Raw genomic sequence first — 72,089 nt, 5'->3', positions numbered from 1 at the left:
GCTGAGGGAATTGGCTGATGTGATTGCAGAGCCATTGGCCATTATCTTTGAAAACTCGTGGTGATCGGGGTTGCTCCCAGACAATTGGAAAAAGGCAAATATAGTGCCCATCTTTTAAAAAGGGAAGGAGGAGAACTCAGGAAGCTACAGACCGGTCAGCCTCACCTCAGTCCCTGGAAAAAAATCATGGAGCAGGTCTTCAAGGAAACCACGTTGAAGCACTTGGAGGAGAGGAAGGTGATCAGGAACAGTCAACATGGATTCACCCAGGGCAAGTCATGCCTGACCCACCTGATTGCCTTCTATGATGAGATATGGCTCTGTGGATATGGGGAAAGCAGTGGATGGGATATATCTTGACTTTAGCAAAGCTTTTGATACGGTCTCCCACAGTATTCTTGCCAGCAAGTTAAAAAACTGTAGATTGGATGAATGGACTATAAGGTGGATAGAAAGCTGGCTAAATTGTTGGGCTCAACAGGTAGTGAACAATGGCTCGATGTCTAGTTGGCAGCTGGTATCAAGCAGAGTGCCCCAGGGGTTGGTCCTGGGGCCGGCTTTGTTCAATATCTTTATTAATGATCTGGATGATGGGATAAATTGCACCCTCAGCAAGTTTGCAGATGACACTAAGCTGTGGGGAGAGGTAGATATGCTGGAGGGTAGGGATAGGGTCCAGAGTGACCTAGAAAAAATTGGAGGATTGGGCCAAAAGAAATCTGATGAGGTTCAACAAGGACAAGAGCAGAGTTCTGCACTTAGGATGGAAGAATCCCATGCACCGCTACAGACTAGGGACCGACTGGTTAAGCAGCACTTCTGCAGAAAAGGACCTGGAGATTACAGTGGATGAGAAGCTGGATATGAGTCAGCAGTGTGTCCTTGTTGCCAAGAAGTCTAATGGCATATTGGGCTGCATTAGCAGGAGCGTTGCCAGCAGATGGAGGGAAGTGATTATTCCCCTCTATTCAGCACTAGTGAGGCAACATCTGGAGTATTGCATCCAGTTTTGGACCCCCCCACTACAGAAAGGATGAGGACAAATTGGAGAGTTCCAAAGAGCATGGAACTTTGCTGTTCTCAGTGGTGGCAGATGACAGAACAAGGAGAAATGGTCTCAAGTTGCAGTGGGGGAGGTCTAGGTTGGATATTAGGAAACACTATTTCACTAGGAGGGTGGTGAAGCACTGGGATGGGTCACCTAGAGAGGTGGTGGAATCTCCATCTTCGAGGTTTTTAACGCTTGGCTTGACAAAGCCCTGGCTGGGATAATTTAGTTGGTGTTGGTCCTGCTTTGAGCAGGGGGTTGGACTAGATGATCTCCTGAGGTCTCTTCCAACCCTAATCTTCTGTGATTCTTGTCTTCCTTAGAGCTGTACAGTGCTCTTAAGTATAGTCCTAAGCAAGGAGTGGGGCATAAACTTAATTAGAATTGTGCCTCAAATATACCCCTCTGAGGCACAGTTCCTCTTGTACTTCCCTATTGCAGTGGGGTTGGGAGAGTAATCTGCTGTGGCCCACTACAGGGCACCACATACTCACCTTGCATTCAGTCAGATCAATTGGGAAGATTATAGAGAGGGGCTGAGCTATTGTTCTACCTGTCCTCCCCAATCTTTACTTATATCCTTGCAGAATAAGGGGAATATTGGATATGCAGCAGATGTAATACAGCCACGCATGGGCCTTACTCCCTCTTATTCTTACCTGGCTACATTAAAACTAGGCACGGTCTAGCCCTTAATGTAGATGGGGCAGATATGGAAGTCTTTTCTGTCTCCATGGCAACAATAAGGTATAGATGTGCCTTGGTATCACTCTGGAGTCAGAGAAAGGAAATACTCACTGTTGTCTCCAATGGGTGAAAGGTGAGCATTCATTTGAGGGCAGGGCAGGGGAGAAGCGGCAAAGCAAAATAAATCATATAGGTATTTCTGAATAGAGCCGTATATAGAGAATAATCTGTTATCTGTGTTTAGTTCTGTATGAGAACTGAGCAATGCTTCTGGGCTGTCAGGAAAAAGTGGAAGACGACACACAATCAAAAGAATCTGAGCCACTGAGATGGTGTAAATAGGCCCATTTACACCAGTTGATAATCTGACTGTGCGACTTTTATGTAAAAAGAAAAATGAATATGAAAGGCTGCTTAAAGCAAAAACAGCTTGTGCTGTACATAACAGTAATAGAAATAACATTAAAAATTTTAATATAATAAACAAGTCCCACTAAAGAAATAGGTATGATTTTATGGGAAACACAACTGAATAGTTAAAATGTTCAATGACCACATTCCTTGTTCAGTTTTAAAAAATAAAGGGCCAGACCTTCATCAAGTATAACATGGCATAACTGTATTGGCTTAATGGAACTACACCAGTTTACAGCTGTTGAAGATTTGGCCCAATGTTTTTATACCTTAACAAAAGCCAAGTTTATGAAACTACATACAATAGTTGGACAATATGAATAAAAATATAAAACAAAATTATAAAATTGAAAAAATATTAACAATTACAAAGGGAAATACTAACTGCAAAGGAAAAAAACAAGCATGTTAAATGATGTATACAATATAGTTTTGAAAAGATTATTAAAATTTATGCTAATCTAGAAAAAGACATGTGATCAACCATGGAATTCTCTAAACAAGTTTGGGTACTCAAGCACAGAATAATCCACTGGACACAGACCCAGTGTCCTGAAACTCCACTTTACTTGGGCTGGAATATTCACATCAAGTGCGTGAAGAAGGACAACATCATGGCGTGTGAGGAACGAAAACCTCACGTCTATGTTGAAGCAACACTGTTCCACTTGAGATGATCATTATTCATTTACCTGACAGAGATTGAGTCAACATGTTGAGACTGGGGCTCTTAGTAAAGGTGAAGAGAGACTGGACCAATCTAGCAACCACATTGTTCATCATCCCTCACAGATGATCACTCCAGCGTAAACAGATACAAAACCTATCTTGGACCATGGGGGAAGCCCTTGAGACATTTCTTAGCGCCTGAGTTTGTTCTGTACTGATGGCTTTCATCTTTCAGATATTTGATATGACCTTTTCAATATGAATATTCACTCCTGGGTGGAGGATTGGCTACTGATTAATTATCTGATGGATTGTCAGCCAAGCAGTCACTAGCTGTATATAGTGGCAGGATAGTACGTTCAGGGAAATTTGTTAAATAATTTGCAAATAACTGGGAGGAAATTATTGTCTACTATCACATGGTTGGGAGATGGAGATTATAGCTGTTTCAGCACAGTGAAATACAAAAGAAGAGGTCAGGACCTAAGGTATGTAACCTTCTTATCTGCAACAATTATGCATTATAGCTTGTGGTCAATATCAGCTGGCCAGGCCTGGATAGATCAGTTGGCTGAGTTAGTATTTCATATTGCCCAGGGGAGCTAGGAGCGTGTTGATTTCCGAATTGGATAGATGGGTGACCTTAGATAAGAAGATCAACTGCATTCACCCCCTAGCAGCAGCAAGAAAGAGTTAATTGTTCATGTTGGTTATGTTATTATAATATGATTAATAATATCACACCAATATGCCATTTATTCCAGCAAAAGTATGATTGTCCTAACTGCTAACATTCACAATATACATCACCTGGTCCTATACTGCTCTTAGTTGAATTACTGTGCTTTCACAGTACTAACTATAAACCTGCATTTGAGTTAGCTCACTCAAGTCAGACCAGGTAAAGGGCAATTAGATTTAAACATCTCTGATTTGTCAGTGGAAATGCAAATAGGTACATGCCTATTTTTTTTTCCATCCAGAGTTGAAAATTTCCCAAGAATATTTCCTTTAAATCTAAATAGTCCTCCTGGTTTATTAACTTTAATTTGTCAACATTTTTCTTTTGTCCATGGAACATACTTATATAAGGGCAAATGCATTGACCACTTCGTATTCAGTTAGAAGCAGCAGAGGCAGCAGAGTTCTCTAGAGGAATAAATAAACTGTTATGGGCAATGCATCAGAGAACAGATTGTGTCCTCCTTAAGTGATAGTTACACTAATGGAAGTTGAGCCGGGGCAGCATTGACCTGTGCAACTAACTTTTTCAAAATATTTTAACATTTATGATCACTGCGGTTTGAGTTTGTTTTTTAAAGAAAAGTTCCCTTATTTTCCTCACTCTCCCAAAATCCTTTAGATTCAAGGTACCTTTCCTTGCCCCACTGCAAGATTAGTAAGCCCCATGGATCAATACCATTTTTCCTGGATGTTAATGAAAAAAATTAACAGAACAGACCAATATTTGATCTAGTCCAGTATTTGGTCTCCAGCAATAGCAAATGACATGTTTCAGAGGAAAGTCAGAGTGGAATAAATATGTAATACTACCCCATATGGGGAAAATTTCCTTTCTGACCCCAGAAATTGATCAATTTATACCACAAAAGAATGAAGATTGATATCTATTATAAATTTTTTGAACTAGTATAACTGAATATCCTATTCTTAAATCAAATAAATGACTTATAGTTACAACAGAATTTCATGGGAGCCAGCTTCTAGATTAATAAGAATGTAAGGTTTGCCCTGCTGAATCAGATCAGTAGGCCACCTAAATTTAGTTTCTGTATCTGACAGTGACCCATACAAAGTGCTTCAGAGGAAGATGCAAGAACCCTGAAGTCACCAATTATCTGTCCATAGGGGATTTTTTCCCCCTTACCCTTGTTAGTTAGAGGTTGGCTAATGCTCTGAAGACATTTATAAGCGTTTATAAAAATTGTGTTTATATATAGTGTCTTCTTTAATGTAATTGTGGATGTTCTCCTCTGAGTGTCTATAACTGCAGAAGTGATCTTAGAGGGTACTTCTACCTCCTTAGAAATACTGCAGTGTACTGCTTATATTTACAATAAATACCAACCTACTTAGTCATAACAGTGACTATTCTGAAATATTTTAGGTAATACATGGTACTAATAGAGTATTAACATGGCAGGTTAGTGCTAAAATGAAGAAATGTTGCTAAACTGTGCATGTTCTTTCCTAGTAGCTTAAACTTTTATGTAGGACAGGAATCATTTGAGACCAATACTCTTAATTTGATATATTGAAATGAACCTTACAACATAATACAATAAAGTATTTGTTTCTCATATGCTAGCTTTTTTCTTCTGTACTTTAAAACAGTTGTGAAATTTTTGAAAGAGGACCACATTGGCCAGACCACAGCTTAAACAGCAGTTCATAAATTGAAGAAGAACTGTGCATACTGTATTTGCATCTCTGAACCCTTTCAGATTATTTTGGCTTCCACTTCTTCCTGGAAGACATTTTGAGTTCCTAATATGAACAATGTCCAGGTGCTGTAATGCATTTTCACTAGCATTTGGAACAAGAGCAAGTAATCTTTTATTTTTGGATTATTTTCACAGAAGCCCCCAAAAAACAAACACACACATACCAAGTGAAGCAGCAAACAAGAACATGTCACATCTGGGAGAATCTCACTAGGCCAGTAGGGAAAAGACACTCTTAGAATTCAGGCTTCTGTGGGTAAGAGTGGTTCCTTGTTTCCCCTCCCCAAAAGCCTTATGAAGTGGCAGGGGTTGGACAGATCTCAGCTGCCCTAAATTCCCACCTAACTGCCCAATTAGTGTATGGGTGTGGAGCGGGGCAGTTTATGTTGCTCCTCTAGGGCACTGTCCACCATTTGCATCTGGCTTTGTTTTTTCCCCACCTGCCCTTCCCTTGGGTTTGTTTCTTCCTTTTTCTTAATTGCTGCTACATTTCCCGTTTTGGTCAGCAGTCTTTTAAGGAGCTAGAAAGGACTTTTCTCCAATAGCAGATTGGTAGCTAGAAATGTGGAGTTTTCACCTCGGCACACACAGGAGGCCTGGCTCAGTATACAATTATAGCTTTTGTTACCACTGTAAGGCAGGTGCCCAACTGAGGATTAACCACTGCCATCCTGGGGAGTGATTATACCCCACTATGCATTGCAGGGCAAAGGGAAGGCTTTAGTGTTTATGCAAAAAAGTGTTGCCTCTCATTCAAATACTCATCCCTCACATGAGGGAAGAGTAGTATGGAATTTGGGGCCTTCTTGGTCCTTGTCCCTTGGTATATTTTACAGGAGGGAGATCCAGGTAGCCTCCTCTTAGAGATTGCCCTGCCTTAATGGGCTCCACGCTTACTGTGCATCAAAGTGAATCTTGTCTCTGACAAGCCAAAGGAGGATTGTTGTAGCACAATTTCTCACCAGCCTTGTTTTAACCCTTGGCAGGTCAATGGGAGATTTACAAGGTGGGGGTGTGGTGTCTAGAGGACAGAAGGGACACGGATGAGCAGTGGGACTGGAGAACAGTAAGCGTCTGGGGCCTGGGGCTAAGCCAGGAATTCCCGTGATCAGCAGCACTGGGCATTGCTCAGTATGCAAATAGACTCCTATTGTAAGACACACAATACACAGTGGTCAGACAGGGAGGTAAGTGTCTCCCATCTCCTGGCTAGTGGAATCCATTTTAAGACATGTTATCTCTTGGGGGGAGGGGGTCTGCTATTAACTTCAAGGCTTTAAAAACATAATTTCCAATATATATGCATATATCTCCCTACATATTATCGACACATACATTTCACAAAGGTTACTATAACCAGTGTGATACAGGCTTTCAAGAGAGACCTTATGTGACACACTTTAGCAAACTAATGTGTAAAACCCTGTAAATCCCCGGGGGAGTCCCTGTTATCCTTTTGCATTCCTGTGCCCTCTGCCGGTTGGCATCAAGAGGTCCTTGGGACACACCTATGCAGCCTTATTGCTTTGCAGGAGTAACCATAGCAAATAATTCTATTATTTATGTATAAAGAGGAAAGAATACAGCTGGCTGCAGCTCACCTCATTTGGATTTGCAGTGGTAACGAGAAAAAAAAACTCACTTAGGCCAGGTCTACAACAGAAAATTAGGTCAGCATAATTATATTGCTCAGGGGTGTGAAAAATCCACACTCCTGAGTGGCATAGTTAAGCAAACTAAGTCCCCATGTAGGCAGCATTAGGTTGATGGAAGAATTCTTCTGTAAAGCTAGCTACCACCTCTCAGGGAGGTGATTACCTATGACAACAGGAGAATACCTCCGTCAGAGCAGGTGTGCCGCTGTAGTGTTTTAAGTATGAGCAAGCCCTCAGTTTAGTCACTACAGTCTGCATGTATGACTGACTACACCTAGGGACTTAATCTCTTGAGTAAGTCCTTAGTAATTTTTTTTTTAGTACCAGTAACTTTTTAGAGTAGAATCATACTTTAATGTTCCTCATAAGAAACCATTTATTTTAAAGTTGTAGGGTGAAATCCAGGTTCCATTGAAATCAATGAGAAAACTCCCATTGATTTCAGTGGGGCTAGGATTTCACCCCTACAGCATACATAGGAGTAGTACAGCTGTGATGGAATATTTTTAATATTACCCCATGTTCATTTGCTTTGTATCTGAGTGGCTCTTTGGGATCTCCTTGTTTCTCCTGTGGACTCTCCATCATCTTGGATGAGGAAGTCTGGCTGCTGCTCCCTTTGACTCCTGAGTACCACCCAGAGCACTGATCAGACAATAGTGGAAGGATGGAGTCACAGAGTTGAGCGGTGATCTCTGCTTCTGAGCACTAAGCTTGCTCCTCCTACAGTGGTCCCAGTTCCTGTTAATCCTGGAGCAAGGGACTGCGTCTGGATCCTCTGTTACCTCTAGTCTATTTGGGCAAGCCTTGTATGTTGTTTTAAAAAAGCTAGTTTGAACTATACGTAGCCTGCTATATTGGAACTCCCTTAGGGCTTGTTTTATAATAGTTTTTCTTTTAAGTAGATACACCAACTCCTTTTGCCTTGCCATTTTTTCTTCTCTGTTAAATAAGGAATTTCTTTAACTAAAACAAAAGAGTGTGAGAGTGAAAGCTTATGTTTCAGGGAAGAAACAAGTAAGAGACCATGGAGACTACATAATTGGGTGTGATGTGTCAGCTTCTCAAACAAGTTTAGGGACTATTCTGTCATCACTTCCAAAGCACATAAGTGAGAGGAATGCATAAATCCTCTGCATCTTCCATAACTTAACCAAACACTGGATTCTCCTATCAGAGTAATTCAGTCATGGCAATTATCATGCAGGTGGTTTATACATTAGCAAGGGAAACAAGGGTGGGGGGGGAGGAAAAAGGGAGAGAATGAGATAGTGTGGCATGAAAAAAAAGAGGAACTGGCCAAATCAACACATTCATCCCATTTTTGCCAAGCAAGTTAGACAGCCTATATAAGCTACTTTGGCTAAAGGCACCCTTGGGTTACCCAGTCAGTCACATCTCCCCTTGTTTTTTCTGTTCTCTTCCCTAAAAGCAAAACATTAGGCAACAACAATAGAACACATTTCATCTATGTTCATAACCCCAGAACAACCACTGAATATGCATATAGGCAGAGTTTTCAGGAACCTGGAGTTAGGCAGTTAGGGGACTTATCAGTTGTACCCTCTATGACGTTGCACTCCAAATGTTTATGGAAATATGCTTATGAATGTTAATATAATGTAACTGGAATATGCTTTATGCAAAAGGTCTCTTGTAACATATTGTTACAAAGCTTATAATCTACTGAGTGTGTTCATTCTATTTGTATGAATGTATCATTCTTGTATCTGAAGCTAGAAATATGAAGTATTACTCTGAAGTCCTATTGTAACTATGCAAAGTGTGGGCCATTAATAGGGGTTTAGAATCTTTATGGCTCCCATTAACAAGGACAATTGGTTGTAAATGGCTCTGTTTACTTGTAAGCCTTCCTGTGTTCATGTGAGTCAGACCAGAAAGAATGGAGGTTTAGGGTCTCACAGGACATGTGACCATGTCACCTGGTGCTTTTCCATTTAGAAGGAGGGATGGGGACCCAGAGAGACAAAAGATTCCTGCCTTGTGCCAAAGCCATAAAAGGGGGTGCAACAGAACAAAGGGGGCTGCCAGTCATGGAGAAATCCCCCAGTTACCACCTGAACTGGAACAAGGACTATACCAGGGGAAAGGATTGGGCCCACACTAAGAAAGAGTCTAGTGTGTGAAAGAAGCTTATTGGAACATCCCTGAGGGTGAGATTTACCTGTATTCATTTTCTTAAATGTATTAGGCTTAGACTTCTGTGTTTTGTTTTATTTTGCTTGGTAACTTACTTTGTTTTGTCTGTTATTACTTGAAACCACTTAAATCCTACTTTTTATACTTAATAAAATCACTTTTGTTTATTAATTAACCCAGAGTTAAGTAATTAATACCTGAGGGAGCAAACAGCTGTGTATCTCTCCCTATCAGTGTTATAGAGGGCGGACAATTTATGAGTTTACCCTATATGAGCTTTATGCAGAGTAAAACAGATTTCTTTGGGGTTTCGATCCCATTGGGAGCTGGGTGTCTGGGTGCTTGAGATAGGAAACATGCTGAACAGTTTTGGTTAAAGTCTACAGAGTTGGGGGCGTGGTTCAAGAAGATCCAGGGTCTGTGTTGCAGCAGACTGGCATGTCTGGCTCAACAAGACAGGGTTCTGGAGTCCCAAGCTGGCAGGGAAAAAACGGGCTCAGAGATAGTTTAAGAACATCAGGTGACAGTCCCAAGGGGGCCTCTGTGACTGAACCCATCACACCCTCTCTCCTGTAAACTTCATTTGAAGTCAGGCAATTTGCCACAAGCTGGGCTGACCCTCACAAGTAGTCGTGTACTAGGCTTTGATGTAAATTTACAGCCTATGAGCCAAAACTCGTATTCATGCTAAAATTAAACAAAAAAAGAATTATTCATAAGGTTCAAATTACTATTATAGATAGGCTGGCAAAGGTTTAAAATAAGAAACTACCTGAAACTATGGTCAAAACTAAACCTAATCTGAACATTTTAAATTAAAAAAAAAAGTTTAGATTAAAGTTTAACATTTATTTTATTGTTGAGTGCATCCGCACTTCCTCATTCTGATGCAGACAGGAAGCAGAAAGGCCAAAATACCAAGTGATGAGATCTTGGGGTATTTTTCATTTGAGCCTAAGCAGGAAATACGATTTTTCATACAACAAATTTTGCTCTCATATAAGGTTCTCAACTCCTATTAAAGTCAGCAGAATTTAAAGATCATCATGGTAGGTACATTTGAAATACCATAATGAGCACACATTTTTGTATCATGATTTATTTGAAAACCTTGCATCTGAAGAACATGCAGAAATCAGGGGGGAAATAAAGATTTTCATTAGACTTTCTCTGTATTATATCCCAGATTATTATTGGCATATGTAAGACCTATGGAATTTGGAGAAGAGTTTTCCTTTGTGGTTTATGGGCATGACAAGGGAGTAGGCTAGCTCCAGAAATACTACCCAGTAGGGTGCATATTTGGAAGCAGGTGTCCCAACTGCCAAAGCCATTTCTTATTCGATTTTGCAAGTCTAAAATGATACATTAATCACTGACCTGACAGTCATTGCAGAGAACACGGAATTTATTAGTTCAAGCATTTCAAATACAATATTTTAGAAAATTATTAGCTTCTTATAAAACCCTACTCTACACCATGCTTGTCAATTTGGAATCTCACTGGCAAAATTGGAATGAAAAAATACAAAAATATAAAACTTACTGATACAATACGTTGTACAATATCACTGTACATGTTCGGCTTTCAGTTTCTCCGTGAAAGGATAAACCTGAAGTTTAAAGGCCATGATCACCTATTTTGATACAAACTGCAGTTATTTGTTTCATTCTATTTGTAATTATTCTTTTAAGCTTAAACAATTATTCACTTAATTTTAATCTTACATATGCTGCAAACAATTATTTTCCCCACTGTGTGTTTAACAGAATAGAAGCTAACTTGATTTTGTTTCATTCATTCAACACTCTACTGCCCTGTTTTTGCATGAACATAAGAAATTGTAGAGATTAAATATAATTGGTTAAATACTGATATGAAGACAGGAAAGAACAACATACTGCTTTTGTGTAGGTCATACCGAAAATGGCTGATTATTTTCTTCTTTAGTGAGAGAGTCCTAGATTTTTTTTTTACCATATTTAGAAACTGAAAGATATTCTCAACCAATTTACTGGCTTTGATTAACTGGCAATGATTTAAACTATTAGGTATTATGATCACTGTTTGCAAGTTCTACGCTTCTTGAACCAGAACCTTTACAGAACTCATAAAACTGTCATCTTAACACACAGAATCTTACATTATTGCCAGTTCCTTAATCATAGCCAGTGGAATTATATGGTAATACAGATTCAGGTGACACATTCAAGATGAGGACAGCATAAATGCCTAGATGGATATAGTAGTGCTATTTGGTATCCCAGATCAGACAAAAAATGTTCTGTTTTCCCTGGAATCACACTCCTATATGTTTCATTAAGTCTGAACAAATCGGTCTGATAAAGTAAAAATCAACTTGAGATTTTTCCCCAAAACATAAACCAAATTTATGATTTGATCCTGCAACGTGTGAATAGCCCTATTTGTTTCACCAGAATCCAGTAAAAAAGTAAGGTTGCATGAGTAGGGGCTGTTGTACTGGACTCCAAAATTGAATCTTTTGTGAAGTCTACAAGTTTGGCTAACTTTTTTTTTAATTACAATGCAATACACATAGAAAGACCAGCAGCAGATATTCAGAAATACCATGAGAAAGAAAGTAATTCCTACCCAACTGAGTGCAGCAACCACCACCAACCACCATGCAATATTGTCTGTTCTCTGGACTGATTTCCAGAACAAAGGACTAAGTTTAGATATGATGCAGATAAACATCTGAACTGGTATATTTCAAACTCTCAGATCCAAATACCACCAACCTTTGCACAAAAGAGGGACAGCAAGAAGGAGATATGCAAAGTCCAAAATGGAACCAGAAATGACTTTTACAATTTCCCCCATATTTCTACTAATTTAAACCAAAAGTCCAGGTCTGAACACAACCTGAACTTTTTTGGGTGTTAAAAATCTGGATTTGGATTAGAATTTTGCAGCATGGGTCCACTTTGAAATCTCCCTTCATTAATTTTCATCCATTTGGACCAAGGCTCCCACATTAAAAGGTAAAACTTAACTTCAGAAAATGATTGGGTGCTCCAACATATAACGTAATGCCATCCAGCCATAGCCACCCAACAACACCGCCACCAAAAAAAACCCCAAATCAATTATTATCTACAGGAGGAGAATAAAGGCATTTTTTGGCTTTAAGCTATTCTTTTTGACAAATATGAATGGTAATTACATACATTTAATTTTAAAAACTTGTTCAAGAATCCTTCTGGATGATTTGATTGTTTAAAATATTGTCTTCCACAAAATTGTCTGATAAAAGGGCTTTGAACACTAAATATCCTTAAACTCCTCTAAAAGTTCTTCTACCTGAAACAGAAAGTACATGTCTGAGCTACGGTATAGCTTAAGCTGTGACTAATGTGTCCAGTTTTCATAGTCATCCTTAGGTACCTGTTTCTTTTCTAGCTGTCCATAGATTATTCTTCTGATATAGATGAATCAGCATTTTCCATTAAAAACAAAACAAAAACATTTTGTAGACAAATTCCTCTAATGAATAATTCTCTTCCTCTACTTCTACTGGAAAGTCTGTTCTTTCTGAGGGAAATTTTTCTCTCACTTCCATTTTGCTTGTAACCTAGGAACATAGGAATTGCTATATCAGATCAGGCCAGCGATCCATCTAGTTGAGCATCCAATATAAGCAACTTTGGAAGAAGGTACAAAGAAATTCTGCAATAGCAGTTATAAAATAACCCATCAACAAGGAAAGTTTCTTCCTAACTCACATTAATTAAAGGTTGTGTTATGCCCTGAAACCCGCCCCAAATCTTGTTTGTTTTAATCTCTACTGCTACAAGTCTGGATAGTCGTATTATCCTTATACATGACCAAGAATATTTTCTTTAAAAAGGCAGACAGTTCTGAAGTGAAATACAGTATATACACAACCATATGTACTGGAGAGTATTATAAATAATCACAAAAAAGCTGTATGAAACCCCCCAAAGATTACAAGTTCCAGTAGGAACATATTTGTTAAATTCATGCTTCTACAAGAATTTATATAACACATGACAAAAGTGTCAACACTACCTAAAACTCCTTTGGACTTAGGATAATGTGGTTCTTATCATGGCTTTAAAAAAGTACCGATTTAAGCATAAAAAGGTTTAAAAACTGGAATTAGTTTTATTGAAATATACTTTATTAAAAATACTGAAATGAACTTTAAAGAATTTTAATTATTCACAGAGAAGATTCTAGCTCAAGTGTGTATTAAAGTACTTTCCCATTATTAGTTTTTGATTGCATTAATTACTTTAACTATTTCATGGCTCAAGCCATGTGTTTAAAATTCCTTGTAAGGATACAAGAAATACACCACTACAGAAATAAAATAAAAGACAAATAATGTACAGTAGAGAAAAACCATTACCTTATTTTAAATTTGGTCTAAAAGAATGCCTATGAAATTAATCAATGAAATTATCTGTGGCTGAGCCCAATCATTTCCTGTTTTTCAAGAAAAGACCTGGAATACACCCTCTCCTCTTCCCCCTCCAACTGGTTTGTTTTGTTTTAAATTTCTTTTCTATAGCCATTGCCATATGTTTACCAAGAGTTACCACACAGTGGTATCTGAAATATCACTATTTCCATTTCTATGAATAGGGGAAGACTGTTGTATCAGATACCAGAGATGTGATGTGTACCTTTTTTTGATCAGGTGTTCTGCATTCTGACGATTGGCTTTGACTAATTTCCAGACTTCCTTGCTCTTGGTCATTTCTGAGTGTTTTTTGAAAGTGGCATAACTTCAGTGATAACTACAATTGCAAATATTTATTATACAAGTTCTACAATTTTTATTGAAAGGAAACCACATAAAAACAATAGCATAAACAAAAGGGGAAATGTAAATATACTCATTTAAAAAACAATCCAATAATATAAAATAATAGGTTATGTCTTTGGATGTAACGCTTCCGTTTTGTTAAATGTGCTACAGTTGCCACCAGGCAAGCCGTACCATATAACAGTCACTGTCCATTTTCCATATGTTAAAGTATATTAATGTAATATACAGACAGCGTAATACAGTTTAATATTACACTGTGTAGCATGAGCCCAGTAGGCTGCCTCTGAGCTGTGGCAGTCTGCAGCCGTGCACAAGTGCTTACAGCTGCAGTGACATGATGCTAAGCATGTTTTAAGACTAGTCCCAGTCGAGCGGTATCTTATCCAACCAGAAACAATCCCACAATCCAGCTCTTTTTAAGTGATCATCCTTGTATCATAACAGATTAAGGTTGCAGCTACTTTGGATTATATTTAATCTAACCTTTATCCATTCACATCTTCACCTGAAACTTACAAGGACCAAGAGTCAATTGCCAGGACATAATTCACAATGACACTGATCTTTCCTTCCTCACTCTAATTATCTGGATTAAGAATAACACTTTTGAGTAATTATTTTCACATTGGATAAACATTAAGCTTTCCTGGATTTATCTAAGCTTTTTCTTAACATGAAATAGATCCAACCAGGCTTATAAGAACATAACTGACAGCAGTGACAGCTTAATCAAGGAAACCCTAAACAACTAAAACAATAGGAAATGTTTGTTTTGCATTGGTTTGAATAATCAAGAACCAGAAACTTGATAAACTCAAAGATTTACAAAAAAAGACAATCCAGACAGATCAATTACAGTGAGGTCACCTTTACAATCTTAATGAAGATGCGAAGTCTTCTCCGATGCGTACCAGTGCTGCCACTCAGAAGCAAATGGGAGATTAGAATACGTTTGCTGTGACCATATAAATGAAAAAGGAGTGTATTGATTTATAGGGCTGATCCCACATACAGAAGAACAAACAAGCTACACTAGAATCGGTTTGCTAAAATTATAAAGTGAATCAGGTACCAGCTGTATCACTTCTGATGCCTACTTTTGGAGTAACTGAAATATCCATCACAGACTGCACAGACTACCCAAAATGGCTATCGCAAACAGGCTAGAAAAATCTTCCAAGCTTGTCATTGAAACTACCTATGATCATATACACTTATGTGCTAAAATCACATCACAAAACCCAATTACACTTTGGCTTTGCAGATCCACAGATAACCTCTTAAAGAGCAAACTCCCTTACTGTGTCGACCCCTGACCCCAAGCTCTTTTTCCAATCTTCAGTAACACCACACTACTTTACCAAAGTGAACAACCAAAGCTTGGAATGGCCAGGATTTTGAAGGATAGCAAGTGTTCCAGTTATGATAACTTTGAGGTTAAGGGAACATACTGTTAATACCTTATTCTTGACTTTTAATGCATTCCATATACTATATTTTATTCAATCCTAACATTATGATGAGTTCTCAGTAGATATTTTTTCATTCACTGGAGGATTTTAGTAATTTATAAGCAATAATTTTATTTTGCTTTTAAAAGGCTAAAAAAGTATGCATCAATTGAATACTTTAACAGGTGTTGGAAGTAGAATCTCAAACAAAGAAATGTATTTACATTTCAATGTTATGAATTATTTTAAAAGGTGATCAAATAAGGAGGGTACAAGGCTTAAAAGAAGGTTTCATTTAATGTTACCTCCCTGAAACTCTATAATGACATTCACATTGATGGGAGTTTCTCCAGCTGTACTTACTGATAATAAATAGAACTGTGCTTTTCATTTTAGTTTATGGAACCTTGGTTTTTATGCTTCTCAGTCATATCAGGAGGGGAAGGGGACTAAAGCAGAAAATGATTAGTTTGCCTTACCAGGGGAGACAGTTCTGAGCATTTAATTCCGAGGCAAAATTAGTAGTGAACATTTGTGCATTGCACTCTTTGACTACTAATAGTGCAGTGAAATGGGAACTATGCTAACAATACCCAGATCCATTTACAGAACTACCCGAAAAGCTTTCTATCAAAACTATTTTGACTAAACATTTTTTCCATGGAGCATCTTGACTTTTCTTTGAAAATCCAAAACTTTTTTGGTATGTTTACTAAAATTTTTCCACAGAAACGTAATGAAACTTTTCATTTTTGTGGACATTTTCTGTAAAATTCTGCCTTCTCCTCCACATTTTCTAACTGACTCTATCCATTTAGATCCACCTTCTCTACAGATCTTAGAGAAAGGTGCCTCAAAGTTAGGCTGGGAGCTTTGTGTAGTCTGCACTTAAGGGTTTCTAAGTGCAAGTTCATCTAGAGCTGGTTGAACTTTTCGACTGAAACTTTTTGCAATGGAAAATTGGGTTTAATTAAAACAAAATTTCTGAAAGTGTCTGGTTTCCTTGGCATTTTCAGCAGAAAACTGAAAACTTCAGTTTTTGACCCCCTCCCAAAACTAATGAAAACTAACCCCCAAATTTTAGAGTAGTTAGTTTGACAAAAAGTCTATTTTCTGATAAAAGTTGACTATTTTTTGCTTTAGTCTAAATTTTCCACAAGGTGGGAGGAGATATTTTCAAACCATCTCAACACAAAGAAATTTTACCTCCAGCACTTTTTCCGGTAGCTTTTGAAGTGCAGGCTGCTGGTTGGACCATGATTACTATCCCACAGCCCTGGTCTACACTAGGACTTTAGGTCGAATTTAGCAGCGTTAAATCGATGTAAACCTGCACCTGTCCATACGATGAAGCCCTTTATTTCGACTTAAAGGGCTCTTAAAATCGATTTCCTTACTCCACCCCTGACAAGTGGATTAGCGCTTAAATCGGCCTTGCCGGGTTGAATTTGGGGTACTGTGGACACAATTCGACGGTATTGGCCTCCGGGAGCTATCCCAGAGTGCTCCATTGTGACCGCTCTGGACAGCACTCTCAACTCAGATGCACTTTCCAGGTAGACAGAAAAGAACCGCGAACTTTTGAATCTCATTTCCTGTTTGGCCAGCGTGGCAAGCTGCAGGTGACCATGCTGAGCTCATCAGCAGAGGTGACCATGATGGAGTCCCAGAATCGCAAAAGAGCTCCAGCATGGACCGAACGGGAGGTACGGGATCTGATCGCTGTTTGGGGAGAGGAATCCATGCTATCAGAACTCCGTTCCAGTTTTCGAAATGCCAAAACCTTTGTGAAAATCTCCCAGGGCATGAAGGACAGAGGCCATAACAGGGACCCGAAGCAGTGCCGCGTGAAACTGAAGGAGCTGAGGCAAGCCTACCAGAAAACCAGAGAGGCGAACGGCCGCTCCGGGTCAGAGCCCCAAACATGCCGCTTCTATGATGAGCTGCATGCCATTTTAGGGGGTTCAGCCACCACTACCCCAGCCGTGTTGTTTGACTCCTTCAATGGAGATGGAGGCAATACGGAAGCAGGTTTTGGGGATGAAGATGATGATGATGATGATGATGAGGTTGTAGATAGCTCACAGCAAGCAAGCGGAGAAACCGGTTTTCCCGACAGCCAGGAACTGTTTCTCACTCTGGACCTGGAGCCAGTACCCCCCGAACCTACCCAAGGCTGCCTCCTGGACCCAGCAGGCGGAGAAGGGACCTCTGGTGAGTGTACCTTTTAAAATACTATACATGGTTTAAAAGCAAGCATGTGAAAGGATTACTTTGCCCTGGCATTCGCGGTTCTCCTGGATGTACTCCCAAAGCCTTTGCAAAAGGTTTCTGGGGAGGGCAGCCTTATTGCATCCTTCATGGTAGGACACTTTACCACTCCAGGCCAGTAACACGTACTCGGGAATCATTGTAGAACAAAGCATTGCAGTGTATGTTTGCTGGCATTCAAACAACATCCGTTTTTTATCTCTCTGTGTTATCCTCAGGAGAGTGAGATATAATTCATGGTCACCTGGTTGAAATAGAGTGCTTTTCTTCAGGGGACACTCAGAGGAGCCCATTCCTGCTGGGCTGTTTGCCTGTGGCTAAACAGAAATGTTCCCCGCTGTTAGCCACAGGGAGGGGGGAGGGTTGAGGGGGTAGCCACGTGGTGGGGGGAGGCAAAATGCGACCTTGTAACGAAAGCACATGTGCTATGTATGTAATGTTAACAGCAAGGTTTACCCTGAAAGAGTGTAGCCACTGTTTTATAAAATGTGTCTTTTTAAATACCGCTGTCCCTTTTTTTTTCTCCACCAGCTGCATGTGTTTCAATGATCACAGGATCTTCTCCTTCCCAGAGGCTAGTGAAGCTTAGAAAGAAAAAAAAACGCACTCGCGATGAAATGTTCTCCGAGCTCATGCTGTCCTCCCACACTGACAGAGCACAGACGAATGCGTGGAGGCAAATAATGTCAGAGTGCAGGAAAGCACAAAATGACCGGGAGGAGAGGTGGTGGGCTGAAGAGAGTAAGTGGCGGGCTGAAGAGAGTAAGTGGCGGGCTGAAGAGAGGGCTGAAGCTCAAATGTGGTGGCAGCGTGATGAGAGGAGGCAGGATTCAATGCTGAGGCTGCTGGCGGACCAAACCAGTATGCTCCAGTGTGTGGTTGAGCTGCAGCAAAGGCAGATAGAGCACAGACTGCCACTGCAGCCCCTCTGTAACCAACCGCCCTCCTCCCCAAGTTCCATAGCCTCCACACCCAGATGCCCAAGAACGCGGTGGGGGGGCCTCCGGCCAACCAGCCACTCCACCACAGAGGATTGCCCAAAAAAAAGAAGGCTGTCATTCAATAAATTTTAAAGTTGTAAACTTTTAAAGTGCTGTGCTTAAAGTGCTGTGTGGCATTTTCCTTCCCTCCTCCACCACCCCTCCTGGGATACCTTGGTAGTCATCCCCCTATTTGTGTGATGAATGAATAAAGAATGCATGAATGTGAAGCAACAATGACTTTATTGCCTCTGCAAGCGGTGATTGAAGGGAGGAGGGGCGGGTGGTTAGCTTACAGGGAAGTAGAGTGAACCAAGGGGCGGGGGGTTTCATCAAGGAGAAACAAACAGAACTTTCACACCGTAGCCTGGCCAGTCATGAAACTGGTTTTCAAAGCTTCTCTGATGCGTACCGCGCCCTCCTGTGCTCTTCTAACCGCCCTGGTGTCTGGCTGCGCGTAACCAGCAGCCAGGAGATTTGTCTCAACCTCCCACCCCGCCATAAACGTCTCCCCCTTACTCTCACAGACATAGTGGAGCACACAGCAAGCAGTAATAACAGTGGGAATATTGGTTTCGCTGAGGTCTAAGCGAGTCAGTAAACTGCGCCAGCGCGCCTTTAAACGTCCAAATGCACATTCTACCACCATTCTGCACTTGCTCAGCCTGTAGTTGAACAGCTCCTGACTACTGTCCAGGCTGCCTGTGTACGGCTTCATGAGCCATGGCATTAAGGGGTAGGCTGGGTCCCCAAGGATACATATAGGCATTTCAACATCCCCAACAGTTATTTTCTGGTCTGGGAATAAAGTCCCTTCCTGCAACTTTTGAAACAGACCAGAGTTCCTGAAGATGCGAGCGTCATGTACCTTTCCCGGCCATCCCACGTTGATGTTGGTGAAACGTCCCTTGTGATCCACCAGAGCTTGCAGCACTATCGAAAAGTACCCCTTGCGGTTTATGTACTCGGCAGCTTGGTGCTCCGGTGCCAAGATAGGGATATGGGTTCCGTCTATGGCCCCACCACAGTTAGGGAATCCCATTGCAGCAAAGCCATCCACTATGACCTGCACATTTCCCAGGTCACTACCCTTGATATCAGCAGATCTTTGATTGCGTGGGCTACTTGCATCACAGCAGCCCCCACAGTAGATTTGCCCACTCCAAATTGATTCCCAACTGACCGGTAGCTGTCTGGCGTTGCAAGCTTCCACAGGGCTATCGCCACTCGCTTCTCAACTGTAAGGGCTGCTCTCATCTTGGTATTCATGCGCCTCAGGGCAGGGGAAAGCAAGTCACAAAGTTCCATGAAAGTGCCCTTACGCATGCGAAAGTTTCGCAGCCACTGGGAATCATCCCAGACCTGCAAAACTATGCGGTCCCACCAGTCTGTGCTTGTTTCCCGAGCCCAGAATCAGTGTTCCACAGCATGAACCTGCCCCATTAGCACCATGATCCATGCATTGGCAGGGCCCATGCTTTCAGAGAAATCTGTGTCCATGTCCTGATCACTCACGTGACCGCGCTGACGTCGCCTCCTCGCCCGGTATCGCTTTGCCCGGTTCTGGTGCTGCATATACTGCTGGATAATGCGTGTGGTGTTTAATGTGCTCCTAATTGCCAAAGTGAGCTGAGCGGCCTCCATGCTTGCCTTGGTATGGCATCCGCACAGAAAAGAGGCGCGGAACGATTGTCTGCCATTGCTCTGACAGAGGGAGGGGCGACTGAGGACACGGCTTACAGGGTTGTCTTCAGGGAGCTAAAATCAAGAAAGGGGGTGTCTTTACATCAAGGAGTATTTCAGGCAGGACTTCACGGAGGGTTCCAATAAGAAATGGTGCACCTAAGTTATTGTTCTTATTGGAACGAGGAGGTTAGCCTGGCCTCTGATTGATACATGGCTAGATTTACCTCGCTGCACCTTCTCTGTGAGTGACTGCAGTGTGACCTAGAGGAATGAGTCCCCTAGACAGGGTAGGAGGCAAATGAATACAGAACAAATCTGGTCTATTTCTTGTTTTGATCCACTCCATCTATCTTTTACATCTTTGGCTGGCAGCAGACGGTGCAGAAGGACTGCATGCCATCCACATCTCATGGCTGCTTGGCAGAAGATGGTACAGTACGACTGCTAGCCATCCTCATCTCTTGCCTGCCTGGCAGAAGATGGTACAGTACGACTGCTAGCCATCCTCATCTCTTGCCTGCCTGGCAGAAGATGGTACAGTACAACTGCTAGCAATCCATATCACCTGCCTGCTCACCATAAGACGGTTCAATAGGACTGACTGCAGGACTAAAGAGAATGACCTGGTCAAGTCACTCCAAATTTAGTCCCTGCGCCCATGTCTGTCCAGGCGCTCCCAGCCGACGTGGCCAGGAGCACCTCGGACATGACGATGACGGCTACCAGTCGTACTGCACCGTCTGCTGCCACAAGGCAAGGGGTTGCTGCTACTGTGTAGCAATGCCATACCACGTCTGCCAGCACCCAGGAGACATAGGGTGACGGTTACCTGAGCAGGCTCCATGCTTGCCGTGGTATGGTGTCTGCACAGGTAACTCAGGAAAAAAGGCGCGAAACGATTGTCTGCCCTTGCTTTCACGGAGGGAGGGAGGGAACGGGGGCCTGACGATATGTACCCAGAACCACCCGCGACAATGTTTTAGCCCCATCAGGCATTGGGATCTCAACCCAGAATTCCAATGGGCAGCGGAGACTGCGGGAACTGTGGGATAGCTATCCACAGTGCAATGCTCCGGAAGTCGACTCTAGCCTCGGTACTGTGGAAGCACTCCGCCGAGTTAATGCAGTTAATGCACTTAGAGCATTTTCTGTGAGGACACACACACTCGAATATATAAAACCGATTTCTAAAAAACCGACTTCTATAAATTCGACCTTATTCCATAGTGCAGACATACCCATAGTCTTGGAGAAGCTGGGCAAATTGATTCAGATGTAAGAGAGGAGAGGGAAAGCTCTGCAGTTGAAGATTCTCCAGTGATCATATCTGCTGCCTTCAGGGAACCTTTGCAAAATGCAGGATTTTAGGAGCATGTCATCAAATTCTTGCTTTCAGTTTGGAAGGAAGCAGAATGCAAAACAGGGTTTATAGGACCTTTGTATTGTGAACAAAATGTTTCCTTTTGAAAGTTAAACTGACTTCTGTCATTTAGAGCCTCTATGAAAGCATGCATTGGCTCTTCTTCACTGCCAGCACCCCGGTAACTAGAAATAGGGAATTCAGCATACCAGTTGGAGAGCCTTCTGGCCAAACCCATAAAGCCCCAAACTTAGATTTTTTGGAGATATTAATGTTTCACTAAATAAGTAATGTAAAATTCTGATCTTGCTTACCCCATAATAAATGGGGAGTAAATATACTACCTTAAAAGGAGTTCCTGATTTAAACAGTATTCTAGGTTTATATTGGTATGACCGAGGATAGGGCAACACTAACTGGGAGGTGTAATTCCCGTGTTGGGTAGATATACGCTCATTAGCTCTGCTTGAGTGAATGCCTAAAATAGCAGCGTGATCATGGCAGCATGGGCTAGCTGCCCAAGTACAATCCTGCCCGATCCCCTGGGTAAATACGCAGATGGCTAGCCATAGTGGACACCCAGGCTGCCACAGCCTCAGTGGTGTTTCTTAGATGCTAGCTTGAGCAGAGCTAGTGCATGTACATCTACCCGAGCTAGGAATTTCAGCTCCCATTTGCAGAAAAGACATATCCTGAGACCAGAATATTGCCCACAGACTGTGCTTGCAACTCCTACAGGATCGCAAATTCAGCTGCAAAACTGGCATGTCTCTTATGCCTGACCTGGCCCATCAAGTCAGAAATGGCTCTAAGGCCCAACGAGCCTTGGAGGAAGTAAAACCCCAGATATCAATTTCTTCTATCTGGGAGAAACAAACTCCAAATTGTTTACAATCTTATTTTGTGTTACTTGGTCACAAATAAGCAGGACTTAGAAGCTTGTCCCCCGCTAAGAGAAAATATTCAAGGGTCCATGGAAAGAAAGACTGGTATAGAGACTTGGCCCAATTGCAATACCATTGTAATTCCAGTGAGTTCATTGGAGTTACTTCTGCTTTATATCAGCATGGGAAGAAAAATCAAGCTCACTCTGTTTGCAGAGATCTGTTACAATCAGTGCTAAGATTAAATCACATAAAATATCCAGACTTATATGAATCTAAGTTTGGGGCTTACACAGTTTGAGGGGCAGCTGCAGTAGTCCATAAAGTATATTGCATCTCCACACTGTTATCTGAAGCCCACTGGTCAGGCAAAAAGACCTTCACAAGATATTATAAAAGACCATCTGAGGTGGACAGAACAATGGGCAGCTGAGAATCTCAGGTCCTAGAAAGTGGTATTTCCTATAAATAAAATGGATGTAACATTGTTCCTGGAAGTATAAAAAGTTTTGATTTTTAAGAATAAGTAACTAATCCTATTTTTGATTAGAACACCTGCATATCATTATCCCCATCTGAATATAGTTCCTGGAAAACTGTTTATCAAAATGTTGAAAAGAAAGACTAGCTGCCTAATCCTCTTTGTTTTTAAGGAAAAACTAAGAGTTTATACATTTCTTAATGCTCTCAAAGAAACAGGGCAACAGACCAAAAATAAAGGACACTTTTATTCTTTTGAGCCATGAAAAGTTTGTTTTTGTTTGCTTGTTTTCCCTGTGGAAGTGTTCTCAGACTCTTTGGGACAAACTTATCCTTGGTGTTATTCCATCAAAGTCAATGGAACTACACCACGAATCAATCTGGACCTTCATTATGTAGAGCAGTAGCACCTAGAGGTCTCAGTGGAGATTGGGGCCTTATTGTGTTAAGCACTGTACAAACACATAATCAGAGACAGTTCCTGACCTAAAGAGCACACAGTCTATGTAGACAAAGGGTGGGAGGCAAAGCAGTACCATTAGAAGTGAAGTGACTCGCCCAAGATAACACAGAAAGTCAGTGGCAGAGGAGAAGAAGCCAAATCTTCTGTCACCTAGTTCAATTCCCTGTCTACTAGACCACACCACGTTTTAGCCTTGTACCTGGACTCCAACGTTTCTAAGGAATGTTTACATGTATTATATATTTAATCTATGTATACCTATTTGAACCAACCAGAGAATAAACTTTTATCAAAGTTAATGAATATACTAGGTTATGCATATTTATGATTTTTGGAATGTTTCCTAAAATAACAAACAAACCCCACGGGAACTACACACACAATTCCATGGAAGGAAATATTAAACTTTTATCTGTAAATTGCAGGCAACTTAGTCTTTCTCATAATCACATCTGATTAAGTATCATTTAGGCACACAAGGTTCAATAAGCCCCATTTTTAGGTGAGAAGAGCTTCAGCTTTCTTGCCAGGAGGGTTTCATAGCCCTAGCTTGTTGCTAGATTTAAAGTGACAGGAGATAATCCAGAAGTAAAAATGAAGTGTCATTCCCTCATACAAACCAAATTATCTATTTTTATGTTAAAGATAAATCTGTCTTTTTTAAAAAAAAAATCTGGTATATTTTAAATACTATTTAAGTTGAAGTTTTGAATGGTGAAATTCAGGTTTATTCCTATTATTTTGTGTAAGCAAATTGGTTTGTTTAATATAAGCTCTGAAACAGTCTGACTTTAGGAATGGATTGCCCCTTACATATGCTTTACTTTTAAAACAGCTTTTCCAAAACATCTCTCACTGATCCTTCATTCCCAGCCCTTACATTTTAGCCTGCCATTGGTTTATTATACCAACATGACCTAGTCTCTCTCAAACTTTACCTCAGGAAGTTGTAAAACTGTGATCTTGTTTCAGTTATTAGGAATTCCAAATTGAAAATTAATCTTCCTCCTGGACTTTTAAGAAGTTCCTGCTATGATGAAAATAAATTTGAAAATCAACCTTTTTCATGTCCACCTGCCATCTTAATAAAAGTCAAAACCATATGTTCTTCCTCTTTGAAGTCCAGTTTTGTCCTCTAATGATAGTCTTTGCATACCACAATATTGTTCCATTAGCTCTAACTTTGCTTCAGCCAACTGAAACACACAAAACAAAAAATCAACAGAAGCATGACAAATGCTTGTGGAGACGTGATGCTGATATAACAAATGGCTCCAGTCTATGAAGTTACAAGTGCAAAATAATGTCAACACGCTGCAATGATAAAACATGCTATGAAAAGGTCCAATATATGTTCAACATTCAGGGCAATTTCTGGTTTGAATTACAAGATCAATTCTTTCCTAGAGTGAAATGATTCTTGTTACAGAGGAACCATTGTTTATTATTTTTTTCAGATTTATGTCACAGCCTTCACAGTAGTAATTATGATTAATGTGTTCTGACTCACTTATTTTGTGCAGGAGACAAACTAGAATTCATGTTTGGTAAGGAAAATGAAAGTGCTTTTGAGTTTTAGAAACCCAAGTTCTAATTCATGTAGAATGAAGTCATCTTTGTTAAAAGGCTCATGTAATCTTGCGATTCTTCCTAAGTGAAAGGTATCAAAAGTACAGACTTTTTCTGCTCTGCTAATCTCAGTTTGTGGAATGCCTGACATGAAGAGTAGGGTCATAAGAAATGCAGGATGGCTTTAGTCTTACCCAAGACTTAACTCAATTATAAGTTGCCTATTTTTCTGTAATAAAAATTACAGATCTTTGGCTTTTTAAATGTATAAACCAGATGGGCGGAAAATCAAGAGACTAGTTGCTCCATTTGTCACTCGTGAGCTGCCAAACAGAGCACAAAACTCTTGCACATCTATAATCATTCCTATATGCCCACCATTATAACCTAATCATTCAAACATCCACTAAAAAGACTAAACACTCAGATGCAAAGGTGGAGGACTTCATAAACACAGAGGTTGATCCAATGCCCACTATTAGCCGAATGGGTACAGGATCAGGCCCACAGTGGATAATCTGCCCATCCACATTTACTCTGGTTTAACTAAGGCATGGGTTTAAACTGATTTACATTTACACTGATCTAACAGCTTCATGCGTTTAAACTGATTTAGTTAAATTGCTGCATCTTTGGGTATGGGACTATCTCAAATCAATTTTAAATCTTGCTTACAACAGTTTATCTTGCCCCTAAAATAACAACAGTAAAAGATTTGTTATCCGGCATGTTGGGGGAAAGGGGAGTGCTGATAAATAAAAAATTCTGGTTAACTAAGAGGGAGGGAATTTGGGTGTGGGAGGGGGCTCAGGGCTGGGGGTTGGGGCACGGGAGGGGATGCGGGGTGCTGGATCCAGGCGGCATTCACCTCAGGCAGCTCCCTGCAAGCAGTGACATGTCTCTGCTGCTCCTAGGCAGAGGCACGGCTAGGTGGCTCTGCACACTGCTTTCGCCCACAGGTGCCACCCCTGCAGCTCCCATTGGCCACGATTCGCAGAGATCAGTTTATAGAGCTTTCCAGTTTATAAAGTGCCAGATAACACAGCTTTTACTGTAGTTCAAAACTGGTAACTGTTCATCACAGGAGTTTGCACTGGTTTATCTAAACTGTTCATTAATTAATTTCACTCAAACTAGTGTGTGTTTTGTATGTAAACAAGCTCTAAGAGCAGAATATGGCCCCTAAGCTAACTTTGAATGGTGCATTGTAATGTTTGTCTTCAATACTCCTCCCTACCCACTGGTTGTCAGTGTGTGTCAAGCGAAGTTAATAAAAGTGGGGTAAAAAGCAATTGCCAGTGGGATTTTCAGTGGCTGACTTCAGTGAAAGTAGTTTGGATGATGCTGAACACTATTGAAAATCCCACTCTACACATTTTTTCTAACTAGAGTAAAACAAATTAGAGAATTTTATTATTTAAAAAGATCTCATCTTTTTTTATTTTTAATTCAAAGACTAGTTCCTCTCTTTTATGGTCAACTGCTCTCTTGGATGAGAGAGCACCAGAGACAATAATCTGACAAATGGAACAAGGATCTGGACGCTGAGAAATAGTGACATATTGCTGATCACTATTTGTTGAGCCAAGAAGAATAAAAGAACAATTCTATAAAAAGAGGCAAGGCTGACACTGTCTAGAGGGTGGCTGAGAATCACCCAGGAGGGAGAGGCAGTTTTGTCAATCTCTGAAAATCTGGCTGGTTATTTTGGTGTTTAAATGGGAGTTGAGCTTTTTTTAAACCTGTTCCAAAAAGGCCTGATTTTCTGAAGTGCTGAGCTCTTGGAGGAGCTGCAATGACTTCAGCTGGAGCTATGACAATCAGGCACTAAGGCACTATGGACCATTTGAGAGCCTAATCCTACTCCACTGAAGAAGCATTGCCATTAAACTTCAGTGACAGCAGAATCAGGCCCTTAGTGCCCCCACAACTCAACTGATACCAGTGGTAGCTGAAGACACCTGATGGGCCATATGGTTTCATTTTCTTTTGGGGCTAGGTCAGTACTAGCCTAGGGAACACAAAGCATCTATAGCCTTAGTAAGGTCTGAAAGAAATTGTAAAGAAAGTGGTTTGCTAGATACACCCAAGCTGCAAAACTTTGTATAAAGGGTTGACAAATCCCCTCAATAATCAGAGCAGGGACCAACTCTACTATACCTTTAACATCCTACCTCCATCTTGTGTGGGTTAAACTTCAGCCAATGTCTCCCATCCAACGGCTGCTCTTAGCTAGTCATTTGGAAAGCGAAGACACTCCTCTACCTGGGTCAGACAAGAGAGAAAAAGAAAAAGGGAGGCATAAGGATTCATTTCACCTGCCCATCTGGGTGTGACAGCCTCGATCACATCACTACCTCCCTTTTCACATACACATAGAACTGGAGGGGTGACAGAATAAAACTCTCTGAGACTCAGTACAAGAAAGAGTCTATAGAAGTGGAGACATTTTCAAGGCTAACAATGGTTATATTATTTCTCATTGCTGGCTATGAAAAACCAGGGAAGGACAAGAAAAAATAAGGGAGGAGAAGGTATTTGTCCATGTTACAGAAGGAGGTATTAAGCCTCATAACTAAAGGCAACTTCCCCACTCTCGCAGTGACATGTTTTCTTTTAGACGCCACAGGACTAACTTGAGTTTCTGCAAGAAACTTTTGCTTTTTCCTTCAGTTCCTTTACCATACAAAATGCCAAAGTCTAGCCCCAAGCCATAGATGGCTCATCAGGCAGTCTCATTCTGTATGACTAGGTACCCATTTTGCACCTGGGTGAACTGGAGGTAGTCTTTCAGTAGAAGACTGAGACTTGAACCCATGGGCTATAATTAAATCCCTTAACCACTCAGCCACCTTCACTCAGAAGGTATGATATATTTAAGAATGTAGCATGTGAATTGTCAAAAAGATGAACAATTCTGTTATAATTTTATATAGCTATATATTATAACCTATAATTATATGAATTTTATAAACCCACCAACTGAAGCTTTAAGACTTTTTCTCCTGCAATCCAAATTTCAAAGGATAATTGAAATTTATTAACTATGAATATTAATTCCATCTCATAATAAAAAAGGAACAGAAGATGTATTGAATCCAAACTCTCTTACTGTTATGGTGGGCACTCTCCCTTGAAGTGCCCCCCTTGCATCAAGGCTGGCATGCCCCTGGGGGCCCAGTGCAGAACCACAATTGTATCCCTGGCTCAATTTCCCCTCATGGGCTTTCAATTAGTTCACTGAGCCTTTTTTGTAGTTAGCAATGCCCCTTCAGGGGTCTAATTTATTTAACCAAAAAAAAACCCAAATATGGTATACAAGCAAACCTTCATCCGAGCAGCCTAGCCAGAGGACTGAGTTAATATTAGTCTGTCTTCCCCAACTCCTGCCAGCATGTAAGTCTCCAAAAGCAATGCTAGAGGCAAGAGGGATCATTCAATATGTGGAGGTAAAAGCCAGGAGAAATTAAGTAGGAGTGTGGAGATGGTATTACCTCTATGCGTGGCATTATTGAGACCACCACTGGAATACTGTGTCTTGTTCTGGTGTCCGTACTTCAAAAAAGATGTTGACAAATTGGAAAGAGTTCAAAGAAGAGCTACAAGAATAATTCGAAGTCAGGAAAACATTATTTATGATGAGAGAAACAATCTTTTTAGTTTATCCAAGAGAACCTAAGAGGTGACTTGTTCATAGGCTATAAGCACCTACGTGGGGAATGAATTTCAGATAGTAAATGGCACTGCAAGCTAGCAGAAAAGGGCAAGATCCAATAGTTGGAAGCTGAAGCTACAAAAATTCAAATAACTGCACAGAATAAAATATTCTATTTTAAGTGAGTAACTATCCATTTGAACAATTTACTCAGAAATGTGGTTCATTCTCTTTCACTTTCTATCATTCCAAAGTGGTGTCAATAGTCCTTCACACTTGTACTGACCCTCCTATGAGCAGGCAATAGGGGAACCCAGGTCCATCCTCTCCTCTAGATTCCAGCCTAGGGCCCTTTTGATAAGCAGCTAGGGTCTGTTTCTTATGATCCCTTGTTGGTTGTCTGGGCTGCTTCCTGCATTTGCCTGCTTGCAGGCATCTATCATGGAACTGAACTCTCCAATCCTCTCTCCCTGGAATTTTGTCTCTCTGTCAAGCTTTTCCCTGTCTGTTTCTAAGGGGTTTTCTCAAAGTATCTCCTAGCATCTCTGGCAGCACTGGAATCTCTTCACCATCACTATTACCCTCTCCCTTTAGCAACAGTCCCAGCGTATAAGCTCCCTGCTACAACTCTCTTCTCTCAGTTATCTGCTATTGGCCTTACAGTCCTTACTTTATAGGAAGCATCCAGCCTTGATCTCTCCAATTGGGTCTAATCTTTAATTACCTGTCTCTGCTCCACGTGCCACAGAATGGGCTAATTGTGCCCCTAAGATCCCCATTAGCCCTTCTTTGGCAGTGCGGCGCATATGCCCCATCACATCACGTAAGCATGAGTTATTGCACTATATCTTAGAAAACACTACACTGATGTTTTTCCCAGTTTCATATATTATTTCTTTTTAGGTATACCCCATGGTATTCAACATAATGAAATCAGTACAACACCCATTCCCTGAGATGTGACTCCTAAAAACTTAAGGTAGGCATAAAAGCAAACCTGAAAACCTTAATAGACTTACATTTACAGCATAGAAGGTCTCATCCAGAAGAATTCCAAAGCCATTAACAAATTATAACCACAATCCTGCAACTGGAGTCATTGCCATTGATGGCAAAGTTCTGTCTGAATGGATCCAGTTGCAGGATCCGGTTTATCGTGTACACAATTCAATTTATTTTACAAATTCCTGTTTACACTCACACATGACAGCATCCTTCCTGGAGCTCCCTGCCATTTAAAATGCAGAAGTTCCACCTTGAGTGGAGAATTATGGCATAGGGAGGGAGGTACCATGTGTATCATTCAGACACTGGGAGGTTGAGGGGGGAGAAAGGTGCCATATACATTAGTGCTTCTCGCAGTATAGTTTTTAATGTTGCAACTGACAGGACTTTCACACACAGTTTAACAGATCTCACTACCACAAAGTATTTTTTAATATTCTTGATACACTCTCCCCACCTACATTTTATATTTCATCCAAAGTATGGCACTTCCAGCAGCACCATGCCCCTTTTTGAAATGTTGGGGGCTTAAGTGAATATGACTCAGAAGAAAGGGTATCTCTGACTTAATCAATTATTGCAGCACCCATCCAAGTACTTACTACACCTGACCTTGCTTAGCTTATAAGACTTGACAAGATCACAGCCCAAGCTAGTGTAGCTGTGCAAATATCTTTAACAGAGCTTTAAGCTGTCACTGAAAAAAGCATGAAGCTTCATCTTGTGTGACATTCATATTTTATGACGTATATGTGTTTCCAATGCTTTCTTTCATGATTCAACAAGTCACTTTTTTGCATAGTAAAAAAATGTAAACACCCATTATAGTTTTGGAGAAACTTCCTTGGCATTTCTTTTCTTCTTTTTTACATTGTAGCCACACCAAACACAGACTGGTTCCAACAAAGCATCCTAACAAATGCTCAGGATAAGCAATTGTCTTTAGAAAGTGTTCAGGAAAAAAAAGTTGACATTTGACAAACAGGGTAAGCCCAACAAAGTATTCTGAAGATTATTCTTTCCTGCTTTTATAATCCACTCACTTCTTGTTGTTAGTTTTTAATCCAATATCATGGCTAGACTGTTTCTTCTATACCTCCAACAACGCTTTGGGAAAAGCAAAATCATACCTTCACATGTTTCTATACCCTTCAGGGAACATCTACAGCCAAAAAGTATAAATATCACATTGTGTTTTCTCTTTGGAGCTGGGACTTCTTATGTTGTTAGGTCTCTGGATAATTTGCTACATCTACAAAAAAGGACAGGAAACTTAGGTGCTTAAAGTTCTTTTATAAGATTAGGTTTCAGAGTAGCAGCCATGTTAGTCTGTATTCGCAAAAAGAAAAGGAGGACTTGTGGCACCTTAGAGACTAACCAATTTATTTGAGCATGAGCTTTCGTGAGCTACAGCTCACTTCATCGGATGAAAGCTCATGAAAGCTTATGTTCAAATAAATTTGTTAAGTCTCTAAGGTGCCACAAGTACTCCTTTTTTATTTAATAAGATTAGTGTGCAGCAATTCAGTCTCCTTTTAAAATACATGTGAAACAAGCACCACAAAATGCTTTCAATCATTCCTTGAAAGTGTTTATTAAAGAGGTACAGAGGATAATCCATGCACTGCTAGTGAACATTGTGTTTGTATAGGCTTTATATATATAATGAGAAAGAAAATCAAGAATAGAAGAGCTTAGTGTTTTATTTATACTGAGCCCCAAATGTTAATTACCTTAAAATGTTAACAATTTTAGAAGTGTAAATTTCCTTTGAATTTCATATAGAAATGCCTAGAACTCTGAAATAATAAAGCACTTGTTCCACTGAAAGAGCAGTGATACTCGGACCTCAGCAGTTCCGGAGCCAAATAAGCAATCAACATTACCCAAAAGAGCCACGGTAGTGTGAATTCATTGTTTCCTTTACTATATATAATTCTCACAGCAAAATGACTGACCAAGTATTTTACCATTGGCTAATAACATAGTAAAAGCATCCTGATTGGTTAATAATTAAATCACACAGTGTTTTAATATCATGTGCTGCAAAGAGCCACTTGCAGCTCCTGAGCCCCAGTCTGAGTATCACTGAGTTACAGCATTGTTTAGCCTACATTTTTTTAAAGCAAGGTAAAAATCTCTCTTCTGTCCTGATCAAAGAAAGCACTTCAGTGCATGCTTAAACCCATCCCTATTCAGGGCAGCATTAAAGCAAGTGCTAACTTTAATGACTTCATGAAGAGTGACTTCAATGGAACTTAAGCATGTGCTTAAAGTTCAACAGATGCTTGAGTGCTGTCCTGAGTAGGAGGGTTTTCATGAATTTGGACCTTTAGCTCCCATTACCAGCATACAATATTAAAATGGAATTATTAGAATTTACATAGATATGGTAGGCAGTGTTCAGGCTTCAAAAAGGATGTGAAAAAACTGAAAAGGGGAGCTGCAAGAATGATTTGAGAACTGGAAAACATGCCTTACAGTGGAAGACTTAAGGAACTTAATTTAGCTTATTGAAGAGAAGTTTAAGAGGTGACTTGATCACAGTTCATAAGAACCTATATAGGAGAAGATATCTAATGGTAGGGGGCTTTTTAATCTAGCAGACAATGGCATAATGAGATTCAATGGCTGGAATTTGACACATTCAGACTGAAAATAAGGTGCAATTTTTTAAGTGAAGGTAATAAACCACTGGAACAACTTACCTAAGCCTATGGTGGATTCCTTATCACTTGAAATCCAGAAATAAAGACTAGGTATCTTTCTAAAATATACAATCTAGTTCAACAAGTTGTTGGTCTTGATGAAGGAATTCCCGGTGAAATTCTCTGGCCTGCATTATGCTGGAAGTGAGGCTAGCTGATCTTATGGTCCCTTCTGGCCTTAAAATGTATCAATTCAATTGTATATTGAGTGGTGAGCAAGTCTGCCTGTTGTGTTGTCTAGGGATCTAAGAATAAGTGTAAGGTTTTGCCATAAATATTTAATAGTAAATTAGAAAGAGACAGGGTGTGTTTATTATAACTATTTAGATATGATTACCATCATTCCAAATAGAATCAGAAGTGTTGCTTTCTTTGACAAAGCCAAGCAATTAAACTCTTTTCTATTTATATTTATTGGTGAGATAAACACACAGTAACATCACTAATATGATTTCATGGTAAGCAAAAATACAGGAAAATTCTCATTTTTAGAAGTTATTGAATAAGCAAAACATAACATAGATTGTCTTGTTTCTACCACCCTGCTTCACAACGGAATTACATGACAAGTGAGGTACTACCCCAAGTAAGTATGGCAAAATTAGACACAGAGTAAATTAAGTATGATTTGTACAACATTTTTTTGTACATGTAGATCATGGTATAGAACAGGGACTAGTTTTTGTTTGAACTGTCATCCTTATGTTTGATTATTCAGTTTTTCTTTCAATTTTCAGTATGTTTCCATTGGACTGAGGGACTCAATAAGAGAGACCTCCCGTGGTAAATATAAACTCTGTGAATTTCTTGGTAGCAACCAAACATTGCATAGCTTAGTGGAGAAAACACCCACTTCATGTTTCAAATACAGGGCTAAATTCTGTTCATTTTACTGACGCAAGTAGTTCCATGAACTTGCATGTGACTACATGTGTATGTAAGGCAAGCAGAATTTAGGCATAGTAAGTTCAGTGTATATCCGCAAGGTATCCCCAAATATTCTATTTTACTAACACCTATATTCTAGATTTTTTTAAAGTTTTCCTATTTGATTTTTATGAATGGACCTTTGCTGTATATTCTGAGTTGGGAGCTAACTTCATATTTTCTTAGCTTTAAGTGAATATTTGAATTATAATGCATTGCAGTTTGAGGTCAAATCCTAAAACTGTTGATTTGTTAGCATTTCAATTAATGCAAATAGATTAAGTCTTGCCTCTAAAAGTATACCAAATCCAAAACTTTCACATGTAAGCAAAACCAGATTAGAAAAAGTACAGTTCAGACATGTAAAGATTTATTATAAAAAACAGCCAATTTAGATATAGGTTAGATTTTTTCAGAGCCAGTTGGTGAACACTTTGGGCTAGATTCACAAAGGGGACTTAGTGTAAGCATTGCAATGGCTGAGCATTCAGTGCCTAACTTTCAGGTACCTTGCCAGCAAGAGGAATCCTTGGCTGAGTTGGACACCCAAGCTCCCTATACAATACACAGGGACAGTTAGGCATCTAAAAAAGGGATTCACAGAAGCCAGCATGCTGAGCAGAGAATCACCTAAGCTAGGCAGTAGGAAATGCCCAAGAAAAGGGTATGATCTAAGTATCACCACTGAAACGGAGTTAGGTGCCTAAATCTGAGCTGGAGGAAGATGCCTATCTCTGTCAGGATTCACAACTGTGAACCCTCTCCTGGAGTTAGGCACCTAAGATAGTTCAGCCCTTTCTCAAAAAAAGAGAGGAGGGGGAAGGATTACACATGTAAGTGCTCACAACCATGAATAAAGAGAAATTGGAGAGAATTTAGAGGAGAGCGACTCAAATAGATGTAGGGTTTTAAAGCGAGACCTGCGAAATAAACATGTTCAGTCTACAGAACAGAAGATCGAAGGGAGGCCAGATAAATATTTTAAAATACAGAAAGTGGTGGATTGAAAAGCGGTCAGAGATCAAATAATCTCATTAGTCAAAGATGACAATATTTGTGGTAATGGGTTTACAATGCAGTAAGGAAGATGTTGGTTTAATACTAGGAAATACTTTATTACTATAAACATTAAGACAATAGAACAAGCTACCAAAGGGTAGATTTTTTGGAAGCACCATCATGGTGATATTTCAGGATGGACCAAACACCCGTTTGTTATGGAGGGGCTAAAAATATTGAATTTAATCATATGACAGGCTAGGGGAATGGACTACAAGATCTAATAGGGCCACTTCTGAAACCAAATGGTTCTAGGAAACACTGCAAAGGTAATCCGGATGGCACCAGAGAATCTGGGAACCCCGAGTTTTCTAACTAGGAAATAATAAAACTAAAGGACCACAAATACCATTAACTCTTTTTTGCCAAGACTTTAACTAGTTTGTTTTGTTTTATCCTTCTACATGAAATTTATTTTGGTGGAAGGAATAACGATTATGACTGGATTAAGGAAGGTAGTGAATACAATGGAGTACTATAAGTAGCACTGTGAGGGCAGGCCAATACTTTTGGCATCAGTAAAGAGTGTGTAATATTAAGCAGCAAATGACCAAGCATTCTTTGCAGTCAGACTTTGATGTTAGAAGATGGGTGGGCCCCCTAGTCATCTCACGTTGCCTCAACTGCATTTCCTTTATAGCATTCCCCTTCCTTAACACATCCTATTCCTTGAACTAAGTAATACTCAAGAGATCTGACATCTCTGGGTTCTGACAGAACAGGGTTTTTATATTCTCTCTTGCTATCTTATTTTTTTCTCACAGTAACTTTTTTTTTACTTTATTTTATTGTATTTTGGAAGGAAAGAAGCTTCCTGCCAGGTGGATATTTCAAAATTCTCACAGTTCCATTCAAATGATCTTTTATCAGGTGCCTCCGAACAGTGAGAACTCATAACTCATTTGAATGGGAAACAGTTGGGGGCTTGCCACATTTCATCCTACTTGTCTGTTGACACTGTTTGCAGTTGTTCCTGTCAATCTCTCTTTTACCAAGTGGGAGCATATCAAAATGTTCTACATACATACAGTGGTATAGTCTCTTCTCTTTCACATGAATGGGAATTAAGTGCACACAAAGAGAGAAAAGTATGTCCCATAGTTGTTAAGTGTTTTACACATTAGTTTCTAAACTGACTTCCTATGGGAAAAAAATATTTTAAAACATTCCAGGAACATAATGTTCCCTCAAAGGCAGTAAGTACAATAATAGCATCATTTGACTATGCAAAGCTTTATTCCACAGCAAGGCAATTAAGTACAGTATCAATAAAGCTAATTTATAGAAATAAAAATTTGTGTGATCTTTTACCTTTGTTTCGTAATCTCTACAAAATGAACTTGGTGCTCTCAGTCCAGTTGCCACTGGACAACTGTCTACATCACAAAACTACTGTCACAACAAATACTATGTGGAAACGTTAGTCTCAGATGAGAGGCCAAAAATTGAAGAATGGGCATGGACTCTATTAATTTGCCAGTTCAAGACTGGTACATATGAAGGGTGCAAGATAGGGATGCTGGTTTCACTGTTTTTCTATAATTTTCCTATTTGTTCTGAAAATAAGCAGATGACTTCAGTCTTCTACCTAGTAGTCAAGCCCCTGTAGCTAAATTAGTTACGTCACTGTGGGCACTGATCTACTTGCTAAAGATGGGTAAAGTAATTCCATCAGTGGATCATTTACGAAGACAACCTTTGCCATCTAGCACTGGAAGAACTAAAACATGAAGATGCTACGGGCCTCCTATTGGAACAGAACTAGAATACATCTTGATCTGTACCATGTGATCTCTATCATTAATTAATAACTTTGGGCTAAATTGTGATACTCATGTTGACTATTACCCTTGCCTCCACAAGCAGACCCATTGATTTCAGTGGCATGACTGGAGGAAAAGGAACTACTCAGTATGAATAAGAATACTTCAGTCTGGTCCCATATCCTAATGATATGGGAATTTCTTATTTGCAGTGTTAAACAGGAAAGAGGCAAAACATCTTTCATCTCAATGAAAGAGTAAATGCCATAAGTCAGTCGCTGCTGCTGCTCAAAATACATGGTGGGGCTGAGGCTAGCAATCGAAACAATTGTTCAAATTGGAGGGGAGTAACACTTCTATCACAGGAAAAGTATTAGCAGCAGTCCTCCTGAACAGAATGAAAAGAAACATGTATACCATCCTATATGAACAACAATCTGGATTTAAATAAGGGAGATGGTGCACAGACACTATTTTCACCCTGAGATGGATTATTGAGAACACAATTGAATTCCAAGGCACTCTTGCCATCAGTTTTGTGGACTTTCAAAAGGCATTCAATAGTGTAAACAGAGAAACAATGTGGAAAATTGTGGAACAATATGGAATTCCAACAAAATTAATTAACATGATGAAGGCATTCTACACCAACTCAAAATGGAAAATGAATAAGCCATTTAGCATCAAGACAGGTGTAAGGCAGGGATGTGTCCTGTCTCCTTTTTTGTTTATGCTAGTCATCAACTATGGATTAAAACAATGCAACAGTGATACATATGGCCTAAAATGGAATAATTCAAGGCTATTTGATCTCGACTTCGCTGACGACATTGCTCTTATCAATGAAGATACCAATGGTCTACAAAAATGCACAAACCAAGAAAAAAAGTAATGGAGAAGATAGGTTTGAGATACAATGCAAAGAAATGTAAAGTCATGTTAATGAGGACTATAGGGACAGAAATAAAAATTGAAGAGGAGAAACTGGAGAAGGTGGACAATTTTACGTATCTTGGAAGTATCATCAGCCAAGATAGTACTAGTTCCGAGGAAATAATAAGAAGAATTGGGAAGGCAAACGTTACATTTGGAATACTCAAAAACATCAGGCAACTCAAAAACATCACCCTCAAGACAAAACTGAATGTGTACAAAGCAATTGTTATTGCCATCACAACATACAGCAATGAGGCATGGCAACTTACCAAGAAAGATACACAAAAGCTGGATGTATTTCATCACAAAGGTCTGAGAAGAATATTAGGAATAACATATAGAGATAGGAAGCTGAATGAAGAAGTCACAAATATTACTGGACAAGGTACCCTCTCACAAATAATCTACAAAAGAAGACATCAGTGCCTGGGATATGTGCTGAGAATGGAAAAAAGAATGCTTACCAAATACCACCCTTGAATGGAAGCCAGAAAACACAAGAAGAAAGAGAGGAAGACCACAAATAACATGGAAACGAACAGCTCTGAATGACATCAAGCACCTCAACATGAAATGGGAAGATTTGGAGAGAAGGAGAGTTGACAGGCAAGGATGGTAAATGTGGGTATCCCAATGTGCAGCAAAGTATGTGATGGTCTAAGGAAGCTAGCAATGAGCTCCTGCCCCACTCCTATGACCTGCAAATATCTGTTCTGATCTTACCTCACCCCACAAAATCATTTATGATATCCCAAAGAAAATCAATCATTTAAGGGACTCTTCCCTTTTCCTCAGGAATTTCTCCTCCCTCTCCCACCCCCCATCACTTCCCATAACTTCTCTGCTGTAACTGTAATCATACTCCTCCTGAAAATAAGCAGACAACCGATCGACCTTCAGACTTCCTTCCCACCTCAATTCATCACAGCTCCCCTAATTCATCTCCAACTGCCTTCATCAGGTCACAGGTTCCCTCTCTGCTTCACCTTTCACCAGCTTACAGGTCTCCCTGCCCACCCCCTTTCCTCCTTGGGCACAGACCCCTACCTCCTACAGTCACAGGCTGGCCAGCTCCTCACTCCCCCTGCTTCCTCTTTCCCTCACTTGAGTGTCTAGCACCTACCCTAATGGGAGGATTGAATGCTGCAATGCAGCTGCTTAGATGACTGGAAATAGCCTGGGAACTCTGAGTAAAGAGTTCCACACTATACTTTCAATGTAGGGAGAAGGTCATCAGAAGCTAGATGACCCACCAGTCTCTGTTGAATCTCCCTCTCTGTCTGCACACTCTGGGAGTGAAGTGCTCGAATCTCCCAGCCCTTCTTTCCCTTTTCTAGCCCAGTCCCTACTCCTCTTTTTGGTGCTGCAAAAGAGGAGAGAGACAAGAAAAATATGGAAAAATATGCCCTAAAGGCTGTTTGTTGAAAAATAATGAGGAAGGAATTTCAGAGGTGGGTTTTGACCCCATTAGCCCTGCATTACTAACAGCCATTGGTATAACTTTGCGGAAACACTGGCATCAAAAATTATTATTTATTCACAAACACTGTCACAGTGTCTCATGCTTCCATTCTCCTTTGCAGGTTGGGGTCCCTCACCAGACTACATCCCCCATGTATGTATGGTCTCCCCTCATAGAGAGGGAAGGTAGTTTCATCATGGAAGATCCCACCTGGGGTATGTCATAGGAGATAGGAAGCCCCGTTCATAGTGAAGAATGAAGCAATGAGGAAAGTGAATGACAACTGCTATTATGCACCACAACATATTATCCAGATTGAAATCTTTCCGTTTTTGAGCTTTTGGGTTTTCAACAACAACAAAAATAATGAAATTTTCCATGGAAAGCAGACACTTTTCACACAAAAAGAGTGTTTTGTCAAAACCTTAATTTCCATTGAAAAATCATTTTGAAAGAAGTTTTTCAACTCGCTCTAACACAAACTACAGCTAATTTATGGTTGTCTTGGATGTTAGCGGAGGAGAGAGAAAGAAAGCAAAGCAACAACATTCCACATAGGAACACATCTCTTTTCTTTGAGTCTTCAGAGCTTGACACTAATAAAATCAGACAGGGAAAATGTTTTGTAATGTCTTCAGTAAGGAATTTGCACCCATAGTCCTCCTTCACTTCAATGGACTTTCTGGATGCTCAGCACAAAGTGTAGCCATTGCATATGTTCAGACAGAGCAAATGGCACGTCCTAACAAATACATAAACACCAGCCCCAGTGCCACAGATCTCAGGTCTCCCACATAGAGTGGCATTCCCCAGGCTGCCTTGTCTTTCACCCACTCACCCTGTCTCAGTGGCCATGTTGCAGCTGGTCTGTCCATGTGCTGTCTTCGCTGTTAATGTGTGAGACAATCCACTTATTGCTGCAACAAGCAGTATTTTGCCACATAAATAAAGATGAGTTAGCACTTGCTCTACCCCTTCAGGTGAGTATCACATGGATGTCAAGGGGCATATTCTCAGGCTGGTCTACACTACAGAGTTAGTGTATGTTGACCTAACTACATAAGTATCTACACAAAAATTTCACTCCCACCAACATAACTGCCCCGCTATGCCAACGTAATAACTCCACCTCCACTAGAGGCGTAGATGTAGTATAGGTCGATGCAACATCAGTGTAGACACTGCATTGCTCACATTGACTGCTACTGGTTTCAGAAGCTGTCCCACAATGCCCCACACTGACTGTGCAATTGGTACAACTGCTCCTGCGGAGGACGTGCACCATCAACATAAGGAGTGAAGTGTAGACACACACGTGAGGTTATTACTGTGACAGCTATATCCCAACATAAATTAGGCAGACTTAATTTTGTAGTATAGACATACCCTTTGTTGTGCACTGCTCCTGCAAAGGGCTGTGAGCAACTACATATGATGGCCAAAAAGAACAGGAGTACTTGTGGCACCTTAGAGACAAACACATTTATTAGAGCATAAGCTTTTCTGGGCTACAGCCCACTTCATCGGATGCATAGAATGGAACATATAGTAAGAAGATGTGTATATATACATACAGAGAAGGTGGAAGTTGCTATACAAACTAATTAATTAATTAGCCTCTTACAGTTTGTATGGCAACTTCCACCTTCTCTGTATGTATATATACACATCTTCTTACTATATGTTCCATTCTATGCATCCGATGACGTGGGCTGTAGCCCACAAAAGCTTATGCTCTAATAAATTTGTTAGTCTCTAAGGTGCCACAAGTACTCCTGTTCTTTTTGCAGAGACAGATTAACTTGGCTGCTACTCTGAAACCTGTCATTATGATAGGATGGGAAAGAATACCATGTTAAAGCTTTTCGACTCTTCATTCTTGCTAACAGATTTCCACACAATTAACTCATGTTTGCTTCCAACTCTCTGGACTCACGCTGAGAATACTCAGGGCTTTTCATCAGCCCCAGCTCAGTAGAACCCTTCTCAGAAAAAAACAATTAGTGATCAATTAAATTAATTAATGGGTTTACCCACAGGAGAAAGCCAATCTTTAAGCAATTAGTAGTAAGTTTTTTTAATAAACAAAACTTTCACAAACACCACCACTGACTGAAAATGTTTGTTTATTTCAAGCCAACCAAGGTATAAAATGTTTCATCCTCTCCTAACTCATCTCAGATGTCGTTAAAAGCCAAGTTAGAAAAAGAACCATTCATTATGGGGAGAGAACTTTGTTGAAACAAGGGATGTATTTTCATGGTAGTGTGGCAGAGTGCAGGGTGACCTTAAAAGTGTCAATTGTGGCCTGATTTTCTAAAGTGCTGAGCACCCACAGCTCCATTTGAAGTCAATGGCAGTTGAGTGTGCTCAGAATCTCAGAAAGTCAGGCCAATAACCTTTCTACTTCAGTTCCCCCATCTAAAATATGAGGATAATATTTCTCTCTCTTTGTAAAGTGCTTTAAGCTCCCTGGCTAAATATATGTGCAATATAAATTAAAAATGTTTGTATTTAGCTCTGGGGCTGTCTTGACAATGCTAGAAAATAAAATCCCCTATTCATGCACAAGACAGTGACAGCTTAGAGAGCAATAGCATAGAGCTCCCCATTACTGTCACCCTCCTTCCCCGCCACATTCCTCTGTCCCTGCTCTCTCTATCCCTCTCTATCCCCTACCAATGGATTTCAACCCTGACCTGGAAGGACCATATTTAGTAGTGAAAGAATAGTGCAATTCTGATTAAGGACATTTGGTCCTTGATCTTTCTAATAAGAGTGCTTATGAGAGCCAATTGTCATGGTGTTTTTATAATGTGGACCCTTGCTGAGTGTGAAATGAACTGAAATCAACAAAGTCATTTCACAGAGGCCACCCAACAAACATCAGACAGTAATAACTTTTAACCACTCTATAAATATGAACTGGATTGAAACCGTCAGATTCATGGTGATAAACTCTGTGTGACCCATTATTAATCTCCTTAATTCTGCCTTTTTAAAGAATATACTCTTCAGTGTTTTTCCTCTGTCTTCTGAATCAAATTTTTGTTCCATGTAGGTCATGTCTACACTACAAAATTATGTCAATCTAACCTATGTTGGCATACCTCCATTGCGGTTATTAAATTGCTTATATGTGCACACACTTGGCTCCTTCTGTCGGTGGTGTGCATCCTCACCAGGAGCACTTGTATCGACTATTTTGTCTTAGTGGGGCATTGTGGGATGTCTAAATTAACACTGTGTCGACCTAGTTAGATTGACTGCGACTCTACGCCACTCTGGGAAAAGGTGTTACTAAATAAACATAGAGAGGCACTTACATCGGCGGAAGCCAAATTCAAGTGAAGATACTTCCACTGCTAGGTTAATGCAAGGCAGCTTACGTTGACCTAATTGTGTAGTGTAGACCAGGCCTTAGCCTTCAAAGATCTGCACGGCCTATTCTGTATCTGTATTCTATTCCTTTTACTTCCTCCACCTGCGCTCCTCAATCCTTCCAAACAGCACATCTAACCGTCACCTTCTACTGCTCTCTTCGCCTTCTTCCATGTGGCCCCTACCCTTAACGTGCTGTTCCTAAACCAGTTTGTCATGCCTCAAGCTTTTCCCTCAACTCCCTCCTTGAAATGCCCCTCATTCTGTAGGCTCTAACCCTTTTGCAAAGTGTTAGCTGATCAGATGATAAACAACAAAAATGCTATATACAACCAATTCCAATTTTCAAAAAAAAACTACTACAGCCAACAAAAGTTGCATGCTCTGCCCTACTGCTTAAATCACACCACTTTTTGTCACATCCCAGCTACCATCCTTGGAGTTGATGGAAGAACTACACTATGCCCCCTTCCTGTCACACCCACTATGCTGAGTGTAAGGATGGCAGCTGATGCCAGAATCACCTCTGCCAGCTAAGAATTCCAGGAACTCCTTTTACACCATCTGAGTAGTGCAGAAGGGCCTGATCTCCACAGAGAATCTGGCTTGATATGTCAGCTGGGTTGTCCTTCTTTTGTCTGGTTACACAAAAGAAGGATAACAGAAGTCAATTAACTCTTCTCTTAATGACAAAAGGCCCAGTTTAGTTTTGCTTCGGTCCATTGACTTCAACAGAGTTGTGATTGCTTACACTGGGCTTAATTTGGCCCAAGGGCCTAAGAGTTGTGTGCTAATTCCTCAACAGCAACTGTCACCTATTGTTCTGCATCTGTACACACTGAGAAATTAACCTTTCTTTGTGATAGGTGAATCTGCAGTGGCTACTAATACTTTTTGTAGTGTGTCCCTTATTTGGACATTATGGATTAAATATCTTTATTATATTTGGTACAAGAGGACAAAAGACAGCTATATATACTCCAGAATTTGAATTACTATTTTGCACAGACATTAATTTTCAATGGAAACATAGTAAAAATTCAAGCAGTATTGTCAATCTCAAACATTTAAAAATCCTCAGCTACACCCCACCCCCCACGCCAATACCATGAAATTGGCTTCAAAACCATGAGGTTGTAAAAAAACACAATAATGTTGGTGTTTTTTATTTGTCTTGATTTTTGAGTTTTTAAGGTACACTTGGGCCATTTTTCAAGCTTTTCTCTGAAAATTCAGGGGCTAAAACATGTACCCCTTCTTTTTCTTTTTTTAATGTAAACAAATTCTCATGTAATTGCTGCATTCCAGCACCAGGGATGTTAAGAAAAATGCCAAATATTGTAAGTCTCACAGTAAAATCATGAGAGTTGGTAACCCTGTAAATGGTAGGAAAAAGACTTCTTAGAAAGCATGCATCAGAGAGAAATAAGATGGCATTATCAGAAGCAATCAGACTTGGCCTAACTCTGCTGCCATTAAAGTGAATGTGAGTTTTACCATTGGGAACAGAGTTAGAGTGGCATTGAGCACTTTAAAAATCCCACAGATTCTGTTTCCTAGTTCATACAAAGTTCCATGTGCAGGAAAAACTTCAGGCAATCTGACTTAATCTACTACAGAATGTGATTTTTCCTTACATTATTGCAATGTCTCTAAGTATTTCTCTAAACAGTATGGGACCCATTCAAGTTCTTGTTTCTGTATAATATTAAAGTGAGTCTATATAAAACACACATACACACTATAAATAATTCCAGTGCCTAGTATTGTCAAAACAAGACAGTAGAAACCACTTAATCAGGATGCTTCACTGGATTTAAATATATCCCAATTAAGTGGCCATCCCATTTAAACGAAGTTTTGCTGAATGTCACTTAACATAAACCAAATGTCTTTGGCAACTCAGTTCGAAACATTTGTGACCCTTAACCACCATATTAGCACCTCTAATTGTAAATGACAGGGCAATTTCCTGGTTGCCATTGTGTGAGACAGGCAGAGAGCACTAGCCATAAGCAATCTGTGACCTTTGGCTGTCATATTAACACTTTTAATTGTAATTGACAGGGAAGTTAGAACAAAAATTGTCCCAACAAAGCAACTCCAGCATTTCAGAATGTCCCGTTAAAGCAAAAGAATGAGCATTCATTCATTAAATAGGGTCAGAGAAGTGCTGTCTGAAATGTGCATGATTATCAAGTCCCATTTAACTGGTTCTAACTGTATCCCAATTTCCCACCAAATTTGCTGCAGAGTAAATAGTAATTATTTTTACTAGAGATGAGCAACGTTCTCAATTTTAGTTCCACGGAATTTTTTTAAAAAAATTATCAGAAAATATTTTCAATTTGGTTTCCATGATCATTTTTAAACACAAATTTCATTCTGTTCAATGAATGAAAATTAATATCTTTTCATGTTTTTGATGTAAAACCAAAAGCCCAAGAATGTGCCCATGACTAAAGTGCCTCTAGACAACAGTATCTAAAGTATTCTAGACATCGAGATTAAATAACAAGTGGAAGACGAGGGTGCTGGTGGTGATACGTATATGATTTTTAGTAGTTGGCCACTAGAGGGTGAAACACTATAGTCACAAACATTTGAGCAGCTCTGATTTCATCCAGCAAAGGGTAAGGGCACAAGTTGGATAATAGGATCCCTTCCTTTATGTCCTTCAAGATACCATACTATCATTTTTACTTCTCCATGTATTGGTGCTGAACATTAATTTTGAGAGTTTGCTCAAATTTTTGTGGTCCAACCTGTGTGGTGGATGATACACAGCCTGGATGAGATCACTGGGTTCTTCCTTAATACAACACAAATATTTTTCTAACAATAAATTAAAGGAACAGTGACAACTTGAAATCTAGTTATTTAGGAAATAATAATTAAAAATAAGGTCAGGTACTACCCTTGCCTGCCAAGTCTCCCTGCCAATTTTTGTTGCTTTAGGAGCACACTTCCCTTGTCTAAAATGTAGAGTGAGGGGGTGTATCTCAGAGCCCAGGCTCAAGCCCCATGAGCCTGAGTCAGCTGACCCAGGTGCTGAGACTTGCTCCCATGGAGGTTTTTGTTTTGTTTCGTTTTTGTTTTTTGCAGTGTAGACATGTCCTACATAGCTTTTGAAAATGACACTAAATTACTTAGGTACTTTTGAAAGTTTCCCCAGATTTTTTTAATGTACTTAAATGTGACCTGCAAAGGAAACAGAAATAAACTTGTGTCCTTTTTTGTATCTTTAACTTGTATATAAAACGATTCATTCCTGCTGCTCTCCCCAAATTAAGAGCCAGATCCTCAGCTGATGTCAGCACAGATCCCTGGAAGACAATGGTGCCGATTTACACCAGCTAAAGATCTGGCTTTAGAAATTAAGAACCTGTCTAGGCTGAATAACTTCATGAATAACGAAAAAAAAAAGGTGAATTAGGGTATGTCCACAATTGAAACACTACAGCAGCACAGCTGCACCACTGTAACACTTCGGTGTAAATGATACCTGTGCCAGTGAGAGGGATTCTCCCATTGGTGTAGGTAACCCACCTCCTGACAGGTTCTTCCATCAACAAGCACAGTCTACACTGGGGATTAGGTCAGTGGAGCTACGTCTCTCAGGCATGTGGATTTTTCATACCCCTTAGTAGCTATACTGATGTAAAATCCTAGTGTAGACCCGGCCTTAGAATGGAGAACTAGTGATATCACCATTTCACAGGTGCCAAGGAAAAGTTAAGCAATTACAAGAGGAATAGATTTTTAGTAAGGCCTTGTCTACATTGAGAATTTGCCGTGATTCCAGCCATTGCTGCCTAGACATGTATGCAGCTGTACCCGTGGAAGTTAACCTGGTTTAAAGCAGTGGCCCTAGAGATTTGCACTGGTGCAGCTAAGCTAGTGGCTGGTCACTAGTTGCTGAGATCAAGGCTGATCCAAATGCATACAGAAAAGGTCTAATGTGGTTTCAGACTCTGTTTTTTGTTAACACCAATTTAATTTCAAAGGCTAATTAACAAAATTTCCTTTCTCCACAATGATAAAGCTTCAGCAGCCCAGCCCCATCAGTACTAAGATGTGAGAATTAACAGCATAGATCTTCTAAGACTCCGAACAAGCTCTCTAGAGAACACCAGAGTTGATATTTCTATGGTAAAATAACAAGCAGAAAAAGAACGTGGAAAAATAAAAAACACACCACTGCCATCTGTCCAGGCCTTCATTCTACACTATGGAAAGCAAGCAAGGGCATAAGCCCAATCTTTAAAAATGTTTGCAGGTGACTTACCTTTTCAATATACTTAATATTAGTTGGGTTGTCAAATACAGGTACCTCCCTTTCTTTTGAACTGCAGAATTCAATTCTAAAATACACCATAAAAAAAAAATTCTGCTTCATCCATTCTCTTCTACCCACCACTTCTCTCACTCCAATCACCTGCATGATAGAATATGAGGTGAGATCCCATATTTAAAAAGAAATTCAGAAATAAGGCAGGTTTATCTCTAATGTTTGTAAAGCATTTTAAGAGCCTCTAGATGTCTAAGTGCAAATCATTATATGAGTATGAAATTATTTTCTCTGACCTACCTTTTTTTTTAAAATTGGCCAAAAATTTCAATCTTGGATGTCTAAAGTGAGGAACAGACATCCATACTCAGGCTACTAATTTTCAGATTGCTTTAGAAGTGCCTTTGGGTGTGGTAGAAACTAAGAATTTATTGAGAGTTGTGAGTGCCCAATGCCTCTAAAAATCAGACCTTATATTTAGGACACATGGATTTTAGGCACCCTCCGTTTCCTATTCCCCACCTCCTGAGCATTTGAAATAAAAAAAAAAAATCTCTCTTTAAGGTTTAACTAGATTACAAATAATACTCCCATGTTTGAATAGTCCTTCCTTCAGACTTCAATTTTAGGTAACCCTGAATATTCATAATGCTATAACAAATTCATTTTTGTTAATTTATCTTTAATTGTATGTATTTACAATTCAATTATAATTCATATGCAGCAACTTAAAATCGGATGTGACTGTGAGCCCTTCAACCCACAGTATATAAACTGAATATCAACCAATCAACCAAGCATAATATTAGACACCTCCTAACCTCATGGCTCCCTTATGAGGCTTCATTCAAATTACATGGTCTTTTAACCTCTAGTCTTAGTTTAAAAAAAAAAAGTTCCCTTAACAGCTTGTAGAGCACATTGCACATTCTGTCTCTGGTTTATTACGTTGAGGGCTGGGATGGGGTAGAACTCAAACTATTATTATTTGACAAGAACAAATAGTGAATTACTACCTGGTTAAAAAACTCATGGAAAATTTAAATAGTTTTAAATAAAAGAGTAGTTGTTTGATCAGATGCTTGAAGTTTGTTTTAAGTAATGGTGCAATCATCTTGTTTGGTCTTTCAACAGCTACATACTTCTGCAAAAATACATGGGAATATGAGGAATTCTACTTCAGCAGACTTAGCAATGGTCCTGGAGGACTTACTAAGAATTCTAAATAAACAAGGTATTTCATTCCACCCAGCCACAGGGAGCTAACCAGCCCCCTCCCATCCTCAGACAGAGTATACCTCCCACCAGCAGCCCACACTCATCAATACACAGGAGCCCTAGATATCACACACCAGATCCTGCTGCGATGAGCAAACACCAATCAACAGTCCCATTAGCCTCCAGAGGTCTGTTCAGTTTGTTTACAGTAAATACTAGAGCGCTGCCAGTGAAGAGCTGCATGGAAGATTCTGAAATGTCCTTTTTGCTTTAGATGTTCCAGGTCTATTTTAAAATACTTGGTATTTTGATGTTTTGTTTGTCTGTTTTTTCAACAGGAGAAACCAGTATTTCCCATCAGGATTACTGCTTGGGAATTATTTATGCAATTTCTAAAGTAGCATTTTTGTCATTCTTAGATCAGAATTTTAAGGTGTCACAAGTAGGACACTCAGAAATCATTAAGAGGACTTGTGGCACCTTAGAGACTAACCAATTTATTTGAGCATAAGCTTTCGTGAGCTACAGCTCACTTATAAATTGGTTAGTCTCTAAGGTGCCACAAGTCCTCCTTTTCTTTTTGCGAACACAGACTAACAGGGCTGCTACTCTGAAACCTGTCAAAAATCATTGTTCGTTTTTGAAAATTTAGGCCATAAAATGTAGGTATGGAAAAGAATTCTTTGGTCACCCACTTTATCATTATTTTCTACATTGATACCTTTATAATAATAGAACAAATTGTAGGTATTTTTACTGAAATTTAAAAAGCTCTTTTTAAAAAAATCATGAATCCTTTTAAGCAAGATTCAATCATGGTACCATAGCACATTCCTAATTTAAGCTCAAATGCTAAATACTGTTTCCGACTCTTTTAACACCTCTCAGCATGGCACATACTAAACACAGTGGAACCATCATGGTTCTGCTTCCAAAAGTGACAGCCTATGGAGAATGTTCACAAGGAACTCTCCAGCCCCTGCACACTGCAGAGAATGGTAACAGTGCCTCTCTCTGCAGGTAAGAGTGCAGTTTTGGGGCAGGGGAGGGGAGTGGATCCACAGGGCAGAATCCAGAGGACTACAGCAGCAGTGGAGTAGCTGGTCCATTCTACAACAGTGATTGAGGGGAAAGGATTTCTTCCCTCTCTGTGTAATCGCTTCACAAAGTCAATTAACTCTGGCCTTTTGGAGGATGGCCCTTAATAATTAAGATATGATTTATTTTTTATACACATCTATACTTGAAAGGTATACGTTCCCATCACATCACGTCCAAAGGCACACAGATAAGCAAGCAGCTGCTCACATTCTTTATTGGCTCTGCTCTCTCATACAAGAGATTCAGACTTAGTTCTGAATGATGCTCCTTCGCTCTGGAAGTGAAAAGAAAAGGAGTACTTGTGGCACCTTAGAGACTAACCAATTTATTTGAGCATAAGCTTTCGTGAGCTCTAGCTTATGCTCAAATAAATTGGTTAGTCTCTAAGGTGCCACAAGTCCTCCTTTTCTTTTTGCGAATACAGACTAACACAGCTGCTACTCTGAACTCTGGAAGTGGGCATTAGACTTTAAGGAAAAGTCTCAGTATCCCAGTAAAAAGTTACTTGAAGCTGGGCACATGAAGAGAATTGAGTTTCTCACTTTTCTTTTCTGGGTTTGTAGAAGGACAGGTGATGAGTGATTGTTTCAGTGATCACCAGAGAAAGCAGGAGAATTTAAAAAAGCTTAAACAAGGGGTGGGAGGAAACACCACAGTTTAGAGTGACCAAACAAACAAACAAACAAAAACTCATGTGGACACTTCAAAAGGCATTAGTTAATTATATTTTGAGGCAGTCATTTCCTCAGAACTGAGATCCTTTGCCAGTACATTACATATTAAGAGGTTCACACCCTAAGGAATATTTAATCTTGCAATAAACTGATAAAAATTCTTCATAATATGCTGAAGCAAGTCTCCAGACATGGTATACATCATTTTCCTATGTGAACATAAGGGACTCTAGAAGATCTGAATCACTTCCATGGTATGTGTACAATATTTATAATGAATCCCTCTCATCATCTGAAAAGTATGTCTAACCTCCCCCCCAGACACACTCCCCCAAAAAGCCTGTTATTATAGCTAACCAAACAACAAATTACATGTCAGCAAATAGGTAACCACAGGATTACAGAAAATAACTGAGCACAAGTATTCAAATTTCAATGTGAAACTTTAACATTGTGGTATATATTTATCACTATAACCCACGACTGCTGAATACTTTCCCAAACAATGTTCATAATGAATTCAAAAGCCCACGTCTATATGCACATGAAGACAGGCAGTTTGAAGATACAATGATCTGTTGATAAATGGGTAAACTTTACATAGTAAAATGTTTATGGAAATGGCATTGAAAGAGCTTCTTGGTGGTTACACCTCCTCATCCACCCCTCCATTAACTTTAATTAAGCTTGCCGTAAGCTTACAAGCCTGCAGACTTAGAGAACTTGATCTGAAAAGAAAAATAAGGGGTTTAATCACCAGGCTGCGTTTTCCAAGTTTTCATGGCTCTAATGTTTATACCCTGCACACTTATATAAACCCAAACTTCCATTACTTGCATGAGAGTCTCAGATCAATATTATAGATAAAGGTAAAGCTTAAGGTAAACGATTTCCCTGTAATATGATGGGCATAGTAATTTTAGTGTACATCAAACGTATTAGGATACAGTAAGCTTGCAAAGACATAATAAATTCATCAGCTATTTCTAGTGATTGATTTGTATTCCAGTTTAATTAGCCATGAAAGAGTCAATTTTTCTGAAACCTCCTCCCCACCCTTTTTTTTGTGTGTTACAGATCAGTGCCACAAAAGATAATCCCCAGCTGTCAAGTTAAGGAAATTTAAAAGGCAGATTCTAAGTAAAATCGCTATCAGTCATTAATTCATTTTCATATGGACCAACTATAATTACTTCTCAAAGAGTTTATAATAGAACTCCCAACTGAAACATACCTGATTTTCTTCTTAAATGTCTGTTTTAAAATTGGCTTTAAAGTGCTTTGCAAACAAAAAGTATCTTGATAAAATTGAGATAATTACCTGTAGAAAGACAGAAGAGCTGCGATATAGCATGAAACCTATAATCTTGCCATTGCTTAACTTCTAGTAAACAACTTTAAGTAACTTATAAAACAAGCATTGTACATTTGTATAGCACCAGGAAGAATAAAGCTGTTTGCTATAAAGGGGGTATTTTGTTACTAAAAAAACAATCCCACAAATGTATTCAGAAAATTCACAAAGAGTGTCCATGTTTGCTTTACCTAGCCACTACAAAAGAAGAGAAGCAGGGGACAATAGTGAGGTCCAGCTGTTGTTTTTCTTGAAGAAGTCCCAGCTCCCCATGCAGAGAAACTAGACTTGAGATGAGCCGGTGGAGACAAATGTTCCGTCTACACGTTAAATGGCAGCTGGTTATTAAATGACTCCCAATAGGATGAACATTTGCTATTGACAATAAGGTAATATAAGGACCATGCAGAGCAATCAGGATGGGAATGTGAATGAAAAATCTTTAATCTGAAATTACAGCTGTCAGAGTTATATTATAAAACATGAAAGTTGCATCTGCACTTAGAATTAATGTGTCCCCAAAGCCAAGTTTCTCATAAACTGCATCTTGGAGATACATATTTTACAAATAGACTACCCATCTTCCATAAATCAAACTGAACTGTAGCCTATATTAAGGAATTAAAAGGGTCAGCTCTTCTGGGCTTGGTATTTGTCGAACAGTATTTGTAAATCAATGCTCATTTTTCCCAAAGTCCAGCAGATACGGCGGTAGTATTAGTTCCTAACAATATTCACTGACTTCAAGTGTCAAACAAATGACTTCAGTTCTTTTGTTACAAGCTTCAGTGTGTAAAATGGGCTTTTCAGGATCAGAAAGCATTTTCAAAAAGGCCACAATATAATAATTTGAATGAGGAGCTGTAAGAACAAAGACACTGCATTTTGTTTACAAATAGTGCATTTCAGATATGCTTGGTTAATCTTCACACACAATTTGAACCGTTCATCATTCTTAATGGGACCAATTTCAGATCAGCTATGTACTGTGAAATTATTTACTTAGTTTCCTTCACTGACCCGTTAATGATATGGACTGCTTCAGTTCATTTCCTAGGAATGCTTACAGGAAGGCTTTGCATTGCATAAGAACAGTAGTTGTTTCTCTCGGCAGACTCTTTGCATTATATATCTGTGATTCAGAACTGAGTGGCTCATACTTTTCAAAAATGTCATTAAGGTTAAATACATCTTTGTGTATTGGATGACAGTAATTTTGTAGCACCTGCAAACTTTGCCACCTCACTGTTTACCTCTTGAACAGCACTGATCTCAATGCAGATCCCTCAGGGACACCGCTATTTACCTCTCTCCATTCTGAAAACTGACCATTTATTCCTACCCTTTGTTTTTGGTCTTTTAAGCAGGTACTAATCCAGGAGAAGACCCTCCCTCTTATCCTATGACTGCTTTGTTTGCTTTAGACCCTTTGGTGAGGGACCTTGTCAAAGGCTTTCTGAAAGTCCAAGTACACTACATCCACTGGGTCATCCATGTCCTCATGATTGTTGACCCCCTCAAAAAATTCCAATAGATTTGTGAGGCAAGCTTTGTTGACTCCTCCCCAACAAATCATTTTCATTTATGTGTCTGATAATTGTGCTCTTTATTATAGTTTCAACCAATTTGCCTGGTACTGAAGTTAGGCTTACCAACCTGTAATTGCTAGGATTGCCCCTGGAGCCTTCTTTTTAAAAATTGGCATCACATTAGTTATCCTCCAGTAATCTAGTAGAGAAGCTCATTTAAGTGATAGGTTGCATACCACAGTTAGTAGTTCTGCAATTTCATATTTGAGTTCCTTTGGAACTCTTGGGGGAATACTGTCTGGTTCTGGTGACTTATTACTATTTAATTTATCAGTTTGTTCCAAAACCTCATCTATTGACACCTCTATCTGGGACAGTTCCTCAGATTTGTCACCTAAAAAGAATGGTTCCTTCTCATCCTCTGCTGTGAAGGGGGATCTCCCTCACATCCTCCCCAGTGAGTACTGACGCAGAGAATTCATTTAGCTTCTCCGCCATGGCCTTGTCTTCTTTGAGTGATCATTTAGCACGTTGATGGTCCTGCAGCCCCACTGATATTTTGGCCGACTTCTTGCTTCTGATGTACTTAAAAATTTATTTGCTGTTAGATTTTGAGTCTTTTGCGAGTTGCTCTTTAAAATCTTTTTGGCCTGCTATTTATACTTTTATATTTGACTTGCCAAAGTTTTTAATCCTTTCTATTTTTCTCAGCAGGATTTGACTGCCAATATTTAGACCAGATCCTGGTCTCCACTTAGGACTAAATCAAGAATTGCCTCTCTCCGTGTGGGCTCCAGGACTAGCTGCTCCAAAAAAGCGTTATTAATGGTGTCTAGAAACTTTATTTCTGCCTCTTATTCTGAGGTGACACATATCCAGTCAATATGGAGATAGTTTTGAGTTTTCTATTTTTATAGACTCTCCTTATTCAAGCATGGAATTTCTATCCTTGAAGATTCTATGGTACAGTTTGATTCATTTAAGATTTTTACTATATTTGACTCTATGCTTTCTTTTCTATATAGTGCTACTCCCTCACTATCATGACCCATTCCATCATTCCTATATATTTTTACCCTGGTATTACAGTGTATCATTGATTGTCATCATTCCACCAAGTTACTGAAATTCCTATCAATATCTTCATTTAGTACAAGGCTCTCAAGTTCACAGAGTTCACTCATTCACCAAACCCTGTGCTCCTGAGAGTCTTGACACAGCCATAGAGATCAAAACTAAACGTCTGTCTCAGGTCCACCTAAGAGTCAGCTTATTACCTTTTACGTTTGTCCTGTGTTCTCCCATCCTACCCTGCTACTATCAGAATCAAAGAACTAATGCTCCTACAACAGATCCATCCCTTCTGCTAGATCCATATACTCTAGCATACTGTGTGTCAGTGTAATTAACAGATTATTGACTATTACACAGTAAATAAAATGAACAATTCATTAAAGGTGAGCTACAAATCAAAAGTAAAAATTAAATTATGCCCAGATGTATGTGCTGTGGAAGGCATTCAACAAAAAAATATTTGTTAACTAACCATATATTATAAAAATTTCTACTCAGTGAAAACCTATTGGTATTTTCTGGGTCACTGATGGTCTCCTAGAATGCATCAGCACAAATATCAGACATCTTATTGTAAGCCCTGGGATCCATGGTCTTTGTGATGTCACAGTATAATGATGGAATAGCTTCAGTGAACCAGGAAGTACCTACAGGATTTCACAGAAAGGAACAGAAGAAATTTTAGAATTGTACGTTGAAACTTATTTGTGCGTGCAGAGTTTCCCCTAATGCCTGGTTAGCGAGACAGTTAGTATGTAATTCTGAGTTTAACTCAGTTTTTATTTTTGCATTGTATTTAACAGATTTATTTTATCTACACTGCAGTCAGAAGGTTCTCTCACATCATGTTTTCTGGCATTGTCCAGAATTTATAAACCTTTAGAATCAGGTATATAAAAGTATGGAAAAGAACCTTGAAAAAATCTGCAACTGTGGGCTCCAAGAACATATTTTAGGTGAGTTGATCATTGTTAAACCAACAGTGCCAGTTGGTTAAAGTGTCCCTCAACTTTGACAAACAATTATCATGTTTCACTCTTGAGGTGGCTGCACACATGTCTTAGGTGAAGGGATCCCTCTACATATTGTTTATAAAGTACTTTAGAATCTGCTCTGGATACCTGGCACTATAGACATCTACAATCATTTTCATTTATCTTTTTTGAGGCAACAAGTAGATGGGATAAATTGTTTTCTACAAGATTTTGTATATATATGTATTAATCAAAATCATATAATCTCATTGTTTGTTATTAATTTTGAAGAAAAAGCAAAGACAGTTAATAAAGAAATTAAATCACATAACAACGCATTCAAGCAACTTTAAGGCTGTGATGCACACCAGCAAAGAGCAATGCAAATAATAGTCTCTAAGGTGCCACAAGTACTCCTTTTTTTTTTTTTTTTTTTTGCGAATACAGACTAACACAGCTGCTACTCTGAAAAATAATGTAAGAAGATTATGTACCAAGTACCTGTAGATACTCAGCATAGAGCTACACCCTTGGTGGGGCAGAGGCAGAGGAACGATTCACATGTGCTCAGTGAATTAAGAACCCCATCACTGGAGAACAACCATCATTGGAGCCAATCTACATGCTTCCTCATGGATTATGGGGCAAGGTTATACAAGGAGCTGCAGCTCTGGCTCCTTTCCACTTAAGAACATTAAAAAAAAATAGACCCTCATGAAGTGGAAATTGAGGGTAGAGAGCATGGATTTGTTTTTGTTACTCTGTCCTTCTCTCCCAACCTCCTGGTCACTTGTTTGTGTCATCCACCTGCGAGGCCTTGTCTTTCAGATTTTAAGCTCCTTAGGACAGGGATAGTCATTTGCTATGTTTTTACAGAGCCTAGCACAATGAAGCCCAAGCTGGTTGAGACATCTAGGCCCTAATACAATATAAATGTTAAATAATGAACAGTCAACCATGGCTTTGCTGCAAGCACCACATATGGGGTAGTATGTAGGTTGTATGCTGCCCCCGGTAAACAGACAGTGATACTTCTTTTTAATATTGTCAGTATAGACTCCCCAATACTTGGGAGAGTGACTTGCAAGAACAATCCCCCAAGGGATCTGGACCAGAGGAGAACTAGTTAAATAAAAAGATCATGCAGGACTGCTGTCCTATATTAGCTGCAAATCAAGAGAGTAATGCTGCACTGATGTATGCATTAAATTCCAGATTCAGTCTTCTCTATCTTAGGGATGCAGACACTTCTGAGATGTTCTACAAATGCTACTTTGGATGTAGTGAAATATGTTTCCAAGGCCTTCAGGTACTCACCAATTCTCCTAGCTGACATTATAATCACCACTCTTTATAAATAAAGGAGAATTCTCCTGAACTTTTTAAGCACTAGATTCACATTCCCAAGGTAGGAGACTTGCAAATAAGCAGAAAGAGAAAGGCATGTAAGAGTTCTTTTGAAAATCTTTTGACAGTAGGATGTGCAAATAATGAACATCTGTATATTGGAGGGTGGTATTGCATGCAGATAAGATGCCAAGTGGACCTCCTCAGTACTCAAAGATAAACTAGACTGTCAGAGACAGTAAATAGAATTGTAGCTGTTAGTGTGGCAGAGCTCTTACTGGAGATTCTAAATTAAATCTTTTCTATTTCAAGGCACTCTCTTATGGAAGGTTCTGACTTCACAGAATGACTAATTTCATTTATTCCTTAGTTGAAATTTAGCAATATTCCTCAAGCAGAGAGATTTTGCATCTGGGTGAAGAACCTAGTTCTAGCTCTAGTTTTATGTTGGGAAATTAGAGTTGATGATAGAAAAAAAGAAGAATCAGATGCTAGGGTTAGAAAGTCTGAGATCTAGGATAAACAAGTAGGATCTGGTAGGATCACATACGATCAGTCATGTCTGATTTTCCTCTGGTTTTGGTGGGAAGATGTAACTAGTCCAGGAGGCATCCATATTCTCTACCCTCCTTGGAGCAGAACTGCAGATACTTTCTGATGTTCTTTGCGTCAAAGATCTATGAGAGCCTCTCCCACACATCTGAAAGACAGAAGTGCCCACCATGTCTTTCAGACACCAACTTGTGCTGAGCCTTGCATTTGCCATTCAACTCAACTGTCAATTGTTTTCCTTACCAGAAAAATGGGGGCTAGAAGTTCAACTTTAATGGACGTGCCACTCTAAAAGACAAACACATGACACAGCAAATGAGATTTAGCTCTTCCCTGTCAGTTTATACAGGACATGACCAAGCTGTTATTTGTCAAGAATTGTGGCAGTCTATCCCTGATTTGAGGTAGGAAATCTCTGAAGGGAAGTCAAATGATTATCAGCTCTAGGATTTTTACATGGAGCTTTGAACTCCTTGGATTTCCAAAGACCCTGTATCTACTGAGATGGTCCAAGTAGGCCCTCTGTCTATACATGAGGCACCTGATACAAAATCTCAGCTTGCAGTAGGGGAAGGTACTCCCCCTACAAACATTTTCAAGTACTGATCTGAAGTGTCTTGAATCTTTCACAGCAGGGTCACAAGAGACATCAAACTATCCAGATGAGGTTATAATACTTTCCTAAACCAGTTTTGTAGGGCTTTTATTCCAAGTATGGCAAATGGTATTACATAGGCACAAGAAACCATTTGTCCGAGAAACCTCAGGAAGAAATAAATTGAAATTTAGTGATTTTATCCTCAAAGAGGCCACTGAACTTCTGAATCTGTCTAAATCGATTATCAATTATCACCTATTTGGCTCCTGTGAACTGTACTGTCTGAATCAGTATAAATGTAAACTTTTCTTGTTTTATTCCTAGTCATATAGATGGGGAAAGTACACAGCAGGTAGCCAGGAGATCCAGTGAAGATTGTGCTCTTATTAGCCAATTGTCTGGATAGCAATATACATGACTATCTTGTCACATTAAGGGAAATGTCCCTGTTAGATATATTTTGAAGATTTTAGAGCAGCAGAGAATGCAAAGGGGAGCTCTCTGTACTAACAGTGGCCTTTCCCTGTGATTAGGTATTTTTGATATATAGGCTAGACACATCAAAGGAAATAGGGGTCCTTCAGGTCAAGAGACCCAAACCAATCCTGCGGATTTAAAGATGGGATTAGACAGGCTAATGCCACCGTAAAAAACTTTGAACATTTTTGTGTACTTGTTCAATTTTTTAGCCTCTAGCATGGGATAAAATCCTCCCCCCTCTGCCCCAGGGAATGGGGAATTATGAGGAAAAGAAGCATTTCCACCTATACTGACAAGGAACATCATCTATTGCTTTGAAATGGAGGGAAGAGGTTATTTTGTTAATAGATCCTGATAAGAGGGATCCCTGAAAAAGAAAGAGAAGCAGTGAGGGCTGAGGGACAGGGAGTAGGCATGGATGGGGAGCATTTCATCCCATACTAGAGGCTAAAAAATTGACCATAACAGGGTTCAAAAAAGAACTAGATAAATTCATGGAGGATAGATCCATCAGTGGCTATTAGCCAGGTTATTAGCCTCTGTTTGCCAGAAGCTGGGAATGAGTGACAGGGAATGGATCACTTGATGATTACCCTGTTCTGTTCATTCCCTCTGGGGCACCTGGCATTGGCCACTGTCGGAAGACAGGGTACTGGCTAGATGGACCTTTGGTCTGACCCAATAGGGCCATTCTTATGTTCTTATGAGGGAATCTTTTTCTGCATAATTTCTAAAATGAATGAGTCTGAAGTAATTTCTCTTCACGCCACCTGGGGAAAAGAGTCCCCCAAATGAGAATCTGCCACATGGGTGGGGTAAATGTATACAGGGGAGTGGAATTTGCCATGATAAGTTTGGAGTTTTGAAGATGTCGATGGACCTCAAGCTACAGATTTTCACTTGTAAAGAGCCTGTACCAGTGCTCAAGAGGGGATTTTAAATTTTTCTGCTTCTCCAATTTCTCCTTACTTTTGGACATGAAATGACTAGAGATAACATTTTCAAAAGCATCTAAGTCACCAAGGAGCTTAAGTTCTATGACTTTCAAGTCCAATTGACTGCCTCAGATCTCTCTTGTTTCACTGCCTGACTGGCAACCTGATGAAGATGGAGGCTGCTCTAATTTGCACCAAGGATTGGACCAGCAGGGCCTGGGAGTGGGAAAAGGTAAAGGTTTTGAAAAGCCGTCACAGTCCTCATTCTGTGATCCTATTGCCAAATGCAGCTTGGCCAGATGAGAAAATCTGGGCCTTAGACTTTTGTAATTTAAAGCATGGGTTCCCATGGTGCTAGCATGAGGCCTGCCTGGCTCAGATCCTGGCGCCTATGCACCATCAGAGCATTTGTGCCATTGCCCTATATCAAAGCATATAGTTGGAGTAGCACTGGCAGCCCTGAAATTATTTGGGGAAGTGGAGTAAGACTCCATTATTTCTCCTCTTCCCACCCCCTCATAATCAAGATGAGTTGGTTTATAGGGAAGCACAAGAAAGGATGCTGGGGAAAAGGAAGGCGCGAAAGGGTACAATTGTTGTTTTACATCATATGTTTTTAAAAACAACCTGGGGGATAAAGGAATCTCTCCTAATTGGATGTTTACAAATAAATTTGTAGCGTTGGGACACACAAACAATATTCACCACACCAGACTATATTTAATTTGGAAAGTAATTGCTCAGGATATCCTTTTCCAAGCACAGTATGCCAAAAATCTTAAATACATTCAATGTCATTTTACTGTGAACCGAGTTAATCCTGTAAAGTTATTGTTATTGTTTCAATTAAATGAAACAAATTATGGCATGCGACTAAATTACCAAGAAAATCAATTACTAATAAACTGACAGCAAATTTGTATTACAATTCATCCTTTAAATAATGCAGTGTTCTTGCATAAGCTTCAACTTATTTCCTAAAAAGAGTTGACATGGCATTTTGTCTTGTATTTGAAAGCTATCTTTTGATATTAATTTGCATTGAACAAACAACCAAAAGATGAAGAAAACCAAAGGGAACTTCCTTTTCATACTTCTCTCACACATCTTCAGCTGTGTGAGCAAGCAGTTAAAACATGCAAATGTAGTTAGAGGAAATTCGACATCTCTGTTATAGATGAAAGGTAAACAAAAGCAGATGAAGGATTAGTGCAATTCCAAATTTAAGATATTGCTCTCAGTGACTTATAATAAAATGGTGTTGCATACGGTGGCATGTTTTAGATGACATTTCAATTGTACAAGCGATTTGCATTCTATGTGACATTAAATAACATTCTCATTATTATGAATTCTGGCAGCATCCTCATTTCTACAGCATAAAGATATGAACTACGAGGCACATCTTAATGAAGGGAGTAAGTTTTCCTGTCAATCTGAAATGTGAGACAAGGCTGTACCTGGGCTAAACCTCCAGTAACATTATTGTGAGTTGCCCACTTCTGACATAGTACAAATCTTCAGCTAAAGCATTCTTCTTATTAAATAAAGATCTATAACTGAACACATGTATCTGTAATATCACTACAATCCAAAGAAAATTAAAAGACAGATTATGTCCAGGATATTACATGCACCACCACAGAGCACTGCTAGAATCTGGTATGATCCTGTTGCTAAGATACCTGGCTAATGCCACGGAAACAAGCCCCTCTTACTAATCTAGTACAATCCATGCATGCTTCCACATATTTTGGCAGGGGAAAGTAGGAGTCCACTCACAAAGGTTTGGGATATTACTAGCCAGTGTTCCTGAATTTATACATTTTTTATCTCATACTTTTTTCCCCCCCTCTTTCTGGTAAGCTTCAACAATCTTAGTGAAATAAGAAATGTAACACTCTGTTAATGGCATTTGGTTGCTTTATACCATTTAAAACAAGTAAGATTACTTTATATCCTCCTGCATAGTCAATAAAAGTTGCTTAAAAAGGTAATTATTTAAGTGCTTTTGGTTGCAAAATTGTGGTGCTCCCAAAAATGATTCCCCTTAATCTTTGTGATTTATACTGTAATATGCACATAAATGACTAACTGCATTTTCCATCTCTGTTGCTGTCTTCAAGGAGAATGTAATATATCAGTTTCCTTGGGTGAATACTGAATAAGAACTAGAAAAAATAAAGTGGAATTCTTTTTCCAGAAATAACTTGCGAGTCTATACTGTTGAAAGCTGCTTTGCAGCTTTAAGCCTACCAACGGCTCTTTGCCCAATACATTAGAAAACACCTAAAAGATTATTCAGTATATGATTTGTGTACAATTCATACATGAAAGAAAAACTATATCAAAGAGGCTGGATAGAATGTAAATTTACTGCTAAGCAATATACATTACATGTATCATTTTTAAATATGAGAAAAAGAGGTCTGCTGATGAAAATGTACACTAACAAAAAGTTCCTACTGTAAATCCAATAAGAATAAAAAAAAGAATGTAAATGTACTCCACGTCTTTACTGCAGTATGATCTGCTAAGCATCAGTGACGGTAGCTGTTGAGCTCAGGTTATGATAACAATAACTTCTGCAGATGTTCATAGCTGTCAAATATTATTTGCTAAAATGTCAGAAGATGTGATAAAAAGTAAAAACAGAAGAATTTTTCTATAGTAATCAGTTGAAGTCAGGAAGGTGGAGGTCAAGTATTAATCTTCACCTATAAAACAGTAAGATGTGAAGAAATAATAGACATATATTAAACGAGCAAGCAATTGTGTGCATGTGTGAATGAAAGAGAGAGAGGGGGGAAGAGACACACGTACCCACATCACATTTGCTTCTAATTCATTCACAGTTTGATTCAGGGATATTTTTCCTAGAAGGAACACACACATCTCTGGCAATAATGCTACTATAATAATAGGTTACTTTTATTCACATTGTTTTACTGTTTTCCAGTCCATGGATTCTCAAGGTCATATTGTGAGAGTTATTTGGCAAGACACCACAGGGACCTTATGGATTTGGAATGCCATTTGCAAAGTTATGACGATTGCTCATTGTGATACTGTACTATTGTTGGAAACAAATATTGCCATCCTCAATATGGGCCGTATAAAAATGCAAAACTAATTCATGTACATGTTTGTTCCTTTATGCAGAATGCTTCATATCTTTTGAACCCCTCAGGGACTTTGTAGTAATAAAAACTATTTCTAAATAACTACCTGAGGGCAGCATACAAGGGTAACTGTACTATAAAGCAGGAGATTGTTCATGACAAAGAAGAAATAAATCAATAACAGGTGCAAGTATTTCAGAAACTGTTACTTCAACATAAATTGTCCCTGTAAGAAGGACAGAAAAATGTTTTTACAAACCTTTTACTTTTTTCAATTTTCCCTGGAATCCAAGGCAGAAGAGAAAATGGCTGTTTGCTTAGAATAAAGTGTCTGAGCTATCTATGTGGACCTGACTGTAATGGCAAAGAATGGTGCAGATCAATATCCATCTTCTTCATTCCTGAAGTAATAACTTTCAATAGGAAAATCTATTTACTTTTACTTACCTTTATTTTATTTCATTTTGCTTTAAAGAAGTTCATTCCAGAGGGAGGGTTTAGATTGCAAACAGCAGTTAAAAACTGATGATTTAACTAAGGACTGTAGGCTAGTAGGCATCTTACCATTCCCTCTAGCCATTGGCCAGGGGTAAGAAGAAACACATTTGTTTGGAAAAAAAATATTTATTTATTATATAAACACTGAGCATTAAAAGCCATTTGAAGCCTACAACCACTTCATGCATAGTGCATACTGGAAAGGTTAATCAGAACTGAAGGGTCATTTGTCTGATCCTAATCATCGCATTCTAACAGCAGAAGAGACTATATTATACTGTAACCATGCACAATTCATACATCCTTGAGTCGAAAAATACAGTGTGTAAAAAACTTTGTAAATATCTCCATGGACTTCTTTAAAAAAAAAAGTCAGTCTATTTTTCACAGTTGTTTAAATTAACCAATTTTGGAAACATTTGTACTACATGTGTATAACCTGGATATACTGGTTATAAAAAGTGACTTTTAAAGCCATTCTGTTCATATTAGCCAAAACAGCACAATAGTCATCCACTTACTATTTGTTTTCCAGATTACTTTCAGAGAAAAGATGAACGTTACATTTATGACAGTTTTTGGAGCATAATGGCATTTTGTATGGATGGTTCAGAAACAATTTAGTCAGTAACACTGAACATTGCACAGCCAGTAAAATGTGTTTCCTTTTTAATAAATGCTAATTTCAAGTTGATTTATTTATCAAGTGCATATGGAAAGGCTTCATTGTTTTATATTTACTTGATGAAGAAGATGAAGCTAATTAAAGTATCTTTTAAAATGTTTCTTATGATATTTTGTAGCCCATCATCATTCCCTCTCTCCCTTCCCTCACCAATAAAATAAAGACATAGTACAATTTTAAACCTTGCTTAGAATTTGCTAGCAACTATCTTTCTACAATACAATTTTTTTTTTATTGTAGTGGCAACAGCTTTACTGTTCATCGCCTTGTCAATTTTGAAATTCAAATAGAAGAGACTAAGAGAGACTAGAAAGACAACACTTTATTCACACTGTGAATTTTATTATTAATAATTGTTAATTAATCTTAACTGAAGAAGCAATGTAAAACCCCATGTCTGAATTCCAGGTTCTTATATAAATCTCAGAACACTCAGACTGTGTATTTGTAACTAAGAAAGAGATCACCATCGTTAAAACCCTGCTTAAATCAGCTGCAAGATGGGAAATAAATTAGAGACACTACTCTCTTCAGAATTTGAAGGGAAACATATACTAATATAGATGTAACATAGAAACAAAATTAATTGCAAAGGAAAATAGAGAGAATGCTAAGGATAAATTAGATTTCATTGCCATTAATATCAGCATATTTATTGGAATGAAGATTTTTTTCTGTGAAAGAGTAAGTGAATAAATAATGGTATAGTTTTACAGCATGGCCATTTACATAGAATTACAGTTTCTAACTTTTATTTTCTCTGCTATCGGGATAAAAGAAAAATTAATGCAACCCCATATAGCCATACTGCTACATATATCGCTGGAACACAAAAGACAACTAGTGAAGCCAAACAGAAGACCCAATAAATCTGAACTAAAGCCATTGACAATTTTATAAAAAAATAGAAAATAGTTTCACTTGTTAAAAGGCACCAAGGGATTAGAAAAATATTCAAGGTTTTAAAGGTTTGAGAAGGTTGTTGTTTTTTGGTCTTGAAGACAATAATTTTTATTCATTGTTTTTTACCCGAAACAAACTTTCTTATGGAATTTCATCCACCATTTTATTTTCCTTTATATTGAACTGAATTGTACAACAATTGAAGCAAAGTAGATGCATCAGGAAATAATTAAGGCTATTGCAGGAAAATCACAATATGTAGTCAATGTTTTTGAGCTTAAAGAAGCCCAGGTAAAGGATTAGTCTTGCTGTATGGAAAGAGATGTACCATAGCAAAAAACCAGATGAAATACCTACTGGGGTAAATAGTAAGTTAGAGGCTTTAGACATAATTATGAGATATATATAAGCTCAACTGTAAAGCAAGTAAGTGCTATTAACCAACACAGCTCTTAAAATGTCAAATTAAAAAAAGACTATTGGTAATTGTAATAAGTTATGGCAAACTAGGCTCCCTCCAGCAGTGGTAGGAGATAGCATGAAAAAGGAAGCAAAATATACCTTTCCTCTCTGATATTTATAGCTACTTGATTCAGATGAAGAAAGTGATAACAGTAATAGTGCATCCACACAGCCTTTTTTCAGGGCCTAATCCTGAATCCTTTACTGATGAGAGTAAAGCCAAAGATTCATGTGAATACGGTCTGCAATATCAGAGTTTTATTTTTGGAGGTTCAACGAATACCCTGGCACTGAGTCTCCTCAGCCTTGCATTTACACCTATGCAAAGTGAGGGCAAACTGGGTGTAAAATGCTACCACATCACACTGTTTTGTTGTTTATGGGCAGGCAATGTGGTCTAGTGCTTACAGCAGGGGAACTGAGTCCGGATTTCTGAGTTTAATTCCCAGCACCGCCACCAGGGCGAAGGAACCTTAGGCATTTCTTCATACAAAACCACAGCAGAATTTGTAATCCCAAATTTTGGAGATAACATTATCATAGCTGAGGAAATTAAGTGCTGTGAAAGAATGCACATGCAATACCTGCCTGCAGTATACACTGTAGCCTTCCTGGATCTCAGCCACTACTCACTCATAACATCTATAATTCACTAAAATTATATTTTAAACGCATGTAATGAATGTTGAGTTGTTTTTCAGAGTTAATAGAAGGTTGTCATTGTGCCAGACTATTTCTATGAATGTTTGTGATTTTTCTGTGGAGTAATTATACTAAAAAGATAGCAGATCTTTATCTTTGAATGTATTCTTTAAACCAAGAGTTCTGAGTAAATATGAGATGTCCAACAACTCTTATGGCTACCCTCTCAATACATGGCAGTTTCCACTCTCAAGCTTTAATATTCCAGGACGTACAACTTCAAGAACTTTTTCCTGGGAAATGAGATCATTTGCAGGAACTTTTGTTTGGAGGCTTTTTCGTTTGATTGTCAGCTCGTCAGAAAACCAATAAAAATATTGAATCACACTTATCTTTTGTGTAGTGCCAGATTAAAACAAAAACATCCTGTTGATCCAAGTAAGGGGTCACTGTCCCCTCCACCACACCACATAATGGGACAGCTTGCCTTCCTGACTAAGGCCCCAAGGACCAGATTTTTAGAGATATCTGGGTGCTTAAAGATGCGGGTAGATGCCTAACAGGATTTTCAAAAGTGCCTCCATTTGTAACACCCATTGATTTCATATCTATGGGAGTTAGGCACCTAAGCATGTTTGAAAATCCTACTATCTGCAACTTTAGGCACCTATTTGCAATCTTTAGGCATCAAAATACCTTGGAAAACTGCCTCTAAAAGCCCTTATACAGTATTTCAAACAAAGAACTAATTGTGGCCCAGCCTACAGAGTGATGGAAAAGGGAGCAGGACACCTACACCCATATTCATACAAACGCTCCTCTGAGTGGCCTCACTTAACCTCAGCTATAAGCACAGGGAAGAGAGAGCCCAGGCTGTTGTTCTTCCTCTCCTCCATTCAGGTAGGTAGGGAGTGCCTGGAAAGGAATGAGGAATGGCCAAAGCCACAGCTCCAGTTTCTTGCCTTCCTATCCTCCCAAATGTTTCCAGTCAGCACTGCTGAGCAGGCAGAGGGGTGCAGAAGTAATTAGTCGCCAGTCTTTAATGGTAGCAAACTACTTGTCCTTGGGTGCAAGGCAGAAGTAGAGGAGTAAGTGTGACTTGGAGTCACATTTTTTACTGGGGTGACACAGCTATGAGCTGTCCTTTTATACAGGGCAGTGCCTGAGAGCACAACATAGGTCCTTCAAATGTAGTTCCCAGATGTCACCCAGACCAGACCATAGGTTTGGACTGAACATTCTCATTCTACTAACCATGCATCTTTGTCTGACACTCCCAGCACTTATTTCATATTAAATACCAATCCAGTGCCTTATTATTTAAGGTTCTATTTTTACCAGAATTATGGAAAAAATATAGTTCTGTTAATTGAAGATCAAGGCAGCCCAGGCACTCCACCAAAATGGAGAGCATACTCAGAAGCTTCCAAGCACCTCCAGTTTGATCAATTGTTAACTGCATGAGTTATTGCAAATGAGATCCTAGCAACTACTTCAGAGAGGATCAATAACATCTGTGTGGAGATGCCTTGCAGCATCAGGCCCTTTAACAAGACCACTTCATTTACCCTCTGTTTTAAAGCAACGTTATTTAGTTGCGTGATTTAGACCTGACTTACTAATAATACAGAGTAACGTACAGTGCAAACTCCCTATTAATAAAAGCTTGTTTTCCTTTTAACTGAAAACAAATATTCATTATCAATTTCTTTATAATTGTTTCAGTTTTGCTAAATGAGGGGTTTACGTTGTTCTGACTAATGTAGATATTGACAGCTAGCAGAGGTAATATGTATGAGACAGTAATATATATTGCAGGTCATAGTAATTGCACGATTGTTCAAAACTACATTAAGAGCAGGCCCAACATTTTTTGTCTCATCTGAAAATAGACACAGGGACATACTTGTTGATTTGCTTAATTCTGGACATTTTCCCAAACCCAGCGTCTTTACAAAGCTAATCCTTTAGACTTGCTTATGCTGCTCTCCCCACCTTTGCTACCCCATCAATATGTAACCAAGTCCTTAAAGTTACATCTGATGAAAATACTGAAAGAACAATGAGTTCAGCAAGTGACGAAGAGAAAGTGAATGGTACAAGAGCTGTTACATTAGCCTTCCCTTCTCACATAAAGGAGCCCTGAACATGCTGTTAGACGCAGCACTTTATTCGAAGGGGTTTCACACATGCATTCTTAATCAGGATTATATTTCACACACATCTATCATCGCTCGCAAGTGCAGCGGGCTAGTCCTCCTTGAAAACATATCAGCTCTCTGTGTTTGCTGTCAACTATTTTTTTCTTAGTATCAATCTAGTGCTTGGTGACCCACAAGACAGTATTCTATAAAGAAAAAAAATTAAATTGCTTAGGATCAACATTGAATATAGCTGTACAACTCCTTTAACATGGGCCATTTTCCTAGGTCACCTTTGTTGCCAAGTAAACAGTCTAAGTAAGTGACCTTAAATTATTCGCTAAAATCAGAATGTGACAGATTATCCTACATGTAGTCATTTGTATAAACTGGCATGTAAACTACGCAGTTTTTCTTAGCCTCACAATTTTGTATTATAAATTTTCTATTTGTTCCTGTAACAATTATCTGCATGGAACAGGGCAGATGCAAAATGCACACTCTCCGCTGCTAGGAAACATAGAGGAAATCCCCAGGCACCTAATGCCAATGAACCCAAATCCAGTGGGGAGCAAATATACAAACACATACTCAAATCCTATCTGCTCTTTTTATAGAGGTGAGAATTTACCTGAATCCTTTAAGTAAAGATGGCTAGCATTGAAATCCTTAAAATTCAGTTCAACCAGGATATGAATAATGCAAATTACAGTAATAATATTTATGTTAAGAGATGTTTATTATGCAATTCCCTATTAAAAAGCATTGTTGCATTCTTCAATAATACCCCCAAACATTGCTACATAACTACTGGAAGCTGCAGCATATCCAATACTTACTGTGGACTACTGTATCAACTTTTATAAAAATTATTACCTTAGTGGCTCGTCCCTATTATAAAAATGAAAAAATCATACTCAAAGCTAACAATAAAATGGTATCCTATAGTTACTGCATTAATACAGTCCATACAATGGGGAAAAGGGGGTTAAAACAATAATCTTACATTCCTTATGCAACAGACCTAAAGAATATAGTAAACATAAAATTGATAGCTTTCCATAGAAATTAAGTATGATTCTGTAGAAATTACTCAAATGTAGTAGTATTTAACATGTAATGATATCCTTTCTATATGTTTCTTTTTTAAAAAAAACAACAACATATAGAATTCCACACATCGGATATATTTTCTATTAAATGCTAAAGGGTGATGCAAAAAAATCCCAATAGAAAGTTACCATTTTCTATTAAATTCTGTATGATTATGCCATAAGAGATGTCATTTATTTAATTTTATACAAAAGTAGGATCAAACATTTTAAAATTTCCATTGAGATGTTTTCCTCCTCTCCCCCCCCCCCCACCTCCTGCAAGACTGTGGCATCCCTATATTATTTTACTCTTTCATAAAAAAGCTTGTTTATTAAAATAGCTATTCTTAATGCTCATTTCCTGAAGAGTTTCCTTTGTTTATTTTCTTAAACTCTTATTGCAAAAATGATACCATTCTGTCAAAGATGTTCTAGGCACTAAAATACCGTACCATGCTTAAGATGAATAAAACTGATGTCTTAAAATAGATGCAACCAAGAGAGGATTTAATGGAAGCATTTCAATGAAAACATCACTTCACCATGTAAAAATGCACTTCAGCAAAGACATTTTAAAAACTCTCTCGGCTGGGAACTACTGTATATCGACATATGCCCTGAAAAATTCATACCAACACCAATTGCACAGGGGCATTGTTCACATGAAGTAACTATATCTATATGTTGTCAAGCAACTGGTCATAAAAGCACTGAATAAAAAGGCATTTGAAATATGATATGACTGAAAATACCACAGCTGATATTTTATATTTTGATGGTTAAGAACAAAAAGACTTTCAGAAAAAGAATTTAGACACTATACCATGGTGTTTGATTTTCAAAATGTAATGTGACATATTACATAGAACAAAAAATGCGTAGAAAAATGTATGTTTTTTAAAAGTGAAAGGCCAGCAGATTTGGAATGAATTTCTTGTTGTTCCTATGAAGTCACAGAAATTTTAATTACTAGGTACCTTATCATCACCACATCTTTCTAAACATTTTGGAATCAGAATCCTTTGGCAGAGGGTTGGAATGCAGAAAGCAGAGTAATATTGTTCCAATGTTCTCTGTGCTCCTAATGTCCAAATAAGTGACTTTAAAATGACAGGATTTTTAATGTTTAGGGTCGCTTGCTAGTGAGTCTTTTCTTGCATGCTTAACATCTGCATTAAAAACACATCAGAGCGTCACTGAATTTTGCAGTTATATTAGCGTCATTACTCATAAGTCCCACTAAGAATTTTTCTCTACAGGGGTTTAAAATTTAAGTAGAACGATCTTTATTGGTCCAGAATTTTGTTCTAGGAGGTCTAAGCACAGGAGGAAAAGATTTATTTTCCGTATGCATCTTCCAGTAATTATTTGTCAGTTTTTACGGCTAGGACCCAAATCCTTGTCTATCCTCTGCAGTGGCAGAGTTGCCAGACGCAGTGGAACCACTGTGGCTCTCTGGCAAGGGCAGTATATGAAGCGGTCTACAGTCCTGTGAACTACACCAGATAGCTCAGCTCTGTGTGTGCTACCCCTGTGTCTGTGAGCAGCAGTTTATCGGTGGTGCAGGAGGATCTGCTATTACTTCAATGCTCTGGTCTTCTCTAATCCGCAATTGGTGAGTGAAGGAAGAAGACACATAGAGATAACTCTGTTGTAGAAGATTTGGAGCTGGTTCTGTGTCACTAAGGGGAAGGATTTCTTGTCTCCTTGCTCTGAACAGTTCTTCAGCGCTCAGTAGTCACTCAAGCTGGGTTTAGGATTAAAGGCTAGGGGAACACATCTGGCTGGCAGTTCTGCCTAAGTGAACTCCAAAAAAGGGATGGGCCAAAGGGCAATGTGGGGCAGATTTTTTCCACCTCATTTATAACTTCCCTCCAAACCCACAGAGGCCTCTCCATTGGCCTTCCACAATAGGAGCTGTTGGGAAGCATTCTGAGAGGGTGGGGCTTATGTCCAAGTGCTCTATGCTTACATCCCCTGAGACTCAGCAATGGGAGCTGGAGAAATCTGCATGGGCTTTATGTGGGGCTGCAGCCACCAAAACACAGATGCCCATTTTGAGATCCAGAATTCTGGCCAAAGACTCCTAAAATAGAAGCTTTATCATTTCAAGCTCCTCTTATCACCACCCCCCTCACGCCAACTGGCTTCATATTCTTTAAGTAAAGGCTACCTGCTTGTAACATTGACTTGTGTATGTTCAATAATCAAAAACACTACCTTGAGAAAAATGGGCACTATATATGCATGGTAACATCTTAAACAAACCTGCTCCATGGGATTTAGATATTGATGTCAATGGGCAAGGATGGAAGGTCTATTGACAAAACAGATTATAATGACTGCAAAGAAACCGCCTGCATTTCAGATATCAACAACCATTATAACCTATTAGTTCAATAACTGACATTGAACAGGTAACCCGAATAGAGTACGAGGGCTCTATGAGAACCATTACAGTCCAAGGAAAACAATAAAGATTATTAAAAAAGAGTTTGAGCCAAGATCCTGTCAAGATGAGGACAGGTGTACAGGTCAGGAGGGGACATTTCCAGCCTGGAGCTGAAGTGCACTCTGCCAGTTCTGCAAATGTGGATGCAGCTACTGGGGTGGCTACCAAAGGGGCATAAGAGCCACCCAGTTATAAAGTAGAGCCCACGGGCAAGGGATCACCTGTGCCCAGGATAAGTTAATACTATTTCAAAAAGAGCTGTGTGAGCGGTAGACAGCAAGGAAGAGAAGGAAACAGAGACTCAACAAAGCTGAGGAGGAAGCAAAGGAAACAGCACAGAAACTGGGAAAGATATTATTAATGCTTCCAGCATCAATTGTTCACATTAAAAATTGTCAGTGTTCATTACCACTATTTGTATATAACATCAAACAACTGTGGATGAGTCAAGTTCAGAAGTTTGGATGCTTATCCTAAATCCTCCTTGAGTCTGTAAAACTGGCTAGATATTACTCAAGAAGAAGCTTCTTTGGAAGATCCTGGGTATTTCCACCTCTGGTCCTAATCAGAAGTATCAAGATAATGTGTGGTACTTTTGCAGTTCTGATTCTGGTCCTTGAAACCAGAAATGAAACAACACATCCAAACATTTTAGAACATGTAGAAGGATTGGATGCTAACTCTAGTTAGATAATTAACTTAGTTCAAGAAATGGACCAAGGAGGGGAGGGTTACTAATTTTTTCCATATTCCTTTGAGCATCTGTACTAAAAAGCTAATAGTGAGGAAGGACAGTTTTGTGGCTAAGGTGCTAACTGGGACTTGGGAGACCAGCACTCAATTCTGTGCTCTAACACAGGCTTCCTATATGACCGTGGGCAAGTCACTTAGTGTCCGTTTCTCAGTTCTCCATCTGTCAAAAAGGGGACAACAGAACTTCCCTACATCAGAGGGATACATTAAAGATTGTGAGGGCCTCACATACTATGGTACTGAGCACTATAGAAATACCAAAATAGATAACTAATCTCTCAATGGATTTTGTCAGAAGATCCCAGAGCACTTGTATTTTCAAGGGCATCAGGGAAGTTGATATTTTCAAGAGACTGGCTGAATAATCAGGTGTACCAGAACAACGCTCCATGCGTCTGGAGGGTGGAGGGAAGTACCACAAATGTTGTTTTATGTAATCTTTCTGCAACCTCCCAATCCTAAAGGCCAGTTCAGTCCCCACACCCTACCACATACACACCTCATCAAAAGTTAGAACTATTCTAAATTGCACCAGCTTGTAACCATTCTCTAGAGATTTTTACACCATCTGGTTAATTTAAGAGCTGTGTACTCTGGCCCTACCCCTCCCTGACACAACTTGCCCCCAACGTGTCACTAGACCAGTGGTGGGCAATCTGCGGCCCATCAGGGTTCTCTGATTGCAGGCCATGAGACATTTTGCTGACGTTGACCATCCGCAGGCATAGCCCCCTGCAGCTCCCAGTGGCTGCGGTTCACCACTCCAGCCAATGGGAGCTGCAGGAAGCAGCAACCAGCATGTCCCTGTGGCCTGCCACTTCCCACAGCTCCCATTGTCCAGGAACGGCTTGTGAGTTGCTTGTTGGTTATTTTTTGGCTTGTTGCAGCTTGTTGCTTCTTTTTTTTTTATCAGCTCTTGGCAAGAGCTGCTGGGGGGGTGGGGACATGCCAGCAGATGGTCAATGTCAGCAAAATATCTCGCGGCCTGCAATCAGATTACCCTGATGGGCCGCAGGGTGCCCACCACTGCTCTAGACTGAAGGGGTTGGTATAAAGTTTGCTACTCCATCTGGGGATACTTCCAGGCCGGGGGATTCTCAGTTGATTGTTTAAGCCATCTTTCTAGACCCTTTGTGCTACTTAAGTGATGTTCAAGGACCAGAGTGAGGTCCAGGATCTGGCCATATGAGTTGAGTTTAATTACACTGTGGTTCTACCATCAGTCCAAATCTCTGTGCACTATGGGTGAAAT

The 72,089-nt window shown here is 39.3% G+C and overlaps 1 protein-coding gene across 1 annotated transcript; it reads left to right on the top strand.

The window, feature by feature from the left end:
- The first annotated feature begins 16,997 nt into the window (after positions 1 to 16,997).
- Positions 16,998 to 37,071, top strand: LOC142071816 (uncharacterized). Its single transcript, XM_075127371.1, has 3 exons — positions 16,998 to 17,583; positions 18,172 to 18,501; positions 36,917 to 37,071. The coding sequence occupies exons 1-3, from the start codon at positions 16,998 to 17,000 to the stop codon at positions 37,069 to 37,071; spliced, it is 1,071 nt and encodes a 356-aa protein (XP_074983472.1).
- The last annotated feature ends 35,018 nt before the right edge of the window (positions 37,072 to 72,089 follow it).

This window comes from Caretta caretta, chromosome 4, assembly GCF_965140235.1.
Source record: "Caretta caretta isolate rCarCar2 chromosome 4, rCarCar1.hap1, whole genome shotgun sequence".
Classification (NCBI taxonomy): Eukaryota; Metazoa; Chordata; order Testudines; family Cheloniidae; genus Caretta; species Caretta caretta.
This window is presented reverse-complemented; position numbering and strand designations above follow the sequence as displayed.

What these genes read in the sequence shown, in the direction of transcription:
- LOC142071816 (XM_075127371.1), top strand. Translation starts at nt 16,998, where the DNA reads ATGCTGAGCTCATCAGCAGAGGTGACCATGATGGAGTCCCAGAATCGC. An exon ending in AGGCGGAGAAGGGACCTCTG is followed by an intron (nt 17,584 to 18,171) that starts GTGAGTGTACCT and finishes TTTCTCCACCAG; the next exon opens with CTGCATGTGTTTCAATGATC. An exon ending in GCTGCTGGCGGACCAAACCA is followed by an intron (nt 18,502 to 36,916) that starts GTATGCTCCAGT and finishes TGTTTATGCTAG; the next exon opens with TCATCAACTATGGATTAAAA.